This window comes from Perna viridis, chromosome 10 (genome assembly GCF_037379345.1).
Source record: "Perna viridis isolate PV_CMFRI_1.1 ecotype Kerala chromosome 10, ASM3737934v1, whole genome shotgun sequence".
Classification (NCBI taxonomy): Eukaryota; Metazoa; Mollusca; class Bivalvia; order Mytilida; family Mytilidae; genus Perna; species Perna viridis.
In genome coordinates this window covers 11,377,957-11,443,539 of record NC_142454.1, presented here as the reverse complement: position 1 = coordinate 11,443,539, position 65,583 = coordinate 11,377,957, and the positions used below count along the sequence as shown (strand labels likewise).

At 33.7% G+C, this 65,583-nt stretch overlaps 2 protein-coding genes, 1 long non-coding RNA gene and 1 pseudogene across 13 annotated transcripts; 2 read left to right on the top strand and 2 right to left on the bottom strand.

Moving 5' to 3' along the window:
* Window positions 1-11,685: 11,685 nt before the first annotated feature.
* LOC148604521 (uncharacterized) lies at window positions 11,686-15,738 on the bottom strand. 2 transcript variants are annotated; one of them, XR_015916215.1, is made up of 3 exons: window positions 15,598-15,729; window positions 13,629-13,813; window positions 11,686-12,425 (listed from the first exon to the last, which is right to left on the bottom strand). It is a non-coding gene; the product is annotated as an uncharacterized LOC148604521 (long non-coding RNA). The 2 variants fall into 2 exon arrangements; XR_015916216.1 differs by lacking the exon at window positions 13,629-13,813 and having other exon boundaries at window positions 15,598-15,738.
* Window positions 15,274-42,763, top strand: LOC148604520 (uncharacterized). Of its 5 annotated transcripts, XM_088550952.1 has the most exons (11): window positions 15,740-15,872; window positions 19,343-20,833; window positions 21,415-21,452; window positions 21,961-22,144; window positions 26,552-26,854; window positions 26,986-27,049; window positions 27,359-27,408; window positions 28,907-28,978; window positions 29,589-29,642; window positions 31,012-31,059; window positions 37,909-42,759. In XM_088550952.1, the coding sequence occupies exons 3-11, from the start codon at window positions 21,435-21,437 to the stop codon at window positions 40,275-40,277; spliced, it is 3,162 nt and encodes a 1,053-aa protein (XP_088407078.1). In that variant the 5' UTR covers window positions 15,740-15,872; window positions 19,343-20,833; window positions 21,415-21,434; the 3' UTR covers window positions 40,278-42,759. The 5 variants fall into 5 exon arrangements, with proteins under 5 accessions (XP_088407075.1, XP_088407078.1, XP_088407076.1 ...); XM_088550949.1 differs by lacking the exons at window positions 15,740-15,872; window positions 19,343-20,833 and adding an exon at window positions 15,274-15,365; XM_088550950.1 differs by lacking the exon at window positions 19,343-20,833 and having other exon boundaries at window positions 15,740-18,358.
* Window positions 42,764-46,831: 4,068 nt separating this feature from the next.
* Window positions 46,832-54,718, top strand: LOC148604519 (uncharacterized). Of its 6 annotated transcripts, none has more exons than XR_015916209.1 (12): window positions 46,903-46,916; window positions 47,140-47,380; window positions 48,471-48,738; window positions 49,014-49,178; window positions 49,598-49,741; window positions 50,107-50,139; window positions 50,973-51,026; window positions 51,345-51,392; window positions 51,716-51,760; window positions 51,996-52,082; window positions 52,387-52,443; window positions 54,636-54,718. XR_015916209.1 is itself a non-coding variant. In XM_088550962.1 (12 exons), exons 2-11 carry the CDS (start codon window positions 47,355-47,357, stop codon window positions 52,703-52,705), a joined length of 864 nt encoding a protein of 287 aa, XP_088407088.1. In that variant the 5' UTR covers window positions 46,903-46,916; window positions 47,140-47,354; the 3' UTR covers window positions 52,706-52,731; window positions 54,636-54,718. The 6 variants fall into 6 exon arrangements, 5 of the variants coding, with proteins under 5 accessions (XP_088407091.1, XP_088407088.1, XP_088407089.1 ...); XM_088550962.1 differs by lacking the exon at window positions 51,996-52,082 and adding an exon at window positions 52,676-52,731 and having other exon boundaries at window positions 50,973-51,020; XM_088550965.1 differs by lacking the exons at window positions 47,140-47,380; window positions 51,996-52,082 and adding an exon at window positions 52,676-52,731 and having other exon boundaries at window positions 46,832-46,916.
* Window positions 54,719-63,017: 8,299 nt separating this feature from the next.
* LOC148604518 (uncharacterized) lies at window positions 63,018-63,715 on the bottom strand (annotated as a pseudogene).
* Window positions 63,716-65,583: the final 1,868 nt, after the last annotated feature.

The window sequence follows — 65,583 nt, the reverse complement described above, 5'->3', positions numbered from 1 at the left end:
TGGCACTTATATTTTTATGGTGAAAATATTTCGTGAAGAGATGCAAGACAGATTCAGTGACAGAATTCATCATATTTTCTAGAACAAGCCTGTCTCTGGGATCCAAGGTGTCAAGGTTGGGAAGTCCTTGTACAATGTCGACATCCTCCATGATTCCATAAATGGTCTGGTACACATCGAAGCACCACGTTATTTGATCGGGCTTAGACATCATTATGTATTTCACGTTTTGTACGAATCGGCTTACAAAGATGGTTTTTCCACTTTGTCCTGCTATAACACTGGTAAAAGGATGGGCCCACAGTCGTCCAAGTATCCTTTGGGTACGTCGAAACAAGGGGGTCGTCTGTCGTGTTTTTTATCAGCTGGGTCCTTGGGCAAGCTTCTTGAGTTTCATTCTGGATCGATTTGAGTAGTCCATTCATCAAAGTATCTTGGTTTTTTTCTTTTCTCAAGCTTATTGGTGTAGTTCTCTCATTAAAGTATCGTAGTCTGATCAACCAAATGCATCGGTTCTGTCTTTCTGAGGTTGTCATTTGCTGGACAGGATGCGTATGTGGACTGTATTGGTATGTGTGCATGGTTCACGTATCGTGATAGACGCAGTGATCCTTGCGATGGTAAAGAATAAGGAGAACACCTGCTTTCACTCCGATGGGGTAGATCAATTGAAGCTTTCAATTGGTATCCATGAGTTTCTCTAAAATGACGTTTCATATTATACCTTCTTGTAAAGATCATCTCGCATCATGGACAGGTCGTGGACATCTTGTAAACGACGACCTTCTTCTTTGACAACTGAGAACAAAATGATAACAATTCTTTTTTACTATTTGTTGCAAGTCTTCTCGCTAATGTTCCTTCCATACTCTAACCACCCTATTGACCCTCAATATTGACCCTTTAATCCGACTCTTGACTCGAACGACTCTTGACTCTAACGACTCTTGACTATAATGACTCTTGACTTCGACGTTTGACTCCGACTCTTGACTTTAACGATTCTTGATCCGACTTGACTCCGACTCTTGACTCCTATTCCGACTCTAGCGACTCTTGACTTAAATGACTCTTGACTCCGACTTTTGACTCCGACTCTTGACTAACGATTCTTTACTCTGACTATTGACTCTAACGACTCCCGATTCTAACTTCACCCTAGTCGAATGACTCCCGACTCTAATGACTCTTGTCTCTACTCAACTGATTCACCTACAATTTCCCCTTCACTTCTCCTAGCCTTAACTATTTCTATTTTCCTTAACTCTAAATTTTTAACCTGACATGAGGTTTAACACTAGATGGTTATTTCTTTAACAATAACATTCATAACACAAAGGTCTAACACCAAGCCTTAACCAATGCAAAACCTGCGATAGACACAAGTAACCCTGCGCAATTCTGAAAATTCAACCTTTCAACTCTATCCTTTACCATATTTGTTCAACTAACTTTAGTCGACCCCAAAGAGTATCTCATTTTCAAATCGTGACTTGATCGACAAACTATTTCTCACATGTATTGGCCATAGCCCTAAATCTAACCCTAGACAAATATTATGGCTTGACCCGAACCCTAAACATAAACCGTAGCTTAACACTTTACTTAACTTTACCGCTAATCCTGACCCGAACCTAGATCTAACGTTTAACTCTAACAAAGTTCTTGACACTGGACCTTATCAGAAACTCTAACCCTAGTTCTTTGACCCGCACGCTAACTATCTAAATCTAACACTGACCCAAGTCATAACCGCAAACCCGAACAAGTAACGATCGAGACCTGACCCCAATCCCTATAACAAACTCTATGTGTGACTTTCATAAAGTCTAAGACCTGATATAGACCTAACTCTAGACTTAACCAAAACCTTAGACAAACAGCAATATCTGACCCTAAACTTAAACATAACCCTAGGCCTAAATCTACACATAACCATAAACTTAACCTTTACAATAGCCCAGATCCTTGATCTAATGGCTGACTCCTGCAACTTTCTTGATACTAGACTTAATCTGAAATTCAAACCTTAATCCTAGCTCTAACTTTCTCATGACAGTACCTTTCACCTTAATACAAACTCTTTCACTCTACTCTAAACAGTAACCCTAACATAACCCAGAACCGAAACAAGTACACGTATCTTACCCTAACCCCATAAGGTATTCTAGATATAACTATAATCAAAGGCCTCAAGCTAGACCATCAAGACCAACACCAGACACAAGACCTAAGTCTAGACCTAACTTTAACCGAAACCTAACCTAGACCAATCTCTAGACCTAACCCTAACTTAACCATAACCCTGGACAAACATCAACATCTGATCCCAACCTTAAACATAACCCTAAGCCTAACCCAACACTCTACCATGAACTAAACCCTTGCCATAGACCTAAGTCTAGATCTAACTTTAACCGAAACCTAACATAAACCTATCTCTAGACCTAATCCTAACCCTAGACATAACCTTATCCTTAGACAAATGTAGACATAATCCTACACCACACTATAGATTTAAATGTAATCAAGTGAAGACCTAACCCTAGATGTAACCGTATTCAAGACGAAGAACTTACCAGAGATCTAACACTAAATCTTACCCTAACCCGTGACTTATAACCCTCACTATAACACTTATCCAAGCTTTTACCCTAACTCTCTTTAGCTCTGTCTTTTCTATGTTTAGTCAACACCAACTCTACCATAACCCTATCCTAACACATTATCTAGCTTAAAAATGTGACTATTTGTAGTTTGTTTTTTAGGTCTAGTCTCCACTTTTGCTCTAACAAATTTTCTATTGCAAACCCTAATCTTCATCAGTTTTGTCTGTTCTATGTAAACCCTTATACCTCCTCAACCCTAACTCCATAAGTCATGTGACTTTGTATAATGTGTTCTTCAGGTCTATTCCGTATCACTGTGATAACTATTTTCTCTTGTGCTAACTCTTACCCAAGGCTTACCCTAACCCTATCCCCGACTCCTACCATAACCGTAATCTTTTTTCTGTTTGTTTTTTCTATCATCTAATCCTAACCCTTAACCCTAACTCTAACCCTAATCTTTGCTGTCGTTATTTTCCTAATGTTTTAACACTTATCATAACCCAGATCCTAACCCTAATCCTGACTCTAATCCTAACCTTAACATTCTGTTCTGGTAGTTAATTTTTCTATTTCTAATCCTAATCACAAGTCTATAGTGTTCTGTAAGTCTAATCCGCATTGATCTGATTCATTTTTATTTTTCTAACCCTAACTCAAACTCTAATCCTTACTCTTTCTTTTATGACTTTTTTTATTCAATATTTTATCGATGCATAATAAATACTTTTTTATCAAATGTTTATGAGAAGAAGTAAGATAAATAACGCAATAACGGAACGAAAAAAAAAAACAAAACAAAACAAAAAAAAAAAAACAAAACAAAACAAAAAAAAAAAAAAAAAACAAAAAAAAAAAAAAAAAAACAATAAAGAGTAAAAAAAAAAAAAGTTTGCCGATGGAGAATTAACTAATGGGATAAAGAAATTATAAATTTACACGATAAAAGTAGAACGGAAAATCAATCTAAACATCACGTGATGAGAAGGGTATAAAAAATTGGTACACAACAAAAAAAAACTCGTCCAACATGGAGGTCAACACGTACGGAATGATCATGTCTAGTTTTTTAACGATGGTATAATCAACCGGGGACGAGTGATAGTGTTTTTCTGCCTCGAAAAATAGCCAGCGAACATTACCCCGAACACGAGAATAGAGTATGAAACTTGTACGAAACCACTCTTCAAGACAAGCGGTTCGATTTCTTTAAAAATAGAGGACTCGTCGGAGCGCAACGCAATAAACTGACCAATTAAAACACCAGAAAGCAACTATAAAAAGAAAGAGTATTGAAGTCGTGGTGCATCTTTATACTACAAGCCCAATGGACCGTAGTTTAAGATCGAGCGTAAGCTCGTTATACAGAAACTATGATTGTAATTTTAATATCGTGACAATGACTGGAGTCATCGTTCTGCTATCACTTGTGACCGCAACATTAGCCATCGTGAGTAATATCCACGCCAGTGACTATACCACGGGTGTATGGAACTTGAAACGTCAAAACCTGCACTGAATTATAGTTTATGTTCTTGTGCTAAGCAGTTCCCTTTCTTTCGACTACTTTGTTACGGTATGCACTTACCTAGGCAAAGTGGGAATCGATGTGAGAAGGTTCATATGAGATCGACCTACGATCCAAGGATATTTGTTAGATGTGACACATTGGAACCACTTGAAAAGACTCGTTTCTCGCATTGTCGTCGCCATCGCCGAAGCCTCGACATGAACCAATCGGACAGAATGATCGATCAATCAGATGCGACATCTTATAAAGAATACACCAATCAGAAACCAGAAAAGACTTGACCAATCGGATGACAGAGAGCACAACTATATAAAGTATGTAAAGTACGTTCGACGCTTCAATACCACAGACGACTGCAACATGTCAAAACTTCAAGTAGAAGACTCTCAGTGTACAAAGAAGGAAGTGGAGGCACCCAGTCAGACAGTGAAAGAACAACTGCTCTTTTCGATACATCTTAGACGATGTCGATACGTGGAATTGACAGAATGAAAAGGAGCCAAAAGAATAGATATTAGACATTAAATAGAAAACACCAAACCATCAAAAGAAGATGACACTGCCTTTAGATCAAATGGAAAGCCTTTTGTAACCTGACTAGAGTATTGGAGGAAGTGCTGATTCAAGCCCTTATAGACTTTAATTACCACCTTGGAAAAAATATTTTCGTCAGAGTCAAGGCGCCACATTACACATTACAGTATTCGACTGTGCAAGTTTTGATCTTCGGAACGAGAATTGACTGTAGACCGTGACGAATGGAAACAGCTGAAAAGGCAATGCCCGTCATAGAACAAGAAATACCCGAAATCAGGGACAATTAGTTACTCTGTATAGAACCGATTTATAAATAAAATGTAGACATGACCTCGTGTTGAGTATAAATACGCCTTCATTATTGCATACATCACCAGTCTTAAATTGATCGCCGACGAAACAACACGAAACATACTTGTACCGTGTGTAAAAAAAACCTTCGTTTACGTTTTGCCTTCAAATTTTAAACGACACGTGAAAACTAAACGACAAAACGAACCCAGCGATCAACACTTAGCGTTCGAGCAGCAGCAAATGGAAACAGCAGGAAAAATGACCCCGAATACGTCCATCAGCAGGTAGAATACCCCCTTACGCGAGCGGCAGTGGATAGAAGCAGCAGGAAAACTGACCCCGAATCCATGCAGCAGCAGTTGAAATACCCCTTTACGCGAGCAGTAGCGGATGGAAGCAGCGGGAAAAATGACCCTGAATGTGGCCAGCAGCTGGAATACCCAACATGCGAGCAGCAGCAGACAGCAGATAACAAAACATTTCATGCATCCGACAGATAACCTCCTTGCTTTCGACGTACCCAAAGGATACTTGGACGACCATTTTTTGCCATGGGCCCATGCCTTTACCAGCGTCATACCATCGTTTCCCCGCCTGCAAAAATACGCGATATTTACAGAAAGCGAAACCCTGCATCAGAACGGCATTGATACAGAAAGCGGACAGGAGTTTGGTAGAGTGCTTTTGCGAAATAGCGGACAACATACTCAGAGGAAACGTCCAGCTAACACACCAAAAAAAGGCGAGACTGAAGAAAAGGAAGAGTTGATTTAGACTGCTGACAAGGAAAACGATCCCTCTGATCCCTTTGATCCGTCTTACAAAAAAGAGGATTTATGGTTTCTCTACTGGCACCTTTGGCTTCGGTGGTGGTTCCCATCCTTTCAAAGTTGATGCAATGAAACAAATGGTATTGATCAATCACTATCTCCGACCCCAACCCAGACCTAGACCACCCGTCGACCTAAGAGAGTGAAAGCCATGGATACTCTCGATCAAAACATGAGAACGCTACTGGAACGTGAAGACGTACCAGCAGATGAACACATGAAACGATACGACCAGTCTATCGCCTGATACATGAACGTCTACGACGACTTTAGGTAGTACAATACAGTTAGGTCATTTCTGAAAATTTGGTCTCATTTTGTTGAAATTGAGCTGTTTTGAGGGAGTCCACACAGAAATTTCTTGTGATTTGTCAAAAAAGTGCATATTTTTTAAATCTTGGTGTGTGGAGGTTCAAGTCATTGATAAGTAATTTAATGATTATTCTTATAAAATCCAGTAGTTATGGTAACATATTGAAAACAAATATTACTGAGTTTTAGTACAGATCAGGGGTGCCTTTCCAAAACTAACAGCCAAATACTATGCTTTATAAAATATCAGGCACTTAGACACTACCCCAGGATGAAAGCATGCATGGAGTAGTTGGAAAAAAGGTAAAAATAATAAGACCCTTTTTTTCATCCTCTCACAATTTTAGTCCCAAACGTTCATGCAAAATAAGGTATTTTGATAATTAGCCATCTGATGCTGAGGAGAGAACCTAATACGGCAGGGGACTGAAATGTTCCGGATACCATTTTTCATTAAAATTACATCTGTTTACCATCATATATACTACATCTGTCTATATATAAATACTTATCTACATTTAAACAATATATCGACCAAATTTCAACTTTTAATTTCACGTTTTACAAAATTTGACCGGGGTAACTTGGTGTGCGAAGCAGTGCGACTTAATGTATCTGTATAGTGCACCGTTAGACCACGGACCGTCAAAACGGAAGTCTTCACCCCAGTGACAACCAAGCAAACTGACTCCATCGAAGAAGAAATCTTACGACGCGTCCCAAAACGATGAAAAACAAAGCCGAACTCTTGATTAGAAAAGAGAAAAACAACCCCGATATCAGATGAAAACCCCAAGGTCGACCCCCATGACGACACCTAGACTTCCAAAATGGACCCAGTATAAAGGGAAAGTAACGACAAAAAATAAATCTGTTTACAACATGGAATCGAGCTATTAACATCTATCGGAGCCTGTAAGTTACGGTGGAATCAATAAGTTTACTTATCGGATACGCCAAAAAGGAATTGAAGCAATGGCTACAGACGCAGGATACGTATACGTTACACAAACCGACCCGACAGAGATTTCCCAGAAGAAAAGTCGTAGTCTACGGTATAGAGGCTAGAAACCACTAATTCCACTTCCCATAGGCTTCTATGCTAATTTCACAATATTCAATGGCTTCTCTGGACTTTACCTTAACTTTAACCTGCAGAGGACTATATATATCAGCATGATTCTACATATGTCAGCTCACAATCATCAGAATGGCATGTGGGGTTAGCAGACTTGCAGTGCAGTACTGGTCACCGGAAGTGAAGTGTCTATAAATAGCATGGGAAATCCCAGTGTTTTCACAAGATAGGGGTATATTTAGAAATCATTATGGAGATTAGGCTTCACATCACAAGTAGCAAAATGCACCTATAAAATGTACAGAAATGTTTTTCGTTTCAGAAACTGTTTAAATTTTTTAAATGAGAAGAGAACTTTTTTCACAGCACTATGAGGAACAGGGGTAATTTCTGCGTAGGATTATTTTTGCGTACGTTCCAAATGCTCATTAGTTGAATTGGTGGTCTGTAACCTATAGACCATCAATGGCAAACGGACTTGGTGGACGTGGCAAAACTGAGACTTCAAGTATCTATTGACCTGTATAGACGTGTTATCCAGATGTACATGGGTCGTTCCGATAAAAGATAAGACTGGAAAAACACTGAAAGAAGCTTTCAACACCATTTTTGAAGAAGGAAGTGTTACGACTACAGACAGACAGAGGAACCGGATTTACGAATAGAGTGTTTCACAATTTTTTGAAAGAAAAGCACGTTCACGTTTTGACCACGTATAACGACGAAACCAAGGCCAGTATCGTAGAGTGTTTCAACAGAACGTTAAAGAGCAGGACGTGGAAATATTTTACCCATAGAGAAACTCTCATTTACCGTCGTAGCTAAACGGTTATACGGCAAAGGAAAACCAAATAAGTGAAAATATATTAGTTAGAGATAGAGTCAGACTCGTAAAGTATAAGCAAACATTTAAAAAGGGACACCTCACAATCTAGATCCAAGAACTGTTTACGTGGTCAAGTGTATCGAGACGAAGCCACCCGTGTACGTCGTGAAAGATGATAGCGGCGAAACTTTAGACGGGAATTTCTACCCCGAGGAATTACAGAAATTGATCAAGAACGACGACGTGTACGAGATAGAAACGGTATTGAAAAAGAGGAAAAAGGGACGGCGACTACAGTACTTGGCCAAATGGTTGGGTTACCCAGACACTTTCAACAGTCGAATCTTTAAAGACGACCTAATAAAACGGGGCGTTTAACCCTGAACGGCTCAGTCTTGCAGAAGACAGCAAGCGAAGCGGACAAGTGGAAAACTTGTGGAAAGAAAACACCTCGGTCTGAAGTGGTGTACTTGTGTCAAGTACTCGTACTCTGTACGATTATCGTAGTCGGCATTTATAATTTGACCGTGGGGTCGGATAAAGAAAATTTGTGGACTGCACTATTGAGCAGCTGCTAAGGATATCTCTTATCCAATCCTGGTCTCAAGACGAAGCATGTTTTACCTGACTCTTCACAGAAACGGTTCCATGGACAATACCGTGACCAAGTTTACGATGAGACTCCCTTAAACGGTGGATTTAGACGGGTTGTGGGAAATCGGATTGGCCGAGATACAATACTCTCATTCCTTGTACAACGTTAGGCAATCTGAAATATGGCTGAGAATTCACTACAGATAAGGCAAGGAAAACACTCGAGGATGCATCATTTCTACATTCCAGGGGATTATAATGCAAATCCGAGAAAAATCTTTTAAAAAATCGGTCAGATGAGAGACAAGGTAATGTTCGACAGGTATTTTCACGTCTTCATCTAAACGCCAACTGGAAAGCCTGGATCAACGTGAAAAAATATTGTCTCGTCACCATCAGCGGCGAGTTACAAAAAACTTTGGGATTCAAGTTATTGGCATTCAACGATGAAGTGCATCACGATTAGTACGTTGCAGATTGATCACGATGACTGAACTGACGTCACTGTACGTGTATTGTCCATTGGTAGAACACAGAACGGTTGGAGATGCACACGTGTCCTTACTAAGAACGGTCCCCGTGGAAGGGCGAGACGGCGAAAACATTTCGAGAATCTTTGATCCTGTACACTACGTTCCCTTGCTACAACAATTTCAGAACGTAGACATAGATATAAAGGACGACACCGGCGGATCAGTGCCATTCGAGCCAGGACGAGCGGTGGTGACACTACATTTTAGAAAGAGAAAAGTTACACTGTTGTAAGATGAGAACGAATCACAGGGCACGAATATGATTTGAATCAAGCTAGGAAAGTACCACCAGTATACGGAGGGAGGCGATTTAAAAGAGGACACGGACTCGGGAGCATAATTGGAAGTTCGTTTAAATCGGCCATTCCATTGTTAAACGAGGAGCAAAATCTTTAAAAAAAAAAAAGAAGCTCTAAAGTCTAAAGACTGGACTCAACCTGGCGTCCGACGTGACTGAAGGACAGAACGTGAAAAGGGTTTTGCAAACCAGAATAAAATCGGTCGGACGGAATACGGTACAGAAAGCACTAAACAGCGTTGGATCACGCGGCGAGAGACCTAAAAAAGCTCAGACGAGAGAAGCCTAGACGACATCAGCCCGGCAAACTGAACGGCCCTCGTGATATCTTCACATAAATCATGGCTCTCGTACACCCAGAATCATGTCAATGGGCCAAATCGGAGTTGGACGTGTTTGCTGTTCCACCTAAGCAGACCAGTGTGGAACACGGGTATTGGGAAGAAAAAAGCATCATTTCAGCCTTGGTCACAATTACGGGCCTTACGAATTCGTAGTCAGAGAAGCCGGAGACAATTACATCGATCTGGCAAACACCTATCTCTCCGTAGAAGCGCGAATAGTTAACAAGGATGAAACGGACCTGGACACAGACAAAGACATGGGACCCGTCAATTCGTGGATGCATTCCCTGTTTAGCGACACAAGTGTCAGTTTGAACGAAAAACTGGTGTCGCCACCGACGAGTACTTATCCTTACAGAGGATACATAGAAACGCTATTAAATTATGGACACGCGGCAAAGGAATCTCAGTTGACGACTGCCATGTGGTACAAGGATACGGCAGGGTTGATGGTCGACAGAACGGCAAACAACAAGGTATTCACCAAAAGGAAGACAATGACGGCAAAGAGTAAATCGATACAAATGATGTAAAAGAGTAATCAAGGGAACCAAGGTTATAGCGGTAATCAAAAGAATGTAATACAGGGACAAAGACTAGACATGGAAAACAGACATATACAACAAAGAACATAAAGTAACTAAACTTATACATACAAAGTAACAGAAGTAAATGAGCAACTCTGACTCCACTAAAAACTGGGAGCATGAACCAGGTTCACCGGTAGGGTAAGCGTCCTCTGCTTTACTAGAAACATTCGCCGAGTTCCTCATAAAAAGTCAAGTCCGGGGTAGACAAACGAGGAAAGGAAAACTATGACCCGTTGAATAAATCAGTTTTCATAGTGCAGATGGATACACCATAACAATCCACGAGTTCATGATGACGACCATAAAATTTCTGTAATGATGACTTCAATCTTGTAGCAACATAACCCTGTTCCAGAAGCCTATTTGTTAGAGTTCTAGCGGGATACAAAAGTCTGGCATAACGTATGAGTTATGTGATATGAACACGCCATACGCAGGTACCGACGGGATGTTGACACAGATGAAAGGAAAGTTGACAATTCTGAATGAAACGTTGTCACGTTTGTCGTAAAGTGTGGTCAATAGTTTTCGCTTGGATCAAGACAAATATCTCCTCAAATACGTAGATTTGAAGCTGAAATTAAGAAGCCACGACGAATTTTCGGTGTGGGCAGACGCCAACAACTATAAAGTAAAAATCAAGAAGATTTCGCTATTGGTCAGAAAAGTACAGTTGATTCTCGCCATTAGAATAGTCAACGCCAGTGCACTGAACAAAACCAGCGTCAAGTACCCCATCAGGAGAATAGAAGTCAATATAGACAGCGTACCGAGAGAAAATATGAACTACATAAAAGACAATATGTTCCTCTGATAATTACCGAAAACGCTCATCATAGGATGTGGAGACAGCGACGCTCTGAACGGCACCATTACAAAGAATCCTTTCGATTGAAAACAACAAGATCAATTTCGGTCACCAGACACGTATTTAAAGGGGTGTATGCGAGGAACATATTGCCCAGAGACATATACGTTCCATTTGCTTTAGTGGGAAATACGGATCCGGATAATCTCCCCGGCACACTGGGTAGCCGTATACATAGACGCCAATTCGAGAGGAGAATACTACGATCCGACGGGAAGACCACCCTTTTAACACGCCTACTTGAATGTTGTGAACAAACATTGCAGTAGTTGGACATACAACGCAGTATTAGTACAAGAAGATTCCATCGCGTGTGAACAACATTGCATATTTAACCTTATACACAGATGTGCAGGACGACCCCTAACGCGCGTGACCAGTTGTCGATTTTGTCAATAAAGTATCGAAAATGTGTCATGGCGTTGTTAATCATAAAGCCCGAAAAGTAAATAATACATTTATTCATAACATTACAACAATCCATCCGCATTACATTCAGAACAACATACGGCATCTTCTACGTTTTGAACCCGGAAGAGTCTCCTTTAAACCCGGAATGACTTTTATCACTTCCAACAATGTATCATATTTTTCGAATGTCAAACTTATTCCATGCTCACTTGGGTGTCTCAGGTTGTCGTTGGTTGATATCCAGTAAAGTCTGATATCCACACACCCACTATTATTTCCGGTCGTGACGTAGACGTTTGCCCCTAAATGTTCGCTCATGGAACCAAATCTTTATACATTCCGCTACAATGGAAATTGTATCTACGTTATTTTCCAACACCTTCCACCGACAGAGGTGAAAGTTCATTGTCACCGGATCTTGGATCAGTTGAACGATTCCTTCATCCACTTCGAGGTCAACGCCTCCACCTTAATTGAATTTGAATACTATGGATAACATATTTCTATGTCCTCTTCTTCCGGGGGACAAGACGCTCACCAGATTGTCCCTTTTCAGTTCCATTGTTTGGCAAAACAGGTCAAAAGCCTTTGGCCCTCTTCAGTGCATGAGTTTTAGCAAGGCTTTCGCCCTCACCGCTGTGGTCGGTTGATTCACGATGTATTCGCTCATTTCTTCGGATAAGATACCACTTTCTACGAGATACGGTAGGTGTTTTTTCACCAGTTACACGTAGTTCTTAGTCTGGCTTAGTCTGGCCTGGGAATTCATTCTACAATAGAAAAAAAAAAAAAAAAAAAAAAAAAAAAAACATCAGTACTGAACCTTACCCACGAGGGCCCCTGGTTGCAAGTAAGCAAGCTCACTTCGAGGTTTGGGTTAAACACAAACAAACACTACAATGAACTTAACCCCCGAAGGAAAGAAGATGCCAAAAGCTAACTTCGAGGGTAAGATTCTTGCTTTTTCTCTTCTGAAGTCCGCAAGAGAATGACGATTTCGAAAATGTCCGGGATGTTTATTCTCCCTGCGACCGCACGCGATTAAATCTCACACGTTTGAATTTAATTGGTCGCAATTAACACATCTGAATTTCATTGGTCGCAATTAACACATTTAAATCTATAGGACGACGCTAATGAAGGAGTGTATTTTGTAATTAACGATTCGAATCCATAGGACGACGCTAATGAGGGAGCGGGTCCCCTTTTGAACTCGTCCGCGTCGGACTAATACACTATAGCGTGGGGGGTGTTAAGGGTCAAAAGGGTCAGTGCTCAGAATGGTCAGGGGTCAAAAGGGTCAAAAAGGTCAGAATGGTCATTGGTCAGAATGGTCATTTTCCAGAATAGTCAATGGTCAGTGGTCAAGAAGGGTCACTTCCGGTCACACCCAAGGGTCACCCCCGGTCCAAAATCACCGAATGTGACGTCATGTTTATGCGCATTGGGTTGTTCCACCTAAAAAAAAGTTTTTTCCGACATGTTTTTAACTGATATGCAATAGAAATGTTTTGGATTAGGAAATGAATAATCCTCTACATGGTTTTAAGGTAGAGCTGTACTTACTAACACGTAAAATCTGTACTAGAATTGCAAATTCGGGTAAAATTTACATGAATTAATTCATTAGAACAGAACCACTATCAACGTATGTTCTTATGCGATTGTTTGCATACAAGAATCGACATTAGGCAATATAATTCAAGATCTCCCCCCGTCTATTACATGTAACAAAATTGGCTTTACCCACCAATGCTTTTGTCAGATGTTATTGGGTAATAAATCATACAAGAAGTTGTTTGACTAAGATTAGAGAAAGCGAAACACTGAGGAGGACAGTTGTTCCATTACGAGAGGCAAGAGCGTCTTATTTGTATTAAAGTTGTGTCACAACACGTTTGGCCAATTGCTCCACCTGTGTCATTGATACATGTGTGCTCAAGTAGATAAAGTATTCTAAAATATGACCTTACGTTTTTGAACTCTTTGAAGCAAGACGAATTCATCATGACATGATATGACTACGCTGTCATCATGACACTAATAAACTACGTTTTGATGGAGGAAGTAGTCAAAAACGTTGTTTTGTTCATCAGACAAACCTGTAGGCACATTCACAGGCAACTGGAGTTATTGCAGTTTTTCCAATTTTCCGTTACTAGTAAGAATAAATACATATAGTGAATAAACGTATAGTACATGGGCTGAGAAAGCCCCAAGCACCCCCTCACTCATCGACCGAAATATTTCAGACACCCTTATACATCCCATTTACGAAAATATTTGTCGCCAAAAGATAAACTGAAGCATTTTTTTGTATTTCTGGCTACTTTTTACACGTCATTGGGACAAAAATCAATTTTTATTTTGTTCTGCGAACTTCTTGTTTCTACAGAAGTTAACTGATATATGTATGCATTTCCATGTAGCCAAACGTATGAGCTTTTCAATAGTACCAAGAAAAATGCAGTAACACTTAGGGTTTTTCGATAAATTCAAAAATATTTACCCCTACCCCGCCGAAGTATCGCTTAATTTAAGCAATGTTCCACCAAACTTGCCTCGAAAAAGTTAAAATTTTTATTACTAGGGCTCATTTTGAAGTTTAGACACTATATTAATGTACCATATCACACACAAGTTTGTTTGAACTAAGGTATTCTGAAAAGAAGACAATATCCGGTAATATAGAAGAAAATTCTGAAATTCTGAAAATTCCAATTTTTCAGATCTTATAGTAATTAACACACCAAAAGGAAAATCTAAAGTCCCGAATTGATCAGATATGTTGGGTTCATCATTATCCTAATTATGAATGTCTAAAATATGAATTCTACAATGTCAGTATGCTGTGAATGAGAATTCTGTTTGATGCTAAGACCAGTTTTCTAGGGGTAAGGGTAAAATCCTGCCTTGCAAATTAGTTTTTCTTGCTTCATTTAAGTAAAAAATTAATTTTTTTATCGAATGATACATCATTTGAGACGTTTTGGTTAAAAAATAAGTTGTAGAGTCGTATTCATATGACTTTTTACCGAAAAATCGAAAATCCCATTTTTTGCATTTTCTGATAAATTCTGACTGCGAAATTCGCCAAAATTTATTAAAATAACCCCAGAAGTAGTATTTGTTTTAATACTAAACAGCAAATACCAAATAAGCCATTTTTTACTGAAGCATTAATACTCTAGGGGTTTTGACATTGAAAAATATGTCAATTTAAGCGATTTTTCGGCGGGGTAGGAATACATTTTTTTTTCATTTTACCTCAAAACCCTAAGAGTTACAGCAACTTTCTTGGTATTATTATAACACTGCGACGTTGGGCTATGTGATAATATATAAATGTGTTAAGTTTGTTTATACATGCTATCCCAGAAAGGCTTAGACGCACACACAATTGAGTCATAAAAACCTGGGCTTTTTGACCCATTGGGATACAAATATAGACCTATACTTAAAAAGAATCCGAGAATATTCTTCGGCGACTAATTGATTCGTCAATAGGAGGTTTAAAGGTACCTAAGATCACCATGAAGTTGATGAATTGATGTATTATTTATTTCCCTTTTAAAATAAATATATTCCATCAATATACAACGAACAAGTTTATAACGAACGACGCGTAATATTTAGATTTAAAGTTAGCTATTTATAGATACAGATATATTGATGGCGTTAATGCATATGGTTTAGGATATCCCGTGATGGTGAGTCATTAATACGGAGTTTAGAACTTTCATTGCTAAGATTTGTTGTTTTGTTTTACTCTTACTGCTGTACATTAGAGTATATATTAGAGTTTTTACCTGGGATATGATAAAATAATTCGGTAATCTCCGCCTTGTTCTGTCATCTAAATAAGTGTTACATGAATATATAAGTACAATAATGCCAGGGTTAAGGCTTTTCAATAATTTCGTTAATTCAGTTAAGTTTTACCTATGAAAACTGACAATTGAACATCATTACTGACTCATTCCTTCCAGATTTTCACTCGTCTTTCCGGTCACGTCGTCACGGGAATTTAACGTTCATCGAGAACGAATCTCTGCGTAATATCTTTTCTAAAGGTCCCAAGTCCCATGAACCACGCTCTAAAAATAGAATTATAACTTTAAATTTCTTATGGATGCCGTAGAGGACTACGCAAGAAAATGAATAAAACGAGAAAAAGAAGACATTGATTCTCTGTCAGAGTGGTTAAAGTCTGTGAGGTCTTTAATTTTAAGTTTAAGTTTTAAGTAGGTCAATGAGTGCCAATGCTGCATCAATTTTCAAAGATTCCGATAAAGCAAAACGTTGTTAATAAAATATGACAACAATGTTGTCGTACCAGCTGCCAAAGCCTAAAACAACATTGTTTTTGTCTGCAAACCATTTTACATCCAAAGTTTATTATCAGATGTAGACGTAGACAATAATAGCAGGGATAAGACCTATACTGCTACCACTCTTTCCAAAAACTGATTGTGGAAAACCATAAATCTGTGCTTTCCTCTTTTGGTCTCTCTACCAGGGAAGATGATTGTGATTTACTGTCCATGCACTGGATCCCGAAACTCCACAAGAATCCATAAAACAATGTTACATAGCTGGCTCTGCAAAATGTATCACCAAACCTCTTTCCAAACTTTTAACGTTCTTTGTTGTGTATGTCTGTTTTCCATGTCTGGTCTTTGTCCCTGGATTACATTCTTTTGATTACAGCTATAACCTCGGTTCCCTTGATTACTCTCTCTTACACAATGCTGGAATTTTTAATCGACAATATATTTGTCAATTGTGGTGGACGCGTTTTTCAACAAACGGTCAGCACTCCAATGGGAAAAAATTGTGCTCCTCTACTTGCTGCCCTATTCCTTCACTCTTATGAGGCTGGCTTTATAGATGATCTGATCCGAAAGAAAAAAATATCGTTTAGCTAGATCCTCTAATCTCAGTTTCCGCTATATAGATGACGTATTATCTTTAAACAATCCTTATTTCTAAGATTTGATACATCGCATCTACCCCAAAGAACTTGAGATAAAGGATACTACAGACACTGTAAAGTCAGCCTAATAACTTGACCTACACTTAGAAATCAATGGTCACGGAATACTATTGACCAAACCTTTCTACAAACGTGATGACTATTCATTCAGAATTGTAAACTTTCCTTTCGTCTGTGGCCAGATTCCTTCAGCACCCGCAGACCTTTTTTATAGCGCTAGAATTTAAAAAAAATAGGCTTCTGGAACAGGGTTATCTTGTTACAAGATTGAAGTCATCACTACAGAAATTGTATGGTCGTCATCATGACCCCATGGATCGTTACGGTGTATCCATCTGCGCCATGAAAACTGATTTATTCAATGTGTCATAGTTTTCTGTTCCTTTTTTATCTACCCCGGACTTGACTTTTTATGAGCAACTCGGTGGGTAATTCTAGAAAAGCAGAGGACACTTACCCTACCGGTGCCCCTGGTCCATGCTCCCATTGTTTAGTTGAGTCCGAATTCCTCATTTGCTTTTGTTACTTTGAATGTATGATTTTAATTACTTTATGTTCTTTGGTGGGTATGATTATTTTCTATGACTGGTCTTTGTCCCTGGATTACATTCTTGTGATAACCGCTAGAACCTCAGTTCCCTTGATTACTCTTCCAAACTTGGCGAAATCGAAAAGACCAACCTTACTACAAATGTAAGTATAAAACCTTCTTCAATCTGTCAAGCGATAGAAATGATTGTGTATAGATCGATAATACATTTTAAGTAATGTCGCTTGATTCTGAATGGTGAATGGAAAAAATCATAAACTACCAACTAGGTGTTTTCAAGTTATTTTTTTTGTCAGTTTGTTTCTTCAACAGTTACAGCAAAACTTCAACTTTTACTAAAACAGCAAGGGTATTGGTCAAATTGGTTACCAATTACAAAGGATATGGAATTAGGCGTTCTTAATTCAAATAAACAGTTTTTCAGACAACAAACAAAAATCATCACTTTGCGCTATGAATTAAGTCATGGATGTGGATATTATAGACATATTACAATACGTTGCACAAATGATTAGACTTAAAACGCTGTCTCTCGCGCAACATATGTTACACTTAAAGATAATATTACACATATGTACATTTGACAGATAAACATTATGAAAACTGTACTGGTTAATGCATAACTAGAGAATTAAATTATTATAACGGAAATCCATCCAAATTTCATCATTGACCTAAGAAGCATTGAGAGCCCGATTTCCTGTAAAACAGATCTTTACTAGCTTCACATCTTTCACACAATTTTAATCTTAATTTTTATTTTTGTTGAATAATTAACACCAGAAACAAACAAAAACGAAAAGAAAACAGACAAACAGACGAACACACAAACAAACAAAAACACAATTTATAAATCAACAAGAACATTACAAAAACAAAATACATATAAACAAGAAAAAAACCTACAGCAAAAACGATTTTGATTCTCATCATTTCATAGGAACGCAATAACCTTAGATATTCGGTGATTGATTTGTTGAATACAGGTAAGGGAAAACCCGTCAATGCCACATTCATCAATATGTGTGCAGCTGTTGAACATTGAGGGTCTATTTCACATAAATCTGATAAAATACGTGCAAATCTGTCTTATCTGCAGAACTAGACATGCATTCTAGACAAGTTCATGTAAAGATCTGGCAGATCCAATGATATAGGTAGTACAGACTTAACTGTATCCCACTTAGTTCTTTTGTTCCCATGTAATGTATTTGTCATATGTATGAGGCTGATTTCCTTTGGAACGAGTTGTCTTTAAACAAACCAAGTTTCGGAGATTTCATACAACGCATCTACCCCAACATAAAGAGGATACAACATACATATGAATTGAGCTACATATCATAACTTACACTTAGAGATCGATGGGAAAGGAAAACTACTGACCGAACAATACGACAAAGCGATAATTTTTCATTCCGTATTGTCGGAACTTTTCTTTCTAAAAGATTAAAGTTATTATTACGGAAGTATTATAGTCGTGCATCTTGCGTGCATCCGATTTGTTCACCATGTGATAGTTTTTCTTTCCTGTTTTATCTACCCCGGACTTTACTTTTTTTGTTGCAATTTGGAGGTTGTACTACATATGCATCTGGTCCAAATTTGTGATGCAATCCGAGTTGGTCGTTGACTGTTACTTTTTGTACATTGCATTTTGGTTATCTCATATTCATAGGCGTGTGTCTCTGTTATACCTGGATTGGATTAATTGTTTTAATTGCCACCACAATCTTGATACCATTGATTACTCTATCATGCCAAAACTACGCCAAAGTTTTTCGAACTTGGACTTTTACCTTGACATTGTTAATTCGTGTATTTCCTGGTGACACAATAAACTAATAATATATCCATATTAAACGAGTGTTTGAAGCAATCATTTTCGTGAAGTCTTACGTCCTATGCATGATATAACATCTAATGCAGTGGTTACCAAAAGAAGGTTTGTACTTTTTTCTTCTTAAAACACCAGCATTTGTCAATCACTGTCTTTAAGAAACATTCTTATTTTAATTTTTAAAAGTTACGAATTTTTGTCTAAAGGCTAAAAACCACTAATTCCACTTTCCATAGGCTTCTATGCTAATTTCACAATATTCAATGACTTCTCTGGACTCTACCTTAACTTTAACCTGCAGAGGACTATATATCAGCATGATTCTACATATGTCAGCTCACAATCCTCAGAATGGCATGTGGGGTTAGCAGACTTGCAGTGCAGTACTGGTCACCGGAAGTGAAGGGTCTATAAATAGCATGGGAAATTCCAGTGTTTTCACAAGATAAGGGTATATTTAAAAATCATTATGGAGATTAGGCTTCACATCACAAGAAGCAAAATGCACCTATAAAATGTACAGAAATGTTTTTCCTTTCAGAAACTGTTTAATTTTTTTAAATAAGATGAGAACTTTTTTCACAGCACTATGCGGAACAGGGGTAATTTCTGCGTAGGACTATTTTTGCGAACGTTCCAAATGCTCATTGGTTGAATTGGTGGTCTGTAACCTAAACAGTCACTTTTTGTCTTAGAAAAAATAAATAACTATACAGGTATCTTCCTACACACATACTGAATGCATTTGCAAAGTTTCAGTGAAATGTGACAAGCACTTTTTTAAATATTTGATTTTTAAATATAGGGTAACCAAGTTGTGCGAGCAAAAAAATGACAATATTCTACCATACTTAAATGCATTAAATATTTGCAAAGAACTTTTTCTGACTTTTCAAATAAAAAATATCAATCACAACTTGTTTTTTAACAATATTAATGAAGAAATAGTTTTAAAAGTAATCATTTTCTGAGAAATTGGTCTATTTTAAAAAAAAATATTTCTGACATGCCTCCCCCTTTTTCTTGATCACATGTCAAAAATCCTAAATCTTTAAATTTTCACAAAAGGTGATATATTTGGCTTTAAATTTGTAAATACAGTGTTTTCACATTAAAACATGACCAGTAAAGGGCACCTAAAGCAAAAAAAGTACTCAATAATGGATTTTCCATGTTGCCATAGGGGAATGCTGATATGGCCTTAACCGCAGTAATGAAAGTGAGTTTTTCCTCATTTCTAACCTAATTTTTGCTCAAATCTACACAAAACTTGATTTCAAGTGCTTATTACCACCATATTTAGGTAAATATAGCCCTCAAAGTTTAATATTTGATATTTTTACTAAATTTTCTACACTTTTTACAAGATAGGAGATAAAAATCAGCCAAAAAGACCAATTTTCCATAATTTGGACCTATAACTTAAAAAAATGCATATTTTAAAGGATTTTTGTAGTGTATTCCTCTCATGGCAAAGTTAACAAGATCTTCAAGTAGTTTAAAACTATTTCAAGAAACTTTTCATTTTGCCATGGCTTCATGTTAAGGCTAAAAACCACTAATTCCACTTTCCATAGGCTTCTATGCTAATTTCACAATATTCAATGACTTCTCTGGACTCTACCTTAACTTTAACCTGCAGAGGACTATATATCAGCATGATTCTACATATGTCAGCTCACAATCTTCAGAATGGCATGTGGGGTTAGCAGACTTGCAGTGCAGTACTGGTCACCGGAAGTGAAGGGTCTATAAATAGCATGGGAAATCCCAGTGTTTTCACAAGATAAGGGTATATTTAAAAATCATTATGGAGATTAGGCTTCACATCACAAGAAGCAAAATGCACCTATAAAATGTACAGAAATGTTTTTCCTTTCAGAAACTGTTTAATTTTTTTAAATAAGATGAGAACTTTTTTCACAGCACTATGAGGAACAGGGGTAATTTCTGCGTACGTTCCAAATGCTCATTCGTTGAATTGGTGGTCTGTAACCTAAAACTTCGATTTTGATTTTTTTCAAATGAAGACGCTCTATGGAATCCTCTACCTTAGGCAGAACTTTTACATTGGTTCGGAGTACTATTGATTATTGTACTAATTGTTGAACTAATACTGCCAAGAGGACAAGACGTTTGCCATAGATTCTGAATCTTCTTCTGTAATAATTGATAAAAAATCAACACTCATATACTTGTATGAGGAACCTTACTAACTTTAGCTTTTACCAAAGACATGTCTTTTTAAGATCAGAATGATAGAAGTCTGTTAAAATGTAATTAGACTTAAGCAACCAAAATTAATGTATTGATTTTAAACTACTTTCTATTCTGGTGAGATGTGAGTAATGCTGCATTGTTGTTATATTTCAGGTATAAAGCGAAAAAAAAATATGAAAAATTGTATTGCAGTAAGTAATCATTGAGATTAGTTTTATTGGATATTAAAAACGTTTAAAATTATTTAAATATACTGATATATTTTTGGATAAGAATCTCATTTGGTTTCAAACCAAGGAATTACATAATGCTCAACAAAGGAACGTATGCATAGCAAGTTTCTGTTGTAGATTTACACAACTTGTGTTAAATGAAACATGATTAAACAAAGGCGTCTAACCAATTTTAGTTATACAATAGAAAAATTGTCTCTGGTTATTTCGGTTATGGAAAACCAAATTGTACATGTAATTCTAGGGTTATATTTGTTCAATATATATATTGCAGATTTGCTGATCTTCCTAAAAATCAGTCATAGCAGATGCCAAAAAATAACATTACTGTTAGACAAGACCTTAATTAAAGAATTGAGTGTTCAAAACAATGTATATAGCTACGTGTAACAATGAATCACAAATGACACTTTTTAAATTGGGGAATGTATATGCCTTTGTTTATAATTAAATCGTCGATTTACAGGTTTGGTGCGTCCTACAAGCTGTTGCGGGTCAGTTATTGTTCCAATGCCCATCAATGGAACAATGGTCATTTAGATCTACTACGTTTTGTAACAAAACACACCCATCATACCATTGCCTCCTTGATTTGGATACCAATAATTACAGAGAAAAGTGCATGAAATATCCATCTTTGGAAAATAAAGGTATGTACAATTATAGCACTTGTACGGATAAGCTCTCTGTTGGTGTCGAGTCGACATGAAGAAACATATATTTTGGTAATGAGAAGAAACATTCTAATTGCTATGCAAGCCAAAATATATAAGTGAACTCTTTATAGAACGTTGAATAGTCAAATATCAAATAATTAAATCGGTTTGCACCTAATGTGCAGTTAATGTATTCAGCAATACAGAGTTCCCCCAAAAAAATTAATGAACCTTTGTTATGATAGTCAATGCAATATTCCTCATATGGTTTTGTACATTTGTAAGAGAAGTAGCAAAATAACAGTACAGACGAGGACCTAGATAATCAATAAACAAAATAATGCTGCCTTTAAGAGTGAATGCATCCATACAATGTTTACCCAACAACACGACTCAGTATGGTAATGTTCTTACTTTTAATAACGTTAAATAACCTAAACTACATGAAGAATTCTGCAGTGGTTTCTATAAAGAACAATTAAGCGAACCAAGGCAATAGCGACAACCATAAGAATGCAACCAAGGGACAAAACCAGACATGGAAAACAGACACACAAAACAAAAAAACACGAGACAACTAAAACCATACATACAAAGTAATAAAAGCAAATGAGCAATCCCGAATCCACTGAAACTGGGAGCATGGATCTGGTGCACCGGCAAGGCAAATGTTCCCTACTTCTCTAGAAATACCCGCCGAGTTGCTCATTAAAAGTCAAGTCAGGGGTAGCCGGAAGAGGAAAGGAAAACTATGACACCTATAAAGTACACGTAAGATAGAAATGATGTATACTTTAAAGTTATCTGGATATGATTGAGAGCATGTTGGTCATCATTTTAATTATTTGAGTTCTTTGTTCTTTATGTATCATGTTCGACTTTTAATTTTGAGTTTTAGCAGGAAATTCATATCTATTGCAAATCTTAATTGGCTCTCTCAATTATTCTTCTTTAAAGGAAATGTAACTACACTTTTACATTGTAGTTTAATAGTTATGATACATTTATACCAGAAACCACGGTACCCCCTTTCCATTTAAAATTGTTGAATATGTTCCATTCTAATATTATTCTATTCAAAATCCAATCCTCACAGATTTACTCACTGTCTATACATTCTCATACATTTTCATGTCTAAATATAGAGAGAATATTTTGAATAAGTTTTCGTTGCCTGATTTTATAAGAATGATTTCATGAAGAAAACATTGGTTCGTGTATGTTCTTGTTCGTTGGTCTAAAATCAAGTTGATAAGGACATCATTGTTCCAGGCAATACAAATGCAACACTTTCAGCCTAATACTACATATGGAACAACCCGACCATTAACTACGTAAACATATAATAGGTATAAATGAATACAAAGAAATCCCCGTGTCATATACTATATACCTCTGGGAAACAAAGTCAAGAGTCTTTTTCGAGATCTGATATTGGTCGAATGGTCAGAGAGCATGCCATACTTACATTATTATGCATTGTCTAGATTTGTTATTATTATTGGCAAAACAAACCATCAGAATAGAAAGAAACTTGAGATACATCAGAATCCAGTACAGGCCATATGTGAAAACAGGAAATAGATACGACCTACATACCCAATATAGAAAACAGGCCAATACAATACAATAACATATATAAACCGTAGGTTAGGAAACAAAGACAACAAAAATCTGAAGCTTTGCAATATTACTCAAGCCAAATAAACGGTAACAACATTCGATGCACCGAATTTAAGTAAGCCCGACCTTCTCCGCCAGCTTCATCCGACACATTGCAAGCGAGTGGGTCAGTAAGCATAAATCCGGTTGAATCCGAGATGGCGTGCGATGTAATCGGAGATATCTTGTTTCGCCAGTGAATCAAGAAAACATGTGATAATGACCATAACAATTCCGTTATGATAGAATACATTTACATACCAATCTTAAAACAATTGTTTAATGGTTTATAGGAAGTGAGTGCACGACTTTAACAAATAATCGTGCAGTGTAACTTCCATACTGTATGCAAATACATGTCGTGTAATTATTGATAACGTAATACTATAGTATGCAATATGAATATATCCTGTATTGTTTGTTATTATAAATGAATGCAACAACAACATGTGGCAGATGTTATTAAATCACATTTGGTTTGGATTAAATGACACTTTATGTTTACATTTGACCACATGAAATGTTCATGCGCATTCGTCTGCAATCTATAAGACATCGATTTTGATGAAAACAAAATACTGTCAGTTTGGCCGTCATTTCACTGAAGTTCTGTAAATTGGTGTTGATCGAAATGCAACTTTTTCTTGTGTGTGCCAGTTACCTCGTTGTCCATTGAATGTCATTTAGGTAGCAATATATCCTTTTTCTCCTGTTTGGTTATTTTTCTTTGACATATTCCCCTTTTTCTTTCTTGTTCGATCTATTTTTGAAACATATATTTATGAGTCTATGCTTTGTGTATTTAATGTTAAATGTACATGGATATTTCAATTCAACAAAATAACCTTTATACCCACAAGGTCATGTACAAAAAAGTGCAAATCAAGATACCAAAGGTAAAGGATTTGCTTAGTTTAAAAACTTGTCATTAGAATATTTTATCTTACATATGTCTCATTTTTTATGATCCTCAGTGATAGGTTGTTTTCAAATTGAAAACACGTGAAAATTATTATTCTATATATAAAGTTATATGCACAGTGTTGTGTAAGTGTGCTTCATCAAAAGAGAGGTTTTTCTTTCATTAAGTCTTTTAAAACTTTTATTCCATACTATTACAAACATCTACTTTTGAACATATCTAATTTATAATTGGTTCTTGTATCTCTTTTTTGTCTGGGTTGGAATTACTAGCATTTTAATGTAGAGGTAGTATTTTGTGATGAGATCAATTTTTATTGCAAAATTATTTAAATAATAAATTTAAAAAATTGTCAGAGAACAATGCTAACTATAACCTTGAGCAATACTAATATTTCTGACGCAAAGTCTGTAATACATAGATTTTATCGATTGCAATGTTTTCATTAGTAAGAATTAATAAGAATTTAATTTAATAATTTAGTAATCTACCACTCCCTATGGTCCAAGAAAAAATGAAATAGTCATAGTCATGGTCATTGAGGATTTCATCAATGAAAGTTTTAATATTAGTTGTTTGCTGAAATTTGAAAATATGACATTTATTTGTTGGAATGCCAAAATTTTCTGACCAAAGTGCACTTGCACTAATGTATCCTGTACCACGCGTGCATCAACTCAGTAATATACGCTTTCCATAATATACTTTGCTTTGCAGCCCTAAATTCCTCTTTTACTGTCATGCTTTGAATTGGTTTGCAATTATTTTTTTCTGTTCTTTCTGATTTTATACCATTTTCGTCTGTTGCCGTGCAACAAGTTTTCATGTAGGATAAGTATTATCGACTTAAATATTTCTGGGTTGTTTTTACATATACAGTACGAACTTAACAAATATTTGGATTGTCCGAAGTAGATAATTAACTTTAATACTCTTTATTTTATTTGCTTGATTTGAGCATCGTTTTATTATAAACACTTGTTTGATTCTGCAACGTCATTGAGATTGGTTGGTCTGCAAACACTGAACTCCTTCAACAGTCAAAGTGGGTTCAAAGTGTTTACTACATTCAGATGATCTGTTTCTATATCTTATGAGGCCAACTTCATCAAAAACGCAAGTTAGTCAAGTATTTTGATTTCAAATTGTTTTCTCATGTAGATGACGTTTTGTCATTGTACAATCCTCCCTAAAAAAGATACTAAAATGACACGCCGATATTCGCCTCATATCGCGACGTAGATTTTAATAGACACTGGAGGCACTTTAATACGTAAACAACACAACTATTCGACCAACTTGACAGATATGACCCTCCTTCAGTTAGCTATATATCTTTGTGTAGTATCATTCAAACTGCCTTAGCAAATATAGTTGATTCAAAGCTAATATTTTTTGCAATTCATAGTTGTCACGATACAAATTTCGTTTGGCTGGCTGAGTAATCGGGTCACAGAGAAGAACATATTCACCATACTTGTTCTTGTTATATAGTAATATAACGTAGATGAGTTTTACGAGCAATATTTAACGCTCGTACATCTTTTAACTTTAAATACATAAAATCATAGGTATAACCACTAACATAAGACACGTGGTAAGGATCTATAGCTATATATTAAAGGAAGAGGTAAAATGTCAGTTCTATGATTTGTTTAGAAAAAAATGCATCAATTGCCTTTCAAGCCTACACGATTTTTTTCATGCTGTTAACTGTTATAACCCTTTTTGATATGTCATCTGGTACTGATAAAACAATAGTGGTCGCCATAACCGTGTTGATATTATTGCTTAAGACATATTTTTGTGGGTTTTAGGACACAAGAAGGTATTTGCAGGGAATTTACATGGAATAAAGTGCGCTAAAGGGACTTATCAACCGTTTAAGTTTTGGACAAATGGCACTTCTGATTGCGTTTACAAAAAGTCGCTTTGTAATGGGGAAGGTCAAGTTGTACATGACACAGGGAATAATGAATATGACCAGCAATGTCGATGCGACTATCGTCAAGGTTACGACTACGCCAACAAACCAAAACACAAATGTTACTGTCAGCCTTCTGTAGAGGATTGTACATGCTATAAAACGTACTGTGCTTCTGGAGAAATACTTACACAAGGTTTGTGTTATAAAAAGTGCTACATCGAATTTTAACGTATTATAGTTTAATAAGAGTCTGACGTTTAATAAACTTCAAATGTCAACACTTTTTTTGTTTTGCCGCAAACTGAGTTTAACTTTCCTTTTTAGATTATGATTGCCTATCGGTAACAGCTTGGAAAGTCGCCTTTCAATGCCCAGAATTAACAGTGTTGTAAGTGTTCAAGGACTTGTTCAAGTTTAAATAAAATATCTATTTATCAACCAATGGGAAATTTAAAAAAAAGATGAAGGTAAACTACTGAGAAATACTAGCACTCCCATATTTATTCATAGAGCAAAATTATTTCAAAGATAAGAAGAAAAATGACAATAAACAACTGACATCAGCGCATCACTATTTATTTCTAAGGTGTTTTGAATAAAAAGGCTTACATTACTTTTTGCACGAGTTCAGTTATTTTTTGCAGTGGGTGGCATCCCAATATGAATTGATTTAACATCAGTATCCATTCATTTTTAGCGCGCTTGTAACACAACAAAGTATTGAGTTGACCCTGGACACATCAAAAGGTAATATAATCCTACAGACATACAAATTACTTATTTGAAGGCTTTTGTTTGGAAATAAGAGTCATTTATTTTTTTTCTAAACACAGAACCGTTTTCACCATAATTATATAATAAAATGGAATTGATGCTTCATTTCAGGATTAATCCCGCAAAAATGAGACAAGATTGTCTTTGTTCTACTAGTCGTTGCTACCAGAAGTTGAATAACTAAATAAAACTACCCGGTCCATTTTGCAAAACCAAAATAAAAATAAAACATACACAAACAACCAAAAACAAAATCAATGGCAAAATAAACAAGATGTTATGAATACCAATAATTCATTCGTATTTAAATGTTCCGTTAGTCCACATTTTCATTTTAATGAATTCTACGTATCCGTGCTTATTTTTAAATATGGCTTGTGTTATTAAAAAGAACATTTATAGGAAAATAAAAGAATTTCTGTCCGCAAAATTACATTACATCATATATCCATGAATAATTGTATAGGATTTTTATGGGTCAAGAGTATGATCGATTTATCTCTTGGGTACATGCATAATACATGGGTGATCATGTGCATGCATTCATCTGATTGGTAAAATGGTACATGCATCCTAGGGTTATGAGGTTACAGCAGGAGCTAATCCACGTGGTCAGTCGGCGTTAACTTTTTTAAAGATAGAGTCTAGTTATACTTTTTAAAATAGTAGCGGAAAACAATACCACTAGACAATGATTCGTTTGCGCTTTGTTTTGTTTTGTTTGCTTTTTCTTTTCTTTATAGATTTATTTTATGTATTATTTATGTTATATATGTTGGAGCCCTTTTATGCCCTATTTTTTCAGGTTTTTTTTTGTCAACTCGTTGTGGAATTATGCTATATCATTCGGCCTCACCTTTGCATTTTGTTATGTCATTTATTCATATGGTTATTCATTACTATGTAATATGTTTATGCTTTGAAATCAAATATTGAATAAATGATCTTTCTTTGAATTCAAGTCTCTGTAATGATGCAAACAAAACTGTATCCTCTGGAACCGTAAAATGGTTCAAGTCATTATTCAAAGAGTAATCAAAGGAACCAAGGTTATAGCGGTAATCAAAAGAATGTAATCCAGGGACAAAAACCAGACATGGAAAACAGACATACACAACAAAGCACATAAAGTAATTAAAATCATACATATAAAGTAACAAAAGTAAATGAGCAACTCGGACTCCACTAAAAACTAGGAGCATGGACCAGGTGCACCGGTAGGGTAAGCGTCCTCTGCTTTTCTAGAAACACCCGCCGAGTTGCTCATAAAAAGTCAAGTCCGGGGAAGGCAAACGAGGAAAGGTAAACTATGACCCGTTGAATAAATCAGTTTTGGCTTTGGCTAACAAGATAAGTTTGCATTGAATAAGTTATCCTCATTAATTTTCTGGTATTTAAAAGTATAGTATTTGTATAAACTAAATGACTTTGTGTTAATCTGTGTATTTGTCAACATTGTATCATTTCATAGGTAACAACCAAAATCATTGTGCACGGTTAGCAGCTAAAGTTGTTTCAAGTATAGCTGTCATTTGTGTTATAGGTAAGTTTCAAACACGGTATGAGTAATGCTAGCGTTTCGATGATTATAAGGTCTTTCCCTACCATTTTGAAGGTCTTATTGGGCATATTTCAATAAGTCATAAGTCATACATGTTCGAAAAGTAGGGTCATTAATTGCAAAAAATAAAAGCTCTTGAAGGGTACGATTGTTGCAAATCGAATGAAAGGTCTTAAAGCGTGCATTCACAATACTGATGTTTTGTCTTTAAATAAATCAGTTGGATGAGCTCAATGAGTGCAAAACATAAGTTTTTTTTGTATATAGTAAGGTTGTTACATATCAAATTAAAGGTCATAACGTGTACATCACAAATATTATTTTCGTCAAGTTTGTGTTACCAAAACATCGACAACTGCATTTGACTAGATTACTAAATGCAGAAAAACTTCTGTAGAAGGTAGCATGTTATATATCAAATCGAATATCTTTACGTGTATATTAAAAAGCGATAGATTTCAAGGGGAAGACCTTTCCATTGTTTAACAAACAATTGACATACTAGTTTTTAATAAATCGCTAAAAAACAATGAAGAAAAAATAACATCAAATCTCTTGCTCCTGCATCATCATGACAATCATATAATTTCAGGAATGTCCATAGTACTTTTATGCTTAGCTAGGGTACCGAAAGACACGTTGAGTGGTAAGTACATATCAATGCAACTGAAAGACAAGAACTCAATCTGATGTAGTAGAAGTAATCTCAATTTTGTAACTGTGTGCTTTATTTAATCTCTGTTTTCAGCAGTTTAATGTTTAATCAAAACCTCTGTACAAAACTGCCTTCCCTTCCAAGTCATTCAAGTAATTCGTTTCCCAAAAATGTCATGAAGTCGTTTTGATTGTATTGAAGTAGAAGAATGATAATAACATAAAATGCAATAATATCGATTGACCTCATTTAAATACAATTCCACTTAGGTAAAAATATTCCTTAACAAGTATAAATAAAATATCAATGTACCTCATACCTGTAAAATTTATTCAAAGAAATCAGATGATCTTGAAGCAAGCAGAGTATGCAATGTGGGTTTCCGTTGAAGGCATAAACAAAATTTCGAAGTCATTATATTTACATATACACTATGTCATTATTTTGAATGTTTCAGAAGAAAACATCATTTGCCATTTAAAGGACATTCTTCAAAATATAACGAGAAGTATTAATCAAACAAAATTAACAAATTTTAAGTACTGAAAAAGCTATAGTTACTATATTTAAAAAAAAAAAACAGAAAATAAAAAACAAAACAAAACAAAACAAACAAAAAAAGGACAATCACACACACACACACACACACACACACACGTTTAGAAAATATACGTTGCGTGTCATTACGTTGTGCGTTCATGTGTTGTTATTTTCATTTTATTATGAAGGTTCAACTTAAGTCAATATCTAGGACATTCCTTTTTGAATTGTTCTCATTCATTATTTAAAGTTTGCATCAAACATAGCTTTGAAACTTTGCTATGTATATCTTGATGTGTTTTTCTATATAAAGCATATGCCAAGTTTAAAAAAGAAATAGATAGAAAAAATAATGTGTAAACAACATATTTTCAAATAAATCTACAGCTTCAGGATAAACTGACATTGATTTTCATCAAATTATTTTCATTTCTTGAAATTTAGATAAAGTATGATAGTTCATGCAATGGTCCAGCTAAATACCAAAATTAAGCTGCACTAGACGTCTAAGATACGGAATATCTGCACCTCCAAACAAAAATATGTCCTGGTATAGGCATAGATTTATTTTTTAAAGATGTTTACACTTAGGTTGTTTTCAAAATGTGTTAGTATTAACATGCGTTATTAAACAATGGACTGTATGTTGTGTACTGTAAATGTATTTAACAAACTTTTTAAGATACAATTAGTGAAATTTTAAATGAAAATAATTTGTTTAGTAATGTCCAAGATTTTGACATTTGCGGAACCTAGAACAGTTACATCACCACCCTTTTCTTGTTTATGGAAACAAGTTAATATAAATTGTATGTTTCAGGTTATGCAATCAATGTGACAACTGAGGATATTCCTCTCAAAGTAAAAGGTAAGGGGTAAACTGAAAAACAGAAAATAAAAACAAATACAAACAAAAAATAAAACAAACAAAATCAAGCAAATAACAGTCCCCTCCACCTCCCCTCCCCCCCCCCCCCAGAAAAAAAAACTTTCTCGCTTCTTAAAAATGTTCGTTTACTTTGTCCCGTACGTTTTCCATATCTCATATCTCATCCGCATGGCGTAACTATAGAATGTGTATGACGCGGTGTAGCTACAAAGGAACAAGGGGACATTGAACGTTTAGAATAAACTTCTTGCATATATCTCAGGGTTCCGTTAGAAAATCGAATTTTGGCGAACAAAAACAGGGGACACAAAAAAGTGTTCTTTGTGACGCTTATGGACATCAAACGCGACCGCCTTTTTGTCAAGAGACTCGTCATAATTATTTCAATAACATTTGACAGCATTTCCGAATAGGAAACAACGCAATATAGAGAGTTGGGAGTCGTGTATTTATAAACCGAATCGAACTATATTGATAAAGTTCTTCATAGTGACGATTCAGTACGATATGAATACGGCCTAGCTGTCTGTCCTTTTTCAAACGTCAGTGGAAAATCCATATTGATCATACATCAGTCTTCAAGTTTAATTCAAGCTATTTCGCTTTTTCGAATGAGCAACTCGGTGGGTGTTTCTAGAACAGAAAACAAACAAAATCAAGCAAATAACAGTCCCCGAAAATTAATGAGGATAACTTATTCAATGCAAACTTATCTTGTTAGCCAAAGCCAAAACTGATTTATTCAACGGGTCATAGTTTACCTTTCCTCGTTTGTCTTCCCCGGACTTAACTTTTTATGAGCAACTCGGCGGGTGTTTCTAGAAAAGCAGAGGACGCTTACCCTACCGGTGCACCTGGTCCATGCTCCCAGTTTTTAGTGGAGTCCGAGTTCCTCATTTACTTTTGTTACTTTATATGTATGATTTTAATTATTTTCCACGTCTGGTCTTTGTCCCTGGATTGCATTCTTTTGATTACCGCTATAACCTTGGTTCCCTTGATTACTCTTTCGACTGAACGGAATATGATTTTGAAATATTTGTTTTCAATATTTTGCATGTTATTCTTAGAAGCTTTCTTTTTGGACGTCAAGTATGGCATGCATTAAGTTCCTTTATCTTCACTTATTAATGCAGTCATCATGGTTAAAATGAACAGTGCACTTTTTACATCCTGTATATCTTCTATATTGTTTTGGCTTCTTCTTTTACCAATTTTGAACGGATGACAGTTTTATGCTATCCGTTTGGATAGTAAAATATCGGAATTCGATAACTGTAAATGAAGCAATATGCTAAGCAAAATGGTTAAATCCATAATTTCCATCCGAATTGCGTGAATCAGGTCAAAACCCGAATGATTGTTTCCACTATTCCGGTTTTTCCATTGATATTGTCATTTGTCATACGGACTTTACTATTTTCCTTTTCCTTTTGCCTATTGCCTAGAGTTTATTAATTCGTTAATTGTGTTATTAATCTTTATTCAAAAACATTTCATGTCATATTAGGCTGTTGATGGACACAATGAAATGTGTCCGATTTCATATGTCACTCCGTTGATTCTATCGGCTGCTGCACTTCTTTCTCATAATTAATAGAATACGGAAAAACTATTCAAGCTGATTGCAGTGTTGTTGCGTATGCAGATGGTTGCTTGAAATTAAGAGTTTAACATCTCCAGTAACGTCCATCGCCATGTCTAGTCTTCACTTAAAACTTGTAGCTATTATGTATTAAATTTTGTTTGCCAAGTGTGTTAGCTGGAAAGTGAAACTGTGGATTTGCCATGTTGAACTAAAATTGACAGCAATACAAACTTGGATGTATTTATAATAATTGCACAGCCTGTTGTGTTCCAGTTAATAATGAGTAGTGTCCAGTTGTCTGTCCTTTCGTGTTGCGAGTTTGTCATGGTCTGCATATTCTCATTTCCTAATTCGTATTTAGTAACAGTTAATACTATTAGTCTTATCAAATTAACAAGAAAACTCATTGATAGATATAATCTAATTTTAACAGTTTGAATAATTTAACAAAAAAACACGTGATGAAAAAATATAGATTCATTATGACCTTTTAATGTAAATTGATTAATTTGTTTTCAAAACATTTCACACAAACACTTTTGCATCTTCAATCAACGAAAATAATAATATAAAAAATAATGATAGATTATTATCATTATTGTTTAGCATCTCTCGATACAATAATAGTAAAAATTCTACTTTAATTACATACATTTCATAATTTTACCTGTAAATCTACTTGAGGTTAATTATTTTAACAACACCTCATATTGTAAAACCATGTACTTTTCTATATGATTTTAAAAAAATGTGGAATAGCCAGAAGGCACCGCTGTGATTGTCGTTGTCGTCGTTGGTGTCCAGTAACTTAAGTTCATCTACGACAACTGGAATAAAACTCACCCAATCATTTTGAAATTTTTACACTTTGTACCTGCAAAGAACTATATTTTTTAGAGGTTTTTGTCTTACCCCTTATGGAAATGATGGCTAATAGGAGGAAATATGTGGTATCATTAGAATTAATAGGAACAGCTTATTGTTGATCCGATGTTTGTGATTTAGGTGTCAACGTGTTCCTATTGAAATCTAGTTTTGAAAGCTGTAACTTTTACCGTTTTAGATTTAAATGGGTAAAAACGTCGGCTTTAAAATTTTCATCCGATTTCAAATAGATGCAAAGAGGCTACAACCCAAAAAATCGACATTTATTTTTTATCCGATTTCGAAAATTTTCCTGCCTGCGTTTTGCAATCAGATTTTATATATCTTTAACGGTTTTTAAGTTACGAGGGGGAAAAGGTGACACAACCCAAAATCGACTTTTTTTATTTTTGAAAACATGCATATTTTTTTTAATTTGGTCCCCGTATGAAAACCTCTTCCTTCATTTTGCAATAAGATTTCATATATCTCTAAACGTTTTCGAGTAAAAGGATGACAAATGTCAAACACAATAATCGACGTTTTTATTTTTTGGTCCGGTTTTGAAAATGGTTCATTAATTTTCAAATTTTGTGCTTTACTGTGTCCAAACCAATTGTTATATTCATAATGATATGTAAGGCCCCATACTTATGTGTGTCAAAAACTAAAATTGTATCCGCGCTTAAGGGTTCGACCACTGCGGTTGCATTATTCTGCTCTCTACGCGAAGCTCTTTATTGTATAATTTTTCAACCTTTACATCTCAAATTAAATACAACACAAACCAACATGTATCTGTCGAAATCAAAGAAAGGTAAACTTTTATTGCAAAGTAATAAAACTAAATTATTATTAGGACGGGACTACATGTAATTACAAGTGCAAATTTGTGTTTTCACACCTCAAATGCTACACAGATTTCACGCGAAACAAATTTGGTTGGACCTGTTAACAAAAAAAAAAAGGATGATCAACACAGTAAATCAAGTACAAAGTTGGATGGGAGTCTTTGCTGTACATGAACCAAAAACTCTTAAAAACTTTTTTTCTTTTATTTATATGTATTGTCAAGTGAGCTATTAGTGTTTGGGTAGATCATACCTAATATTTTTAGTATGACCTTGAAGGAACAAACTGTAAAATTTTAAGACAACAAATGTAGGTCACAAAACTTTATACCGGATGTGAAGAGAGCACTACCCATGCTGAATTTATTAATGATACACATCATTAAATCAGATATGTTCATTTTGTATAATATAATCTCTGTATACATTAGAGCATGCCAACATTTCCATTGAAATTGTTTTATCCCATTTCCCTTGCTCTTTCAAAAGATTTGACCATAATTCAGTTCAACCCAAGAAACCATCCTCGAACATATGTTTCAAGTTTAATTCACATTTTGGATTAAAATCTTTAAGAAAACATTTGTTGGACTGACTTCAATCTCAACTCAGTTTGAGCACTCGGTCTTTATTATTAATTAATTTCAAATTTGGATTCATTCTGATATAACCATTTCCAATTTTTTGCAATTTCAGTACGTGTTCATGATGTATGATATGCAATACATTTATAGACACTCTTGGAATAGAAGTTTTAACTTTTAAATATTAAAATATATGACAGTGACTTGTCATTCCCAAATATCACTCAGTTTTATTATTCCGCTCTTTAAAAAAGATACCATCCTTAACGATTTATTCTGAAATTTCATATTTCTATTTCCAAATAACCTTTGTTGCGGGACATTCTCTCTTGATACGGATCAGACTGTAATAAAATCAAAGTTTGACCACAATTGTAGCATTTACCGGTGCTGTTTTTTTATTTTAATCATTGTTGCTATCTGATTTGTATGCCTCCTGAAAATTGTTAATATGATTATAAAATAAACACTTTCAAAGTGAAGTGTCTTTGTCATCTACCCACATTGGATCTTTCTGGATTTATAACTTGAGTCAAATGCCCTTCTTTTGATAAATGGTAAAATATGTTATCTACAAAGCATTCAACTGCTAGAAATTCGTTCAAACCTGTTGGTTTAGGTTACAAGTACGCAGAATTTACTAATACAGAACCAAAAGACAAAAACAAGTTTCTATGCTATTCAATATGTATTTGATCAGTATGCTAGGTTTTCTCTTCAATGATATGTTTGTCACTTGTTTAGGGATATTTTTCAGCCAACTGTCGGCTCGGCAATTGACACTAATTGTAAACCTCCTAGCCAAATTCCTGCTCGAAAGTTCTACAAGTTTAAGAAGCCAGGACTTTTAATTTCACATTCCGATATATTTGACATAGTCTCCATTAATAATCCTTATTGTGGAAATTCTTTTTTCAATCTTCATAGTCATCTGAATTAGAACATGAAGAGACCTCTGACATAGCATTGTATTTTTGGTGTCATTTTCATTTGCCATTGCTGCCTTTGGAAATAGGCCTCAAACAAAATGCATCATACTCTATATCCGATATCCAAATCGAATTGAGAAAAATGACAAAACAATAATACATTAGTTAATTTTCGTCATCGATTTTTTTGTTTATACATGTAGTGTGTTTGACTTCTAATTTCGTTAATTTTGCCAGATTACAAGTTAATATTGCATGTCTGTGTTGCAATATTCCATAAATAATTAACAGTAACAGCAGCGACCAACTCACGAAATCAATTGGAAATATTTCTTCAATCTTAGGGCCAATGTGATTGTTATAATTTTTCTTCATATAGTCATTAATTACATGAACATTTTGACTTTTGACTATTGACTAGAGTTTATCAGTCCAGAAATTTTGTTTTACCACCTATTTATTGAAACCGTCAATCTAAAAGAAAAGCAAAACGAATAGCAGAATTGTTAAATTGTTTTCATGTCGGAATCGGTCACTTTTTCATTCTGTATTTTATAGTTACCCAATTTACCCACATCTGAAACGCTACTAAATGCATACACTCCTTGAAACGTTCACGTTTCCCATTTAAGCGTTCTTCCATCGTTTATCGTTTGTTTACACATCGTTTTGCGTTCGTTAGAACGCATGATAAATGCACGACAGAAGCAATCGTTTAAAAGTAAGTAAGGAGTGTTTGTTTACACGCACGATAGGGGGGTTCGTTTAAACGCACGGTAGAAGAGTTCGTTTGTTTTTGTACATTCATTATTTCCTTTATTTAATTGTTATTTCTTTATATTTTTTTGCTATTATGTTTGTATTTGCATTAATTCTATTTTCGACTTTTGCTTTCTTTATTAATGTTTGTAAATTTTATTATTTTCATCGTTCGTCTTTCATGCGTTTAAACGCACGCTATGAGCATTCGTGTATCGTGCGTTTAAACGCAAGCCGGAAGCGTTTCTTTATTGTGCGTTAATATGCACATTGGGAGCGTTCGTTTTAAATGCGCGATAGAAGCGTTTGTTTATCGTGCGTTTGGTGAGTGTTTAGCGTGCGTTTGAGAGCGTTAGCGTGCGTGCGTCTAAAATTAGCAAAAGGTTTATTGGAGAACTTATTATCTAATTCAATTAAGCAATAGCTGACAAAAATAAGTTCTTCGATGTTTTACCAGAAATTAACCGTCAATTTTACATTCACATTGTACCATATGCCAAAAACTAAAATGGGAAATATATTAAAAAAAAAACATGTTATTTAAGAACACAATTTCATCAAGAAAAACATGTGTATAAATATCACCTTGAGACACGGGTTTTCGAAATGGTTGCCTAGGTCATATGCAATTCATTTTTTTTTCTTTTGTTTTGGTTATTTGGGTTGAGGTGGTATATTTAAATCGGGTTGGATACTAATTAAATCACTAAATTCATTTTTCTCCTGACACATGAATTCCTGTGTTTACATGTGGAGGATGAAATTAGAGACGGCAATATAAATAAGTTTAATCCTCTGATAATTTTTTTTATTTCGCATAGAATCCGTCAATATAAGACCTTTCGAATTTTTTTTGTTATTGTTGCATTATTTGCTGTACATATACATTTACAAAGAGTCTTCTCAAACCATTTTCCAAATGGACATGTTTCGATATTTCAACAAAATTTTCTTAATTTCGAATAAGGAACACATTCTTAATTGAAAATTTTCATTTGAAGCAGACTGTCAATTTAAAAAAAGTGTCGAACATTTAATGATAGATGCCGTGAAGTTATCTAGAAAGGATAAGTTTATGCCTTGGAATAAATTTTTTCAGCATCATGTCTGGTCTTTGTCCCCGGATTACATTCTTTTGATTACCGCTATAACCTTGGTTCCCTTGATTACTCTTATTAACATTGAGTCCCATCTTCAGAAATGTACATTTCCAGATATCTCAATCAATGTATACTTCGTTTTTTTATTCCAAGAATTGCAACAACGTGACGTTAACCAATGGAAACAAAAATTAGAGAAGTTCGTAACAACTAGGGCATCAGCTGCTATATTAGATGCTGTAATGAAGATCCAATGTATTGTTATAACAGGACCTCCTGGCTGCGGTAAAACTTTTACAGCTTATTATGCTGGTCTTAAAATGACAGAGTCTGTAGGATATGAATTACTGATTGTTAATGACCACAATAATGCTCTTAAGTATGCCAAGACTTCTGGAAAACAATTATTGTTTATTGATGATCTGTTTGGAAAGTATTGCATCGATAACTCGAAAATAGATTGGTGGAAAAAACAAGAAGATATAGTAACATACCTTGTGCATAGGAATAAGGAATTGAAAATCCTTGCCACTTGTAGATCAAATGTCTTCCACTCTTTTGGAAAAAATTCTTTGTTTTGTGAAAGGAGTTTTCTAAGTAAAAACGTGATTCTTAACACCAATGAAAAGAAACTAATTGCAAATATGTATTTAGCTGATATCATGATTGACGTTGATGATAGATATATCATGGAGCTTGATTTTTTTCCTGCATTATGTAGTTATAGAACTACGAAGGACAAACCAACAGAATTGATTCCCATGGAATATATGATGCAAGAAATTAATATTTTATTAAATTGTTCAGACCCTGCCTTTTTACTATTTGCACTTTTAGTTGTTTTTAACAACGCTCTCAATGTTGACATGCTTACAAGTGAAAAATACAAGTTAGATGAAATCCTATCTTTTGTGTCACGAGAAATAGGCTTTTCTATAATTCCAACTAAGAAGTTGCTCCTAACATATTTAATATCACTGCAGGACTCTTACGTCATCAAGGCGAACAACGTTTATAGTTTTAAAAGCGAAAATCTGTGCAATGTTATTACTTTTTGCACGAGTAGACACATCGTGAAGTCAATAATGCAGTACAGAGATCTGTCACAGCTAAAAGACAGGTGTGTGTTTGAGTCGTTACTTGAGTATAAAGATTCAAAGCAATGTATAGTAATACCTGAAGATAAGGAATATTTGTATTTCGATGGTATTCTGAAGGAAATTAAGTCAGGGTCGTATTTGGATATATTTGAAGACTTGCAAAATAATACTGAAGAATACAGGAAAAAGTTTATTGAATACATGCGTAAGAATGTTCAGTCAAAAAATTTGAAAATGAAAAAAAATCAGTCTTCTATATTGCATGTTGTAGCTGAATTAGGATACAAAGATTATCTTGAATTCTTTGGTGGATTGAAATCTCTCAGAATAGATGTAGTTGATAAAGATAAAAGGACCCCTTTACATATTGCATCCGACAAAGGACATACATCAGTTGCTGATATACTGATTGATTTAAAAGCAAATTTAAATGCAAAGGATGAAGCAGGTAACACACCATTATTTCTTGCATGTAAAGGGGGACATGCAAAAACTGCTGCATTACTTCTATCAAAAGGTGCAAAAATAAGACAGAATCGGATTACATTATCTTATCCTCTTCATATAACATGTAAAAATGGACAAAAAGTTATCTCCGACTTACTTTTGAATAACAAATCTAGTGTCAATGTTGCAGATAATGTAGGTAGAACGCCTTTGATTTTGGCAAGTAAAGGGGGCTTTAATGATATTTGTGTAATATTGCTACATCATGGAGCAGATGTGAATTCAGTAGATAATAAAAGACGCGCGGCTGTACACTATGCCTGTACAAAGAACTTTGTTGATGTCGTCGAAATTCTCCTAAGCAATAAAGCTGACTGTAATTTGGAAGAGACTGATGGGCAGAAAACCCCACTCAATATTGTATGCGAAAAAGGATTTTGCGAAATAACAGAATTGTTGCTTAGTCAGAAGGTTAGTGTTAATCACCGTGATATCAATGGAAACAGTCCATTATATCTAGCCTGTATGAACGGGCATTTACTAATTGTACAGAAATTACTAGACAATAATGCAGATGTAAATTTGAAAAATAATTCTGACAGTGTACCACTTCATGCTGCGTCAAATAAAAGCTTTCGAGATATTGTTCAATGTTTGATTAAATATGAAGCAGACGTTAACTGTGTGAACAAAGATAAGCAAACTCCTTTGCACATTGCTTGCCAGAATGGGAACGTTGAAATTGCTGAATTGCTTTTACAGAAAGGAGCATTAGTTGATGTTAAAGACAAAGACATGCGTACTCCTCTGCATATTGCTTCTACGAAAAATAATGAATCCATAGTGCAAATTATTTATTTTCATTCAAAGGTTCATTGCACGGAAGACAGGCATAAAAAGACACCGTTGTCAATTGCAACAGAAAAAGAGTCCTCTGAAATGGTTCCAATACTGCGTTGTTTCCCTGATAAATAGGAAAATCACAATTTTATTAAAAATATTTTAGTATTTCATCGTCTAATTTTGCTCATGTCAAAATTTATATTTACGACTCGGACATTAATTAACACTGTATTTATGTGTATTTTGAAAGATATTTTTGTTGTTTATAGCGTATCTCTGTGACCATTTTTAATGGTGCCGTACTATTAAAACTTTACAAAACAAATGGAGTAAGCCATCATAATTTTATTTCAGCGGTAGAGACGCAATATGCAACAATTTTTTTTCGCTTGCTGGAGACAACTCAGAAACTGTATTACTGTTGGTTATAACAGTCCTTATTTTATTGTAAGGCACCTTTCCGATTGGTTGTTGAAGTACTTTGCTCTATCTGTCATAAATTGGCAGGTGTGGTGTTTTCATTCTCTGTCCTTAATACCTGTCCGTAGCAGCGTAGCATTTGGTGCATAGTCGTATGAAATTTATATGTATCCAATTATTTGACTAATTAATTGTGTGAATAAAATATAAAAAAATGGTTTTTACTTTGCTTGGAATTACACATGTAGGTGAAACTTTAATTAAGAAATAATTCGTGTAGGGGGTTGATGTGTTTACATTTTAACATGGATACGGCATTTATATTCGATTTGTACATTTATGTCATCGTATGTCTTAAATGCGTGTATTTGTGTAATTAATTTCAATTAGATAATCTCTCAGGTTTGTCTCGAAGCGACAGCGAAAGAAAAGAGACAATACCCAGGTGCTAAAGGTGGGGTTGTACCGACATATACTGTTTGACGATATGAAGACGTCATATTAGAAAAACAAAAATATTCTGGGTCATTTAATAGAATTTACGGTCTTAATACACCGTAGAAAAGTAATAATTTCAGCGAATAAATTCATTATCATGGCTGTAATATTGTAGATGACTGGTTCCACAAAAAGTAATGTTATACTACTGTTTTTTAACTCCGGTTTGTAATATATTGACTTAAGGAAATACATGTAGCTGTTTTCATCTTCATGCTTTTTAATCATAATATAATTCTAAAAGTTTTATTAAGATGAACATTGATTGTATAAACTATAAACTATTACATTAAATATATTATTGTATATTATTTTTTCTATCATTATGATTTAAACAAACTAGGAAAAAAATACCAATCATAAACATGTGCATACACATTGCATATTTCAACGATTAACCTTTCATCAGCTACATTAGAATCAAATATATATATAAGAAGATATCAATAAAAAAAAATACAAAAACAAAAACATCGTATACAAGAACATCCCAAAACCCAAACTATGCTAACAATAAGATTTTATTTCGATATTTCAAGCCGTTTCTCTGCTGTTAAGATTTTGAGTAAAAATTCATTTTATTTACAATTTCTTTAAGACATATTAATGAAAGCTCGGAAAACGAAATAAAAACAAATCATTGTAAGCTATTTATTTACATTTACTTTATGTTTCCGTTTCCATAATCATGTTGTCTTATTAAAATTGACTTAATGCTAATTTTGTGTACTTGTTCACGTTTTCGTATTTCTGTTGTTTTCCTGTCTATTTGGTGGTCCTATGACTCGTGGTATTAGTAATTTTCGACTTTTATAAAATTTAATGCACTGCATTGGAAATTAAATCACAATTTTATGTAATAACTCATGATCATAATTGAAAAGAATACATTTATTGCATTCCTAATCTGGTGTATCAAATGTTAACAATGTATCAATACTTGCCCACACTCTTTCAGATACAACTTAACGGACATATAAAGCTATAGTCTTGGAAGCAGTTTTCTGTTGCTATAATAATACTTACTTTAAATATACATTAACTGTTTTGACAATTCCACTGATCATTTTATGACAATGTAATCAATATAAATAAATATATTGTAGCGATTATTCCTATTCAAAAGGGAAAAATGTGTATGGCATTTACACGAATTCGAGTATGTTAAGTCCTCGTACCGATGATATTTACGAGTCTAGCATATAAATATTGGTTTTGACATGAACAAATCCAATGCGCAAAAATGAGCATGACAATGTTATTCTAGATGGCAATACATATTAAAAAAGGATCAAGGAAAGAGTACGGATTTACTTCATTTGTGTTGCATCTCCCCAATGAATAAAAATGATTCCAAGAGTGTAGATTACTCTAAGGAATGAATATTCGAGATAACAACAAATAAAAAAAATAAAACTACGACATCTCTTTCTGTCTTTATATGTTGTATTATTAGGTACTCCATGGAGGGAAAGGAAAATGTATAGAGTGAAATGTTCGTTTATTTCTCGTTTCAATTAATGCTTTACCTTATAGTAAAAGGTTTGTTTATGCCTTTAAAACAAGTTTAAGCCCACAACAGGTTTCTGGTGTATGTGCAGTCAGACATTGTCGATTAAACGTCTTAGTGTCATAATATTTTTGGAGCTGTCATAATCCTCTTACCATGGAGTATTTAATTTTCAACTTATAGTTGTCGGGGTCTTTCGGGCCTTGGGCTTGCTAAAAGGTGTGTATACACCTGTTGACCCCCTTATGTTCTGAATGATTACTGCTTTTGATTTATGTTATACGTAGGTGCATTTGTTTTAAGTTTCACAATATCCATTATTTTTTTTTACATTTTATTCCATAATTTTACAAAAGTAATGCGTACATATTGTGTCTTATGATAATGTAATAAATTAATTTTCCTTGTTTTTTCTTGACTCTAATGTTCTGTTAGTCAATTTAAGTTCTCATAAATTTCCAATTGTTCTATCAACTTCACGAACTGGTCTCAAACTATTTCTCTGACCATCGTGGGGGAATCCAATGCCATGTCAGCGTTTCTAAATGATATGACCAATCTAAATGCAGATTGTAGACAATGATATCTTATATGATACTGAATATTGTCTTCAAAATACAACAAACAAATCAAAGCGCCACTAATGGAACAATAGGAAAATCCAAATATGCCATAATTTAAGTATTTCTGAAAGTTATCTGAACGTGCAAACAGGAATCAAATATGACCTAAACATTTTTTTTAACCAAATAGAATAGGTCACACGTTACAACTGTTGACAAGAAAATAAAGCACTTGCAAAATGAACTACCATAATAATGAAATGGAGTGACGTCAGATGTCTGGGATGGGCAAGCGTGTCCGTGTACCATCAGAGATACCTGTCATATAAGGGTGTATAGTCCGGCTATAGTCTTGCAACAATAATAAAGCTCATCGACTTAAGATAATAAAGTGGTATAATAAGATAATAAAACACATGGAAGTATTTGTCTTTTCCCAGTTTTCTTTTTGTCTCTGAATAAATGTAATTGGGGTTGTTATGAACAATAAACACGTTTCCATGTTTATGTTAGATCCTTCTGATTTCGAATAGTTGCATTGCATTCGAGGTCGTATGCTTGAAGAAAATCTTAAGTCGCTCATGATTAGTAAATCTATGCTTTTTGTTTCGTTTTTTTGTTTACTTATTTAATTCATGTAATTAATGTCGAGGACCTATTTCTGTTTTGGTACTTGGCGCTTTAATAAATTATTAAAAACAGATGCAACATGTCTGATCGAACTCAGGTCAAGCGGCTTTATGGCATAATTTTAAGCAAGCCTTACTCCAAATACACGTAGAGTTTTCTTTTAGTGGAATAGCTTCTCATATGAAGTAGCCATTTCGAAACAGCCGGACAGAAACTTATCAGTTTGTAAATTGTACAAATTATAAATTTAGAAATAGTGTTGGGAATGGCCGAGCGATACGGTTAGACTTTCCCCGTTAGCCGTTTCATATGGAACATGCTCCCAGTGTTAAATGAAGTCCGGGTTGCTTATTTTCTTTTGTTTATTTCTACGTTTTAATAGGTTTGTTTTGTGTTCCATGTGTTCTTTTTAGATTCTTTGTAGTGCGTGTCAACCTGTTTTAAATTGCTAGTTTTGAAATTTGAATAAAATGAACGTGGTGAGATCAATAAAAAGAAAACAAATCATCCTAAACACGTTTGAGGAGCAAGGAAGCTCAGTAAAACACGACAAAACAACATAATTCAGTCAATATCACAAATGGAAACCAAATTAATTTGTTTTGATTTGCTACCTGCTATAAGGTAGCTAATCGGGGATAATCGACTTTTGACTCAACACTTGCTGATGAACTAAAATATACAAAAAAAAATATAAAAATTCAACACTTCAAAAAAACAAACCACTTTTTAAGTCCTATTACTGTTCTTAAATATTACAATATTAATTTTAAAATAATAATGATAATAATAAAACATAAATATATTAATGAACATCGAACCATCATTGGTATCAATATTCTTTTACAATTCAACAGACTAACCATTACACCACGGTAAGATTATTTATTTGAATAGTTCTAAATCACTGTTAAAGCATTTACATAACCTATGTGTACTTACCTCAAGGACTGGTATATATTCGCGCTCTTGTTGGCACGAGCTTTACTATCATAATCACATTTTCATATGTGTTAGTGAAGTTGAAGAGGAACCATTAAAATTCACAACTGTAAATAATCTGAAAAACTTAGATGTTAGACTTGAAATTTAGAATGCAATGCTCTATGATTTCCTTTAGTGTTTTCTATATATTTATATAGAACTACAAGCAATGGCTTGTATAAAGGTAATATTTTATAACTTTATATAGAAATAAGTCCCTGTGATTTGCTACTTGCCGTCAATGTGTTAAATCCGGGGCTATTAATGAGATTATAAACCTCGTTGAGATTTATACTAAAACAACTATAGAAGTTACCAGTCGAAAAGAAATAGTTGCTCTGCATATACGTTAACGAAATTCACTTACAGATATGATCTATCATTTTATTACATTTATTTTTTTATCAATTTATCAATAAACAAATACTTGTGATTTACTACGTGCCATCAATGTATGTAACCCAATACCATACCTCGTATAAATTAATACTCCGGTAACTATAAAATTTGCAAGTTATAATATTTACCTTCCTCAAATATTTTATTGAGGACTATTCGAATTACAATGATATGAGGCTTCGACAGGAGTAGATTGATTATCATATTTTTGTCTCTCTGTCTTTTTTCTTCAAACAACTATTCTTCATTGGATCCCAATTGTAATTGTGTTTAGGGTGCATTATATAAATATGTTTATCATATAATTATTCCCCTGAAAATACATGATTGATCAGAAACATTCTCTAGAAGAACATATTTGAGATAAATGAGATCTGTCATTGAAGACCAAGATATCTATCGTAAATAACTTTTTATTCATATTAAATTGCGAAATATACATGTAATTATCATACAAGATTTTCGTTCTGTATTGCTTGTTTTCGTATTTTAGTACAGAGGCTTGTTTTTAGATGAATCCATAAATGCTTAAAGTCTATCAGAGACTTTCTACATGGTTTATTGTCTAAATAACACTTGGTCCATGCACCCAGGTTTTAGTGGAGTCATGGATCATTCACTTGTGTTCGTTACTCTATATGTATTATTTTAGTTGCTTGTTATTTTATTTTAGTTAAGTTTATCTTTTTTGCTATGTTTGTCTGTACTTCATGTCTGGTCTTTGTCCCTGGATTATATTCGTTTAATTTCCTCTAAAATCTTGGTTTCCTTGATTATGCTTTCAAGTCTATCACATGATTTTTGTATGAAATTTGTTTGTAAAATACAAAACAAAATCATTGTAATCAAACATATAGTGATTTACTACATGCGTTGCATTTTTTTTATTAGGTATGCAATCATTTATATATATTCATTTTATGCTTTTTCAACTTTTTTTGTATTATAAGGCTTATGCAAAATGCTTTTGAAGAGAAAACCGAGGCTTAAAATGTCTTTATACCAAGAAAAGAGATGGAAACACTTTACCAGAGTAAGGTTGATAGGCTTTCGATGTTAAGTATCTAAATAAATTTTTGGGTCATGCTTTGTTAATTAATTAGGCTATTAATTTACAATGTCAGCAAACTCTGACAACGATATAAACAATCTGCAAAATAATATACATTTAATCAATATCGTCTTCGCCAGTGAACAGAATGAAATGAAAAAGAGAGGCGCTTGAATCTATACGTGAATCGACCCATTTATAACAATAACATCCAACATGAAAACAAATTGATTCAAAACATTATTTCATAAACGTATCTCTGAAATTAAGATTTATCTCTAGGCAAGTATATTAAATAAGAAACAAACCAAGTTACCAGAAAGTGGAAAAGAAAAGGTAATCATCATAATTCGTCTTCATCCTTCTTGTATTGTTTATTTTTCAAAGAGTAAATAACGCCATGCTTTTAGATCCTATTCTTTTATGATCTTCAAATCAAAAATCAATACAGCGAAGCGCCACATTGATAATAAGTGATTTCGTTACATGTAGATAAGACTACAGAGCATTTTCCATGAATATTCTTTAATAAATGTGTAATATTATTTTTTTAAATGCATTTAGTATTCGTGAAATATTCAATTCCAATGTAAAAAGCATTTAAATTTATACAAGTTAATTTCCATTAAGAAAAGAAAACAAGAAATAAAGAGACAAAATAAAGGGAAAAAAAAGGAGGCGGGTCAGTTATGCTGAGAGTGATGAAGATTGTAACTGTGAGTATTACTGTATTCGAAATGATATAACATATTAATCTTTTAAAATGTCAGATGTATTCGTTCGATAATTTATGTACTGCTTCAATACTGTTGTATTTTACTACGGTTAAGCCAAACTTAAATTCTCCTAATTTTCGCTAAATTAAAGTCTAAAAGGACGGTTTTATCAGCTTAAACATTACGGACAAACAATTAATTGACTAATTGTTTTAATTGCTAGAAATTGAACCAAGTAAAACATGGAAAATGGATGGAGCTGCCATCTGGGCTACGATGCACCACCAAGGCATGTGGCACGGCATTACACTGAAAAAAAAATTGTCCTTTGGCAAATTGAGATTCTGTGAATGTAAGAATGGATTTACATCTCTATCGAGTGTTTAATCTGGGAAGACGTACAAATGAGTATTTAAAGGCCATAAGTGAAGCCATTATATGGACAAAGTCATGGCAGATTACAGGTTGTTGAGATTTTGTCCTGTTCAAATGATTTTTCTCAATGTAGATAAATAACTTCTTCAACGTATTGTGTGACAAGAGAATTGCAATATCAAAAGTGTCTTACAAATAACAACAATACATAGGATGCCAAATTAAACTAAATGCAAACTAAGAAAAAAACTTAAAATGAAATCATTATATTCCTAATTTGGACAACCATGATATATACAGGAATATCCATTTAATGCCTTGAAGCATTTTATACGTCAATATTTTTCATGGTTTCATTACAAGATAGGTCCAAAGGTACGATTATTATTTAAAGTCATATAGAAAGTTCACAAAACAATAACTTATTTCTATCTATATATATATATATATATATATATATATATATATATATATATATATATATACACAACGTAAACTTATGGAAGGGTCTGAAAAATTCCCAACGATGTTAGAACTGTCAAATTTGCGAAGCAAATTTCTGTCGTTCCCTCCGCGGGACTCGAACTCGTACCGCTGTGACATCTATGGCAACACCGCCTGCACTAAGTCCAGCGCCCTAGACCACTCGGCCAGCTAGGCTATATATATGTATTTGTCATGAATGTAAAAGTTACATTTAGACGAAACATATTGCCCATCTTTGGAAAAAACGCTCATGTCGGAAGTTCATGTTTAAAACGACATTTTATACCTTTGCATGTAACAATGATGAATATGAATAACATACCAGTTACTTATAAATACATGGAATTGATACAAATTTAAAGAAACATAATATACTCATGAACTAGTAAAATTGGTTCTAACATATAATCGAAACATTTTACGCTTGTTATACTGTTAGTGCAAAAATATATATAAAGTGTTGAAGCAGTTGGTCATTTGCAAACACTTGAACAACTTTTACTGTAGTCACTATAAAAGCGACGAAATATTATAAAGATTATAACACAGTTTATCAAACCAATATCTTTGATAGTTGATGCTTTATTAGTGGTGTCATTGAGTTTCTGTATTTTTGGCATAATTATGGTCGTTGAGGCTTCTGTTATAGAAATAATTTTGCTAATTGCTATTGAACGTATCATTTTAATACAGAAGTATAACAAATGCTGATGACGGTACTCGAGGGCTTGCGCCATGGATGATAGGGGCATACCTTAATGGACCCCGTCCCTTTAGAGCATATTCAATTCTTCAGAATATTGAGGATGGCGGCACATTGCAGGAAAGATTATTTGTAAGGGATTGCCTGTGCACCCAAACCCTCCTTATAAATGCCAAGAGGGCAGGGGATCCTGTAAACTTATACGGAGACGTTGTGATGAAAGCCGAGGTTAACGATAATGGTTTTGCAGAGCTTTATGTAAGTACTTAGTTAGGATTTCCAATTTCCCCATGTATCTATTTAAGCAGTCATTTAATTTATATATAAAACAAAATATTGGATTGGTTTTAATAATTCCATTTTTGATGTAGCAATTCGTGAATAAGAATTGTAATAAAAATAAAATTATGTCTACTTTTCATATCATTTGAGTGGTAAACATTTTGAATTCAGGGGAACTATTGATACTTTACATATGATCTTAAACATGATCATAGTTGACGTAAATGAAAGTTTCTTTCCTTGCGTTAAAGGTTGCACAGCATAAAGAAGCAAAGTCGGGTAAACGATGTCCGATCTACGTGTCAAAGATCCTGTTGGAAAACCTAAAGTTATTTGCCAGACATATGTGGAGGCCAGCACATGAAAACTGTTGCAATTTGATACTTACACAGTCGGGTGATAAAAGAAGACCATCTGTGAGTTATTGTTATTAAGGCATGCATGTCTCAACTCGATAAGTAATTAAGAAAAACTTACATTTATGAAACGTTATGAAATGCTGGCATGGTTGTAGTACGCATTTCATTTGAGAAAATCTTTGCATCTTTTAGCAAGTTATATTTCTGCACAAGCTGAAAAAAAACCGCATTATTGTAAACACTATGTAATGTTTTTTTTTTTACAATATAAAAACTGTTTTACATCATCCTTATTAATGCAAACTGAAATGAGGTTCTACAAAATATTGTCATACAATGCAATGTATATCATTCACATACATTATATATGCACACATGCGATGTCAAAATTGATTAAAAAAAGGAATGGAAGGCGAAAGTGGTTTGAAATTGCCGAATTGAACTGCATCATTAAACCGAAAGTTAACTGTATCCAGCCTCAGGGAGATCGCAGGAGTGAACAAAGTGCCCTCGCCAAACATATGGCCCATGACATAAAAACAGCAGACAAGTATTATGACAAAAGTATGATGTCTGAACAGCGCCACACAGTCCTGGACCGGATTCATATATATTATAAGGCAAGAAATAACAGATATTTTAAGATTGAAATGAGTTAAAAATGGCTGATTTTTTATTATACTATCAGAATACAACATTTCAATTATGTATTACCATTACGCATATAGATACAATTCAAGTAACATAATAGTTTTTCTATTTAATTGGCCTCGAACAATTTGAATAAAAAAGGAAAATTAGAATATGTATTTTGTACCATGCAATTTGTGCAGTTTCGTTAAACACGAACAAATAAATAATCATTGGTTAACTTTAAAAAGTTACGAAACAATGGGCTTTTTAGATACTTTTGACATTTGATATCGACCCAAGGAGAGAGAGTAAACGTTACAAAAATAAGTCTATACATTTTTTTTTTATTCAGAAAGCGGCGGAATCTGCTGGGAGCCAAGAGCAGGTAATATTATTCAAATGAAAATTTGTTAAAATGATCAATGTTAAATGTCATTTACTAATCAAAATTGGTATGTAAAATTTATATGACATCTAAAGATGTTATTGTTTTATTTTTCTCTTTTAATGAATGCAGACAGCATATGAAATGTTTAAACTTGAATAAACTAAGTTACAATTGCAAAATGAACCGCAGTCTACAGTTAATAATTGTGTAAAATAAAAATTAAAATCGCAAAACCCTAATGCGATATTTGTTGCTTTTCAGTATGGTATTAGTGAATACATCTTAATATTTATTTTAACCTTTTCAACAACGTTACAAAATTATAAACTATATTAATGAAAGTTAGAAACGGTTGCAATTCATCTGAAATAATTTCGTAGTGTCTTGAACATAGGGAAACTATTGCTACCATATATTTACATATGCACAACAATGTATCACGGGTTGCGACAGGAATACATCCATCTTTTCAGGGGCGTGCTTTGAAAGTGAAAAATCCAGTAAGAAACTTATTTAATTTTAACTAATTAATTAATAATAAATCAAACTTTCCACTCACAACATAGGTAATTTTAAAATATTTTTTTCGGAACTAATAAAAAAGTCCTATGAAAAAAGTACCTAACTAAAGAGGGTACCCGTCATAATACTGAACTTGATTTTTAAGGCATCTGTTTGATTCATTTAGCAATCATCAATATTTATATTTTAAAGAAATGTATTGCTATGATATAGTTGGTTTTTCATAATATTGTGACATGCAATGTGAACTTTTTGTATACATAATGCAGCAAAAACATATCATTATTATTTTCAACTGCACATTCTAGAATATACCAGAGCTAACAGACACAGAATCTGAGGCCAGCCCATTTAAGGTGAAGGTAAAATAAGAACAAAATTACAACACACACAGAGGACATATCAAAATATTACTTAAAACATTATAAGATTTGTTTTTGTTTTGCTAAAATTCATATAGTATTATCTAAATATTTTAAACCTCAATTATTCAGCTGCTGGACAAAATGTGCGTGTGTGTGTGCGTGTTTTTTTGTTTTGTTTTTTTCTCTCTCTTTTCTTAGTCAGAATTTAGTAATGCATGTTCTTTAAATCTCGCATTTATGTCAAAGTTTTGATTTAACTGAAGGCTTGATTTCATGCATAAATATTCAGATAAAATATTTGTTTATGTTTCAAAGGTACGAAAGGATATTACTTTAAAACCATGCACTGTCAAACTCAACAGGGTAAGTATAACAAAAATTCTTTGCCATACATGACTTGAAACAACGAAAGAATTATTTATAATCATGAATGTAAAGGTTGAAATAAATGTATGCAACGTTAGCGAAAATTCTTATTACCTTATTTGGGCTTAATTGTAGCGGATAATGCATAATAAATATTGTATTGTCATGTATATACTTGCATCACACCATACCGATTTGCGTCTTGATTCTCTTGCAAATAACTACTCGTAAAATGATTTTATCTAAATTTTTCGGAACAGACAGTGATTCTTCAACATAATTTTAAATTGTTTCTAAGAAAGAATTATATATCTTTGTAGATTAATGATAAAATGTTCTCCGACACAGATTCAGCATTGATTGCGGTAAGTAAAATAAAACATATAAATTATCCTGAAATTAATTTGGTAACATTAACACATTAAGCAACAACTATATACATGCTAACTAATGCAAAGGATTGTTTATCCCAGAAACTTGGAGTGTTTACAAAATTTATACTGAGATTTCCACTACACAATTATTCAAGATTTTCCATTTCAAAGGGCATATAGAATAATGATATAACTAAATATTTTGTATGCATTTATTTTATAATAGTTCTCCCTGTCCTATATTTGATTGTGTTTATATCAGTGTGCCCCAGGAACACCATATTGAACTGAAATTAGGTGGACGAACCCAATTGTAAGATATACTTCTAATATGCGACCAATTATGAATTGTTCACCTCAATTAAAATGCTACAAAACTCAAGAATCATACTGATACTAATAAGACATACACTGAGCTGCAGTTTAGAATTGAAGCATAGCGACAATTAAAGTAATAGTCAAAATGTATTTTCTTTTTTTCTTGTCGTTCATGTACATATATTATTGATATAAATGATCGTTTGTCTTTTAAATTCTTTTATATTATATAATTTACTGTAACCAATCAACTTCGCCCTTTCAAAATTCTATACATCTTAATTTTAAAATTATTACAGTATATATCCGTCCCTGAAACACCAGAACAATATGACTACAGATGGTCAAATCCATTAGTAAGTAATATAACTTTATCATGAAATAAAGTACACATAATTACATCTATTTCACTGAAACAGACCATTTGGGATTACTATAGGTTTTAATTTATGAATTTTAGAAACTTTATTATATTCAATCGAAACGATAAATGCGTAACGATCAGTGCCTCTTTTTCAGTCAACAATACAGATATTATTTATCACATGAACAGTTTATAATAAGAAAAAAACTTCAGTTGGATTGTAGGATGCCACGATGACTTTTTTTCGAAATTGAGTCAAATAGTGAAAACGATAAAAAAAGTAAGCGATTCAATTTTATACTGAATATGTTACCTCAATGAACTTAAATGCGTATTTAAATGACACCAAAATATTTATTCTATTAATCACATGTTTGTTGGGGTTTATCTTCAATTCACATTAGAAACAGTTTCAATTGAACTTTATCATGAAATTTTGGTGTCTTTAGATTCTGGTCGAAACCCTTGCATTACGTTTTGCGATGTTAGCAAGTCTTTTGACCGTGTTTGGATTAAGGGATTGATTTTTAAATTAGAACGATATGGTATCAAGGGTAATTTATTAAAGTGGCTTTATAGTTATTTAGAATCTAGAAGACAAAGGGTTGTTCTCATGGATGGAAATCAACCATAGGCTCATTGTATGCTGGTGTACCACAAGGATCTGTATTAGGACCTCTTCTTTTTCTGATAGTATGATTGGGCTTTGTAGATTATTTGCAGATGACACTTCTATTGGTCATGTAGCCAATGATGAGGAGACACTTGTCAATATGACTAATATGGACTTACAAAATATTTCTATTTTAAAGCTTCTTTTGTTGTACAATATGATTAATGGACATTGTCCTGAATATAAATCAGATTGACTTCCCCATTAGTATCTGAGATATCAGTGTATACATTACGCAATAATCGAAATTATAGCGTCCCTCCAACTAGACTTTCATTGTATCAACAGTCATTTTTGCCAGCTACATTGAGCCTATAGAACAATTTGGATATCTCCTTACGAGAATCACCTTCTTCAGATATATTTAAATTACGTTTAAAATTAAAATATCGTAATAACAATGCTATTAATAGGCCACCACCGTTTGACCTCATTGGTAAACGATTCATGAATTTGACTCACGCACGAATTAGAAATAAGTGTAGTGCTTTGAAAAACGACTTATTTAGAGCACATATTATTTTTGATAAAAGCTGTTCTTGTGGAGCTTTGACAGAAGACGCAGAAAATTTTTTCTCGTCTGTCCAAATTTTACTATGTAACGAAACAGGCTTTTTTAAAAATTTGACTGGTCTAGGAACAAATATTTGTCTCAACACTCTGCTTTTTGGAGATTTTGGATAATTTGAATTACGAGTTTAACTCATTGATTTTTAGTTATGTTCAAACGTTCATTGAAGCTACTAGGCGGTTCTTACGTGAGTAATATAATGTCGTTACATTAAGCTCATCGGGCATATCGTGAACACTACTTGTGGTTATTTTTATCATGTTCCACTGCAACATTGCTGCATGTGTGTCTTGAAAAATTCAACTTATTTAAACATAATACAATCAATTTGAGAAAATATTTTTCGATATCCCGGTCTAATTTTATTCATGCTTAATCCCAAGTGCATGCATCTATGTTTATGGGTCACTACATTTTTGTTTGTCTCTATAGTAATTTCGTAAATAATACTATGTATTGTAAATGCCATAAGTATGTATCACTCAAATGTATATATTAGGAGAAGGCATCGATAAGTTGTACAATCCAATTGTCTTTAACAATAAAATATGTTTAAATTCAAACAGTTTCAAAATTATGGGTTGAAAGTTATGTCGTCATCCCAATCTCCTCTGGTGTGACGTTTTAGGCCAAATCTGTTACGTTTAATACATTCCGACTAAAATCGCCATTAAATTGTACCAAAAACAAAAGAGATGTGATATTGTGTTCATTATACCAGTCATTAATAACTTTTTTATGCTTCTAAGTATTTTTTTTCAATAACTCCAGATATTAACGTGTTACGTGCAATGAAGCGCCAAGCCAGTACTGTGCATTTTGATATTGGATACTTATGTTCTACCTATACTCAAAGAACATGAAATACAATCGATCATGCATTTATATTTGGGTGCTAAAATTGATGGAAGTTTTAACGGTAATATAATATTTCTTGTAGATCATCTAGGATGACAGAAGACAGTTTCACAGAGAAAGATGAAGTTTTAAACAAATAAATATCAACATAATTCGTGAACTGAATTCATCGTTTTGTTGTTATTAATATGTCAGGGTTATACTGACGAGATGATACAAATAAATTGATGTATAATCTACTTCAATTGTAGCTAGAGTAGTTAGTTCTATTGGCGGAATTGATATATGGGTATATAAGAGTAGAAATACTGACACAATCAATAACTCGTTACGCATCTGTACATCTGAAAAATGAAAATACAAAATGATGGATTGTCTCAACTACCAAAAAAAAAATAATAAAAATAAAAAACATATACAGTTGTATTCGAAGTAAACAGCTAACCATAACAGGTTGTTTGTTTAAGAATGAAAAACAATAATCTGCTTTCCACATATCTAGTGCAGTGCATGTAAAATTACATCCAGGAAAAACGTCACATAGACAAAATGAATTTTATCGATTATTTGAGTTTGTTTTTTCCTGACATATTAACAATATTTTTTTCTTATTTCAAGTTGACAAAAAGCCAAGCAAAGCAATGCTATTTAGCTTCTACTGCATACTCCATATTGAAAAGGCATATATGGGCTCTGATACCTTGAAAAACTGTCGATGTGACAACAATTTTGGAAACGTAAACTTCAGTCGTTTTACAACTGAAACTTGTTCTAATAGTTTGCGTCGGAGCCTCCGAGTGTTAACTTAATACTGTTAGGAACAAAAATGTCTTTCAGACATTTACCAAAATGATCCCGTAAAACATGCATCACGACGAAAGCGCTAAACAATATTTCAGATTATACTGGTATGTTTGTTATTTTTTACTTAAGCAATAAAGTCTATAATGAAATAAACTAAGTACTATATTAAACTGCTTTAGTTGGACAAACACTTTTTTACAGTCTACACAAACATACATCAGTCTTATACCATAATAGAAATTGAAATGTTATTTCATACTTGTTACTAAAATATTGAAACGATATATTCTTTACGACTTAAAAAGGGTATCCACAATCTCATCATACCGATTCTGCTTTTGCGTGGTATGTCATGTTAAAATAAGTTGCATCGACAATGTTTGGTTGATTTCTTTGTAAAAACGACGTTCCGGCATTTCTTCAGCCCTGATCTCATATGATGTTATGTTTGTTTTTTCATTAGAATATGGTTTTCTAATCTAGACACGAACCACATATCATCATTAATGACTTTAAACACTGTGATATAGTATTAGTTCACATGTGTTTCTATGATATTTTTGTTACCAAATGAAGGACTTAAAATCAATATAATTTTAGAAGTAGTATATGTGGTTATTTGAATAGAACTGCAACGTTTTTTATACAACAAATAACGCTAATACATAAGGACCAATAATTTGCGAAGATAGCTAATAGGGTCGTGTTACTTATTTTGAATGCTTAAAATTCAGGGAGGAAAATACACATTAAAGCTCTCTGATGCTCTTTGTTTGTTTTGTTTGTTTGTTTGTTTTTTTTTTGTTTTGCTTGTTTCTGTCTTTGTTTGTGGGCTCTATTTGTGACTGTTGAAATGGAAAAAAAATAACCATTTTATTTTAATATAAAAACAAAATTCCTGGATTTTAAACGATGTAAATAGTAATCATGTGTAAGTATTCGTGAAAAGATTTCTGAATATTGGCAAATAAACTATGACATGATTGAAATATGTCTTACCTTAAATAAAATATAAGACACATGGCAAAAACATGATGGCAGGATTTTGATTAAATCAAATCTCCTGTCGAACCCATCAAATTTATTCCCGCCTTTCCTTTCCCCAATACAAAGTCCTCGATTGTCTGTTAGACAGTTAATTGTCCGCCTTAAATTCTTAGCCCATGCAACAGATATATCCTCGGCAACAACTATCTAACAGGAATTGGTTTACCTTCTCTGGTAATTCATGATAATGTCCTTGTGTGAAAGACATGACCGTTGAACTTTTTCCGCACCCCGGTGGGCCAACAATCCACATTCCCTTCTTGTTACAGGATTTCATCGCATTAAGTAGTACATAATTAACATACCTTTCACACCGTTTAAGAGCTTCAATTCTAAAATACTGATCTTTTCTATTTTCAATATATTGTGTGAATTCGTCCTTTATAAATTTATAAATCTCATTTCATTGCTTTATAAGAGGTCTTATTTATGCAGTCTCTTTTTTCAAAAATTGATTGAACTGCCAACGTCGATGGCACACCTCTTTATCAACGTTACACACAATGGCTCTTGTGTCTTTAGTGACATACTTCACCGCCTTCACATCCGATTTGGCTATTGCGATGTCAGTTAGAAAACTATTTCTTCGCACGATGAATCTTCTTAAAGTTTCCAACTTAATACCTTTCTTAGCAGTTCTAAAATACACATGACAATGATGGTAACTGCCAATGCCAATTCATATATGTAGCGGGAAGAAAGCTTTATGTCAAAATGATTAATATTAGAATGTTCATACATCTTTTTATTGATATCGGGTCCATTGAAAGAAATGTGATCCACGTATCATTTAAGATTGTGCTCTTTATACGACAACGTTGTTGATCTCTTCATCAAAAGTCAATGGCGTTCAATTTTACTATATGCAAAGTTAGTTTTACACATTCTAGGCCTGATTCGTGAGTATGTAAAATGGATCCTATAATTCGGGAAGACAACTGTAACTGCACATGAATTCTTATGTCGGAAAATATAGTGTGCTCAAAGAAAAGCGTGGGAACTACAAGTATTATTGCATATACTGCATGTCGTCACTTTAGAAAACTTAATACGTTGTTTTACTTTTATACTTCGACATGATATACGACCATCTAAAACTTTAAGCATATAACATTTCAGATGATACTTTGAAATAGCAAAGAAAATTGATCCCGAGTTTTCATTAGTTTGTTTTTCCTTTGATTGCTTTGTGTCACCGGAACCTCGGAATTGTGTACTCGAAAGTAATGATCAGCCTCTTCTGACTTCGATATTATTTCATTACACATGGTACACGGTATATTTACACTTCTAGGGCGACCTCATACATACGCGCTTACATCTAGAACCATCAAACAGGCCGTTATTCACAGCATGCAAGACAGTACATTTAATATGGAGAAGGTTTGTCGTTTCATTTTTAAATTGTTTTAACGGCACCAAAAAAATATTAAGAGTAACCAGTAAATGAAAGCAACATAAATTATATCTAGACGACCATAAATATTATATGCTACGAATTCTTCAAAATGGACAAAGAGCAGCATTATATTTTTTGGATGCTCAAACGTTTCCTATATTTCATTTCATGCTCGCAAGATGAGTTCATTCTATTCTATTTAATTCAATCGAGGACTTGGGATTATTAAAAATACAGTAAATAAGAGGTGAAAAAAGGAATAATTTGATCTGAAAAAAAAAAGTCTGGCTGAATGTTTACAACATTGGGATCATTAGGTTGCATTAAAAAATCTATAAGAGTTCCAATTTTTTTTCAAAATTTTTCAAACGTTTGTTTTTCGCAGCTATCATTTTTTTTTCAATATTATACATATACTTCATTTTTTCTAACATTCCTTGCACATTTAATAGTTTATTATAACACTTCATACTGTAAATATAATGTTTCATCCAAAGAATAATATTATTTTGTGGATCATCTTTACAATATTGTTTAATATTACCAAACAAAAATATGATTTTAGTGAATGCTATGCTTATACCATTATAAAGGAGCTATTGATCAATTTCTTCAATAAAATCCTGTACGTGTTCACATTCCCATAACAAATGTTCAATAGTTTCTATTCCTGAATTACAGAAAGAATAAAATGGAGAGGAGGCATTGTCAACTATATTGATAAATATGTTGGTTGTCAAAATCCTCTGATTAATTCTGTACTGGAGCCAATGCAGTTTTGTGTTTTGTGTAACGACAAATGGAAGTTTATTAATTACTTTCAAATTCTCAATATCCACATTTAAAATTGTGCTCCACTTGGTGTTTCCTGTAGACGTACAATCATTTCTATTCAAAATACAATTGATATCTCTTGAGCCCGTCTGACTCTTTAATATAGTTTTCACATGTGATGGAATGAAAGGAGATGCTAGTTTGTAGCTTTCCTTTGTAAACTGCCTGCTTACTTATCTTTGATGTCAGAGACATAATACTATTGTATTTCATTATATTCAAATTTACATCAAATATATTTTGTAATTCGTCGTGTTTCAGAAAAGAACCATCTTCTCCAACCAAATCATTAACATAACGAATACCTCCATCAAGCCAATTCTTATAAAGAATTGGTCGTTGTCCAACTTTAAACAAATTATTCATCCAAAGAGGACTGGCTAAAAAATATTCCCATTTTTTATCTTTCTCTCTCTCCATTACCATTTCCCATGACAACAGAACATCTCGCCAAAATCGTTTTAATATTTTCTCTTAAATGAGATATATATGCTGATCTGCAGGTGAACAATTTTTCTTTATCTACCTGTGATAAGACAATATTTTGCCAATTTTCTTCATTTCTAAGACGTCTCCTTATCCATGTACATTTCGTGGCTTGAATAAAAGCATTTACATTGATCATCTTAAGGCCTCCTTCTTTATAGCATTTTTGTAATACATCTTTCTTAACTTTATGAACAGGTGAATTTCACACAAATGTATAAAAAATGTCGTTTATATTTTTCACCATATCATCCCTTGTGTTTGGAAGTGACATTATAAAATGATTCAAAATTGGTAACAAAAATGTTTTAACAACTGTTATTCTACCAATTACTGTAATATTTCGTTTTGACCACTGGTTTATTATACTTTTGATCTTTCTGATACTTTCATCATAATTTTGTTTTATCATCTTATCCAAGTCGACCTCAAAATTAACACCTAATAATTTGAAAGATGTAACTCCCCAAGAAAGATTTTTCTCTCTACATAAAACCTCCTTAGAATACTTTTTGCTCCCAATCCAAACAACTTGAGTTTTTGAAAAGTTGATGTTAAGTCCCGAAATCTGGCCAAACAATGTTCATGTAATGCCTGGTTCAAGGAATCTTCCAAACCATCTAAAAGTAAAGATGTATCGTCTGCAAATTGGGACAATTTATGTTCAACCTGGATGACTTTGATTCCCTTTATGTCATTGTTCTTTCTAATTTTCATACCCAAAATTTCAGCACACAAGATAAATAAGTATGGTGACAAGGGGTCCCCTTGTCTACAGCCCCGTTCAATTAAGAAAAACTTTAAAAGATTCCCACCCTGAATAACAGTGGAGTTTATGTTATTGTATAAAACTTCTGTCCATTTTATAATAGAATCCCCATAGTTAAAGAACTTTAAAACATTTTTTCAAAAATCTCCATGAAATGGAATCAAAAGCCTTTTCAAAATCGATTAATAATAAAAGGCCAGGTATATAATTTTTTTTCACTATATTGCATAATGTCATAAATAAGTCTAATATTCTCCCCAATATATATTCCACTGATAAACCCAGTCTGATCAGTATGTATAAGATTACTCAAAACAGTCTTAAATCTCATAGCTAAAGCACCAGAACAAATCTTATATACTGTGTTCAATAAAGATATGGGTCTCCAATTCTTTAAAAAATGTCTTGGTTTATTTCCCTTAGGTAGACAGGTAATAATGCCCTGTTTTTGTGTGACAGATAATTCTCCCTTTTGGTACCCTGCATTAAATGATCTAACAACAAAATATTTTAAATTCTTCCAAAAAAAACTTAAAGAAGTCAGTAGAAAACCCATCAGAACCTGGCGTTTTATTATTTTTCATACGTTTTAATGCCAGACCAGCTACATTAAGAGTAATAATACCTTCTAAACTGTGTTTTTTTTTATCATTTGTTAACTTTGTAAAATTTACACCATCTAAACCTTAATTAATTTCATCATATACATTGACATTGTCATTGTCTTTTTTCATAAAATTCCTTAACCTGGTTTAAAATCTCTTTTTGATCTGTAACTACCTCCCCATTATCTTTTTTCAAATTTAGGAACGATTTTACTCGTAAAGTTCTTAGATTCTAGACCACAGAAATAACTTGTTGGCTTTTCCCCTTCCTCTATCCATTGTACTCTAGATCTAACCATTTTACTCTTGCAATCTCTCCTTTCTGATATTCTCTAATTCTTGCTTTTTTTGTTCTAATTGCTGTATTGAACCATTATCTAAATTTTCTTCTATATATCTTACCTCTTCCTTAAGTTTCTCCTCATTTTTGTTTTTCTCTCTCTTTTTAAAACTTGAATATGAGATGGATTTTCCACGTATTTCCATCAGTAAAGTTTCAAGAAAGAGTTGATCATTTATAATGAATTCAATTGACTCATTATCAATATCTTGTATACTCTCATGATTATAAACTGGAAGACAATATTGTTTCTTTACATCAAGTATCTTCTGATGTACAATTTTGATATATTCCTCATCATAAAGTAATGAGTTATTGAACTTCCATAACACTTTCCCTCTAACAAATGGACAAATCTCCAATTCTAGTAATATCTTAGAGTGGTCTGAACGATAACTTGGTTCAACACAGCAATTTTTTGAAAATGATAACATACCCTCTGATATCAGTAGAAAATCAAGCCTTGCTTGTTTTAGAGGGTTTTTCTTCCGCCAAGTAAATCTTTTTAATTTTGGAAAAAGCTCTCTGAATTGATCTACCAGAGATCTATCCTCTATTATTTGCAGTAATTTATCTCTAGCATTGGGGTTATTTATATGTAGATAATTACTATAATCTAGATCGTGAGACAAAACCAGGTTATAATCCCCACATATTACATAATATTCATTCTCAAAGTCATCAATAACCGACATAATCTGGTCATAAAACACAGGGCAGTCATTATTAGAACCATATATATTAACTAATGTAAAACGTATCTTATCAACCATAACATCTAAAGCTAAATAATTTCCATTTTCATCTTTTTTTTTCCTTTGTAATCTTGAATTCAAATTTATTATTTAATAGTATAGCAACTCCTCTAGAGTTAGTAGTGAAAGATGCAAAGAAGCAGTCAAAACCCCAAAGTGATCTAATATTGTTCTCTTGTTCAAATGCAAAATGAGTGTCTTGAAGGCAATATATGTTATACGTTTCTAATTTCAGAAAATTGAAAACATCCGTCCGCTTGGACAGGTCACCTAATCCTTGACAATTGACTGAAAGTATTTTTAAAGACCCCATGATTGTTGGGATATATAATAAATCATTTTAAAATTTTGACAACATAGACACAAAATAAACCATGTCATAGGAATGCATAAAACATAAATACAGTAATGTACATGTATATTCAGTATTCTAATGAACTGCTGTTTCAACAAAGTCACCAAGAGAACAGCTAAACAACTACAATGTTGTTTTGCCAGATATAAGAAATATACATTATAAATAATAAGTAGAGAAAAAAAGGTTAAAAGCAACATAAAGGCAGTCTGCAAACATTCAATTATGATGTCATATTTTTGCAGTATACATTTCATGTAGAAATATATAGCAAAGAGTTATATGTACGAGTACGTAATATTATGCATACATAGTATTACGTACTCGCACATGTAACTCTTTGCTATATATTTTTACATGAAATGTATACTGCAAAAATATATATATATATAATGCGTTGAACTAAAATATTTTTTGTATCAAAAATATTTTTAATGACCTTTCTGTTTGAAAATAAAATTTAAAACAGTGAATTCTGAATAGTACAATACATTGGATTGATAGGGTTGTGAAGTCACAACAATAGAGGTTTATGACATGTGTTGTGGCTTCCCAACTCTAGCAGCAATCCAATGGAAACAAAGTACCAAAAAACTACGAAACAATACAATTGGGTTATCTCCCTTAAATTTAGCTTCCCTGTTAGTGTTGTTCATTTGTATTGCGATACAATAAATTGGGGTCACTTTCCTTTAATTGGACAACAAAATGAATTGTTCAAAATATAAGGTAGCTTTATCTCCCTTTGTTTCGATAGTCATGTACTGTTTATCTTTAGTATTGCTAAACAATTAAATAAATTGGGTTTCTCTCCCTTTAAGTTAACCACACAATGATGCTTTGATAAAAATCAAACTGATGTTAAATAAATAAGTTAGGATTATCTCCCTTTAGTTTTAACAACTAATCTTTTAACCTTTGATGAAAGAATTGTTAAGTCGTAGAAGGAAAATTGATTTTAACCACAATTTGATAAATAAAAGTCTTATCCAGTATTGATAGGAATGTGGGAACGTAATTTTGTATATAGCTTTGACAGTTTTACTATATTTAGGCATACAATAATGTTGAAATTATATTTTGTGTTCCATAATACTATACAAAGAGTAATTTAACATATACTACAATTTTTTTTCACGAACGTAAGGAGTCTCAACAGTTTGTGAGGTATAAGTTCTTCACTTTCACAGTTACTCCCCTTGCTGTAGTCTGAACTGGATGTCGTCATAAAGATTAAACTTCAATTTCAGATCTTCTTCAGTCCTCCCATATATGCCACAGTTATAATACAACACCTGGTCAAACTCATTAGTGTCATTTAAACGTTTAATCAAGTTCATATTTCTCTGGGAAACATCATCAACACATTTCACATTTCCCTTCAGCTCTTTTCTTTCTCGCATAACTTTTCTCTTAACATCGCTGCTAAGGAGCTTCACAATGACTGGGTATGGTCCCGGTTTTTTGGTTGGGATCCTGTGAATAGCTATAACATCCTTATCCTCTAGTTCAACCTTCAGTTCATTTTTGCAAGTGTCTATAAAATCTTTTCTTAGATTTTGGTTTGTCTTGCGGGGAAAGTTCATAACTTTAATGTTATTTTTTCTCGAGTATTGCTGGTTATAGTTGCTACTAATATCTGCTTATTTAGCTATTCTAGTTGTTTCGTTTAAGTCTTTCCTGATATTAGTAGTAGTACCATGCAGCACCTGTATCTTTTTTTTAAGTCATCATTTTCTATAGAAAAAGCATCTATCTTTTCCTGCATTTTCAATTTTTTACAATCGAGGACTTGATTCGTCCACAAATGAGTTCACGTTTGTAAAATGTAAGTGGCATAAACTCAACACTGGTAAAAATAAGTTGTGGCGCAAAAGGACGCAAATTTGTCACGAACGGATATTGCCATTACAAAAAAAAAAGAAAAAAGAAAAAAAATTTCCCACAACTATCTAGTCAGGAACATACTTATAGATATAACGCTGGGTTACCCATGGTCCCCTGTAAGATCATACATATTGATATAGCATTGGATGACCATTGGTCCGCTATAGGAACATACATATAAATTATCTAGATACTTCGCACTACTGTCTAGATACCTCGCACTACTGTCTAGGTACTTCGCACTACTATCTAGACACTTCTAAATATTATCTAGCTACACAAAAAATTCTCACGAGTATCTTGATACTTCAAAAAACATCCAAATGCTTCTCACACTTCTTTATATATATATACATACTTTGCAAACGCATCTAGATGCTTCTCACAACTATCTAGATACATATCATAAGCATATGAATACTTCTTTCAAGTATCTAGAACTTCGCAAAAAGCATCTAGATGCTTCTTATAACTATCTAGATACTTATCGGAAGTATTTAAATACCTCTCGCAAGTATTTAGATATTTCGCAAAAGCATCTACATACTTCTCACATGTATCTAGATTCTTTCCAAAATCATCTAAATGTTTCTCACAACTATCTAAATATTTCTCACACATATATAGATAATCCTCACAAATATATTAATAATATTAATTGTACGTGTACTTCACAAGAATACTTTACCAGCGATGTATTTTTGTTGCTGTATACATATATCTTAATTATACTACTTGTTTGATTTTTAGTCCGCGGTTGAACTGCCATAAGCGACACGCTATTCAACCGGTTCCGGTCAAATAGCCACTGCTTAACGATTTTGCATATACGTGAAAAAAATCTTATCTGACATCAAGTCCTAACCCAACCCCCCAACCTCAGGATAAAAAATGGTCGGTGCCTAAGAAGTCCCCCATTTCCAATATGCGTACAAAAAGTATAGAGTATCCGACTTAGCCCCTACATTTTAGGTTTGCGGTTGTATTTTCTTGGCCTCGGCTTACATGTAGCTCTAAAATCATTGTTTTACCACGATTCCACTACGATCTTCTACAGATAAAGACGGTCTTGGAGACAGTTTTGAATTCGGGGGTTGGTGTTACTGGGTTGCTATTTTGCATCATTGGCTGAGTCTAAAACTATTGACTAAAATGCTTATATTTTCAATTCAACATGTGGGTGACTGTGACTCATAATAATAACTGAAATGCTAATTTTTTCAATATAACTATCATGTGGCTTGCTGTGACACATTTAATTGAGTCAAAATTCTTTACAAAAATCATATTCTTGCAAAATGTATGAGTGCAAGCACTTCTGATTTTCATGAAATCCTAAACTTATTGACTAAAATACTATTTTTCTGTTATATAACTACCATGTGGGTGACTTATATATTTCGGTCAAAATTCTTCAAAATGTCCTATTCTTTCAAATTGTGTGAGTGTGAACACTTTAAAAGTCCAGAAAGGTTTAAAATTTCTGAATAAACTGTTTAAAAATTTCAATATTTCAATATATATAGGTAATTTGTATCATACCGGTGTCTAGACTTGTAACCAAAAATAATTCAGTCCAAATTCTATAAAGTCAGGGCATAACAAGTACGACAGGCAATACATTTTGTTGGTACTTCATGCCATACATAAAAGTCGGGTAAAAAATAAAAACAATCACGTTTAAACATAGCAAGGCTTCGGGATTCGGGTGCTACGCCTCTTTTCGTAATCACGTACAAGTACTGTATG

Bases quoted from the DNA above. Each gene is read 5' to 3' on its own strand.
- LOC148604520 (XM_088550948.1), top strand. From the start codon at position 19,125: ATGCAGTGGTTACCAAAAGAAG. The intron at 21,453-21,960 runs GTAAGTAATCAT...GTCGATTTACAG, and splicing joins ATATGAAAAATTGTATTGCA to GTTTGGTGCGTCCTACAAGC. The intron at 27,050-27,358 runs GTAAGTGTTCAA...ATTCATTTTTAG, and splicing joins TGCCCAGAATTAACAGTGTT to CGCGCTTGTAACACAACAAA.
- LOC148604519 (XM_088550962.1), top strand. From the start codon at position 47,355: ATGGACAAAGTCATGGCAGATTACAG. The intron at 48,739-49,013 runs GTAAGTACTTAG...CTTGCGTTAAAG, and splicing joins ATGGTTTTGCAGAGCTTTAT to GTTGCACAGCATAAAGAAGC. The intron at 51,393-51,715 runs GTAAGTATAACA...ATATCTTTGTAG, and splicing joins GCACTGTCAAACTCAACAGG to ATTAATGATAAAATGTTCTC.